The following is a 71,021-nucleotide window of genomic DNA, read 5'->3' as shown; positions in this document are numbered from 1 at the left end:
TGTCTCTCCTGGATCTATTTTCCAGGTCTGTTGTTTTTCCAATGAGATATTTCACATTATCTTCCATTTTTCCATTCTTCTCTCTTTGTTCTGTGATTTCTTGGTTTTGCATAAAGTCATTAGCCTCCATCTGTGCCATTCTAATTTTGAAAGAACTATTTTCTTCAGTGAGCTTTTGAATCTCCTTTTCCATTTGGCTAATTCTGCTTTTGAAAGCATTCTTCTCCTCATTGGCTTTTTGAACCTCTTTTGCCAATTGAGTTAGGCTAGTTTTCAAGGTGTTAATTTCTTCAACATTTTTTTGGGTCTCCCTTAGCAGGGAGGTGATCTGCTGTTCATGCTTTGACTTCATGTCTCTCATTTCTCTTCCCAGCTTTTCCTCCACCTCTCTAACTTGATTTTCAAAATTCTTTTTGAGCTCTTCCATGGCCTGAGCCCATTGGGTGGGCTGGGACACAGAAGCCTTGATTTCTGTGTCTTTGCCTGATGGTAAGCATTGTTCTTCCTCATCAGAAAGGAAGGGAGGAAATGCCTGTTCCCCAAGAAAGTAACCTTCTATAGTCTTATTTCTTTTCCCTTTTCTGGGCATTTTCCCAGCCAGTGACTTGACCTCTGAATATTTTCCTCACACCCACCTCACCTCCTGATCCTCCCAGCCCATGTTTGTGGTCTGAGATTCAAATGCTGCTTCCAGCCTCAGGGCTTTTGGCGGGGGCAGGGCTGCTATTCAGTATGAGATTATGTTCTGGTGCTGAGGTCGGGGCAGGGCCACCTCTCCGGCTCAGTTCCCTCAGGGGGTTTATGCACAGACCTTCCGCAATGGATTCAGGCTCCCGCCTGCTTGGGGAGCCCCTGTCTGCAGCCGCCTCTCAGCTTCTACCTCCCGGGGGGGGGCCTGAATTATGGGGGCACCCCACTCCCCTCTCGACCCGCCAAAGAGACTCTCTCACCCACCCCTGTCACCTGTGGGTGGAGGGACTTGTGCGGCCGCTGGAGATCCCATCCCTGAAGCCTGCTCGGATCTGTTTCTCTCGGTGCCGCAGCCGTGGCCGCAGCAGGTCTGGGCTGGGCTTTGTGTCTGCAGAGCGACGGACCTTTTGCGAGAGGTTTGCAGATCCCTCTGTGGGTGGAGGGACCCGCGTGGCCGCTGGAGATCCTGTCTGTGAAGCCTGCTCGGATCTTTTCCTCTCGGTGCCGCGGCCGTGGCAGGGCTGCACTCAGCTCCCAGTCCTGGCGCCCAGTCCGCAGCGCGAAGGACCCCCCCGCGAGAGGTTTGCAGGTCTCTCTGGAACAGAAATCTCCCTCGCTCCAATGTTCCGTGGCCTCTGGGTGCGGAATTCGCCGTGAGTTACTTCCCTGTAGCCATTCTATGGGTTGTGGGTTCAGAGCTATGTGTATGTGCGTCTTTCTACTCCGCCATCTTGGCTCCGCCCCTCCTCTCTGAGCATTTTCATTGGCCATCTCCCACACCTGGAACTCTTTCCTCCTCCTCTTCTCCTTGTCCAGGCCTTCCTGATTTCCTTCATGTTTTAGCTTTATCATGGTGATGTCATTTTGGTCCTCTTTGAAGACGAAGGACAACAACCAGTTAAATTCTACCTAAATCCTTTCCCAGGCCTTCTGGAACTCTCCCAATTTATCCTGTCTATATCTTGTGAGTGTCATCTTCATCATTAGGCTATTATTAACTCCTAGAGGGAAGGAATTGTTTTTGCCTTCTCTGTATCCCTGAATACTGTGCACAGTACCTGATACAGAATAGTTGCTTAAGAAATATTTCTTGACTGATTCTGAACAAACCCTTAATTCCTACTTTCCTATCTTCTCTACTTGCCTTATCTTTCTCTAGTCTTCCCTCTCTGCCTGTTTATTAGTTCCTTTTCTGTTGTCTACAAACTTGTTGAAGCTTCACCATCAAAAATAAAAATCCAAACCCTTTCACTGGACTCTACCTTCTCTTCAAGCTATGATCCCACCCCTATTCTTGTCTTAGCCCAACGGATCCTTGCTTGGGTGGCTTGGGTGACATACTTTCTCTGGATCTGTTTGCCCTTTGGTAAAATGAGATACTTTCTAGTTCTGCATCTAGGAGACTGGGAGTGTATGATCCCAGAATAGCTCTCTGTGCTCATGGCCTCGACTTCCCCTCTTCTCACTCATTCTTCAAGCCTTTTCAAACTGACTTTTAAAGTCCTTTACAACTTGGCCCGACCCATCTTTCCGGCCTCCCTGAACTTACTTAGGCATTTATTTACTTACTTCCCCTAGTCAAATTGGCTTTCTCTTTGTTCCTCAAAAATATTACTCTTTTCTGTCTCTGTGCCTTTGCCCTGGGTTCCATAGCTGATGTGCAATCCCTCTTTACCCGTCACCTTAGAGAATGACACGTTTCTTTCAACATGACCATCAAATGGCAGATTTTCCATAAAGGCTTCACTAATCCCACCAAGTGCTGGGATCTAATCCCTATAATTTGGTTTTCTGTTTTTGTTTGCACTTATATTTATTACTCATTTAGCTACTTTTTGTCTCCCTTGTTAGAATGTAAATGAAGGCGTAACCAACAAAATAGAAGAGTAGACATTTTCTCCAGACTTCAAGACTCTTAAGCCTCTGGTGCTAAAATGGAAGAGATAACCTGGTGAATGAACAGCAGAAAAGGCTAATTGCTAATTCCCAGTGTGCTCACTCGATGTACCTTTCACCACTAGCCAGAGAGATAAAACTCAACCTGGGAACTTATGCTCTGGGGCCCACTCAGCAATTCTGTCACCATTGCTTCTCTAGTCTCTGACTATAGTCTCACCCATTTCTGCCCTCATTCCCCCAATCTGTGGTAACAATCAATAGAACTCAACCCTGTCCATGTTCATCCTGTCCTGATGGGGTGGAGAGGAAGAAGTCCAGGAAAACTGAAGTGGGCTTTGCCTGGAACAGCAGCATCTACCTATTCAGCCGCCAAACTAAATCAAAGAACTAAGGAACCAAAGGAATTGGAGCAGGGTTCCAGAATGGGAAAAGGGGAACCTCACCCTTTCTGAAGAGGCTTGGCCTCCAGCTGAGGCCACTTTTGTCTACCCCACTTCCCCAAAAGATGTTACTTGGGGGCAGAGAATGAGGCTGTGAATTTCCCCAGAATGGGGAGATGCTGAAACAGTTTTGAGGTCCAGCCCTCAGATTAGAAAATGGGCAATAGAGGAATATAAGGGTGAAAAAAGACATAAGAATATTGAGGATCACAGGAGGAAGAAAACTCAGCAAGGAAAACCACAGGGGAAGGAAGATGTACTTCAAAGCATCTAAATGAACCCAAGCATCTCTGAAGAAATGTTGTAAGACAAAGGAAAATGAATCAACCCCAGATGAGGTAGAGGACTCCATGGATGATTAAGAGAAGTTTTAGATGAAATAACAGTAATGAGAGCAGAGTTTACAGCCTGCACAGGAGAAATAATTACTAGAATAGGAAAAAAACCAAGCAACAAAACACTTGAACTCATCGTGACAAGTCTCACAAAATAAAAGAGGAAACAGCTGAGAACGCAAATGTAGAGAATTAAAGACAATCTGGAGAAAAAGAAGCAAGAAACAATAATGTTAAAAGAAGTCATGATCTCCATGGTAACCAACACCTGTATTCTAGAAACAGGAAGCATAAAGATAATGCAAGGCTTATAGGACTCCACAAACAAAAAATCCTGAACATTGTAATGAAAGAAATAATACAAGAACTCGAAGCACAAAGATGCCTGTCAGAAGAATGCATAGACATCCTTTGGAAAAACAAAATAAAAATACCAGTATTACAAACTCTCAAAGACATCATGGTGAAATTGAACAATTCCAGTGACAAACAGCAAATTATGAAAGTCACCAGGGAAAAGAGATTTCAAGGTCGAGAAAAGGAAAGGAAAATTGAATAACACAAGGCCAATTTGCACCCACCAGAAGCTTCAGGAGGGAATGGAGTTTTGCAGAGTAAAAGAGCTCAGGATGCAACCCAAGGAAACATACATTGCAAACCTGAGTCTAACCAGCAATGGAAAAAGAAAAGATGAACCTTAAATAAAAGAGAGATATTTGAGGCGTTCCTACAAGGAAAGCCAGATGTGGGAAGATTTGCCAATAGCTCAGACAACAGAAACATAAGAATGGCAAACAAAAATGGCAACCAAGAAGGGTTCAGACAGCAAACTAAATGTTCACAGAGGATAAAGGGGGGGAGGACTAGAAAGAAAAAACTTTTTATGGAGCTAAACCATATGCAATGTAATAAACTTAATTTAAAATGTTAGAATTGAATATGACAGTAAAAGGAAGGCAGAATTTGAAGTCTCTCCCAAGTCCCCTTGCTCCATCTGCCTGTGTCTCCCTCCAAAATCCTTTTATAGACAATGTAATAATAGCAATGGGGCAGCTAAGTGGTGCAGTGGATAGGACACCAGGTCTAGAGTCAGGAAGACCTGAGTTCAAACTAGACTTCAGACACTTAGCAGCTGTGTGACGCTGGGTAAGTCATTTAACTCTGTTTCTCTCAGTTTCTTCTTCTGGAAAATGATCTGGAGAAGGAAATGGCAAAGCATGGGGGGATATGTGAAAGGGGAGAGGGAAGGAAGAAGATGGAGGACAACGTGTGGCTCCCTAATCAATTCAATGCTTAACGATGAAGGGAGAATCACTTCTGTAGAAAGAAAAAGGGGGCCTATGGAAAAGCTGGAGAGATAGTAAAGGGATGGATTGAAATAGAAGAAAAGAAAGGGGGAATCTTGGTTCAAGAAAGTCCCGCTAAAGAATGCTTCCTTGGTGAGGATCAGTGAGAGCTACTCTATAACAGGAGATGGGGACCTTACAGTGAGTATGATCTTCAGGGATTTGGTGCTTAGAGAGACCACTGTCCCTGAGAATATGTTCCTTCCATTGACAATATTTTGCCATGGGAGAAAGGGAAGTAGAATACCTGGCAACAATAGACTTCTAGATTGGTGTGAAGGCATGGACAGAGAGAGGAATTTTCATGGTCAGTGGGGGAAAAACGATCATGAGAAGAGCAGGGGACAGTAATGAACTACAGTCAGGAACAAAGGAAATTTTCTACCATGGGCAGCACTAGAGCCTCTCTCTCCTCTAGAAACTGAAATCTCTAAGAATATGGTAGAGCAGAAAAAGAGGGAAGGGGGCAAGATCCACAGAGCTATCACATGGAAACCAGTACCATGGATGCCTGGCTGTTCTGGAAGGTCTGACATTCTGTTCTGCCTATAAATGCAGCCGCTTTCCTGGCTAGTTCTTCACTCTCAGTCCTTCCCTCCCAGGGCTAGGCCATTGCCAGGTCTCTTTACTGATTGCGGGTGATTGTCCTCTGGCAAAGAATCAGAGATGAGCTTGGGTGTCAACATTTATGGGAGCCAAGTTGGGACAGCCAAGGCATATGGGATCCTTTGGGACTCTGGAGGTTGTCCTCCCAAGAAAGGGAGGGAGGGCCCAGAGAGAGAGGACCCCTGCTTAGCTTGTCAGCCTTCTCCATGGCAACATAAAACAATGCATGATTGTGGTTGTGGTCAGAGGGAGGGAGCCCTGATGACTTCATGCCCCTAGGGACCAGTCCAGGAAGCTTTCCCTTAAGGTCATGTATGAAAAATGTCTGTATTGCATGCTGGTGATGATTGATGTTATAAATGGATAGCAGATTCACAATCAATCCATTTAAAAACATGTCGAGTGCCTACAATGGACAAGACACTCTGGGAGGCACTGTGGGCTTCAGAGAGAAGGACCCCAAAAAGGAAAAAATCCTGTCCTCAAGCTGCCTACAGTCATCTGACTCAGGGAAAGTCATTTCCTTCTCTGAGCCTCAGTTTTCTCATCTCTAAAATGGGGGCACTGTTACTTGGATGATCTTCCTCACAGGGTTGTTTTTACATTATGGCAAGCATTTATTAATCACTTACTGCGTGCGGGACATTTTACTGGAGAAAATATACGGCGTAGACAAGCTACCATTCCTTCTACTGCTACTGTTGCCACTGCGTAGCTGTGTGTGTTTATCTGCTTTATATGTATGCCATCTTGTTTTTATATGGTCATGTTGTCTCCCTCGTTAGAACATAAGCTTGCTGATGGCAAGGTATGTTTTAGTTTTGTCCTTGTATCTCCGTTGCTTGTTGGTTGATCGTTGGATGACCACCATCACGCATATCACACTTATCTCTGAGAAAGGCCACAGAAGGCCAGCTCTCCTATGGAAGTGCTGCCCTATGAAAGTGTATCTGGGATCTCACCGATGGGGGCCCTGGCTCCAAGTGTACAGATCCCAACCCGGCCATACTTTGTCACTGTCTGTGACTCTTTTCCACAGAGAGTCTATCTAATTGGTTGTGGGCCTTCCTCTGGCTATTTATTTCATCCTCACAACATTTCCATGAGGCTTGTAGGGCCGGTAGTGTTGTTCCCATTTTACAAATATGGCAAATGAAGCCAGAGAAAGAAGGGGATTTGCTTAAGGTCACAATGTCAGTTAATGACATGAGCAGAACAGGAACCCGGGGGCAGGGCTGTTTCCACTACATTTCATATTGGGAGAAAGGCAGCAATGTAGAGAGGTCAGGGAGAAACTTGTACTACCTTTCTTTCTGCCTCCTTTCCTCTCTTCCCCTGAATTTTTCTGTTCCTATCAACCCTTTAAAGACTGATTCAGATGTGGTCTCCTCCAAGCAGACTGCCAATTTCCGTCTCATTCTCCTCTGTATTTACTGTGGAAAGCTGTGTGTTGCAGCTATATGGCATGTGCACCTTCACATATGTCCTCTGGCCACAAATGCACCTTTCACATTCCCTGGTCATGTGCACACACCATATATGGGTCCTCCCTTGGCACTCTTTACAGATTATAGGTGGTAACCTGTGGGACAATACAGCCTAGGTATACACACTCTTTCCTTAGCTCTCAACGTCCTCTGCTCTTTGATTACATATATTTGATTTTAATCTATAATTGCCAAAAGTAACCTCACCAGTGGGGGCTCATGGGTCATGGTTTTGTGTGAGGGCTGAGCCATGGAGTCCTTGAACCTGACTTAGCTTTTCTAGAGGACCATAGGACAAGGAGTGGTGCAGATATTACCTGTGTGTAGGTCCAAATTTGACATTGGCAGTTGTTCAGACGTCCCTGAGAACAAGCAGTGCCAGGACCCTAGGGGCACACGCTATATCATAAAGAACTCCAAGGTCTCAGAAAGTCAGACCATCCAAACTGGATGGAGCCTCCACAGCTATCAGTCCACCTCTATCTGAACAGGAAACCCCTTCACAATCTTCCTCACATGTATCCACTCAGTCTCTACTTGAAAACCTTCAGTAATGGGGAGCTCACCCTCTCCTGAGTAATGGAAACTTATAACACTTAAATCACTTAACTGCTGTTTGCCTCAGTTTCCCCAATTGTAAAATGGAAACAATCAACTCCCAAAGTTGTTGTGAGAATCGAATGAGATAAGATGTGTAAAGCGCTTGGTACGGTGCTAGGCACATAACCCGCACTATATAATGTTAGTTGTCATTGTCATTGTCTATCCTTCTTGTAGAGGAAGGGAGGCACTTCCCTCATACTCATACTACCTGGATGCCAGGAATGGACATGGTCTGGAAGACAGACTTAGAAACATGTTCTGGATCTCCACTGCTCAGTGTCTTGATGATTTACCAACAGAGAAGACATATTGTATCCCCTCTTTTAATTCAAAGCAGTTATTTAGTGAGCCTCTATTATGAGTAAGGCAATAGTCATGGGAGAGAAGCCAGCAAGGGAGCGGGGGCAGGTCCCTGGGCTGGAGTCTGAAGCCAGCCTTTGCTCCTGACTCACTATCACCTTGGGCAAGTCACTTGCCCTCAGTACCGCTCCTCTGTACAGTGAGACTCCCTGAGTAATCATTAAATAAGGTGCTTTCCCTGAATTCCTTGCTCTTTTAACATGACGTGTCCTAGTGAAAGAAGCCCCAGTTCTGATGATGGGAAGACCAGGGTCGAAGTCTTGCTTGCAACACTAAGCTTTGTGACTGGGCCTCAGAAAGAAAGCTTTAGAAATTCATTCAGCAAACAATTATTAGGGACTTGGTATGCTCAAGCCACTGGGTTTGGGATGGAGACCATATTGATATACTGGACCCCGTCTCGGTGAGCTTAGTCTAGGACATTATAGGTAGATGATGAAATGTGATGAATTCCAAATAGGCTGAGTTCACACTGTAGTGCATAGTGTTATTCACACAGAATTAAAAAGGTGGGGGCATTCCTGTTACCTGGGGAGATCCAGGGAGTCTTCAGAGAGGGGGATGTTTGACCTGGGAATCGAAGCATGAATAGGATCTGACAAGGACAGGATGCGAGGAGGAGGTCACAGCATTAAGAAAGGCAAGGTAGTGGGAGTGTTTGAATTTTAGAATTCATATCCCAGGATCTCAAAGTTGGGATGGAGGTCAGCAGCACCTTGTCCAGGCTGGACCTCAACAAGCTGTTCCTTAACCACCTCCCTGACAAGATGTCGGTCCTCTGGCCTCCCCATCCTGGTCGCCTTTCCCCGGATTCTGTGGCCCCCAGAAGCAAAACTCACTGCCTGGGCTGGGCCTGCTGAGGGCAAAGGAGAATTCTTTCCAACTCCAGCCTCCATGCAAATGCTTTCCTGACCTCTTCCCTAATACAGGCTGGAGCTTGCTGGCCAACTCCCTTCCCCTGCATCTATGCTTATGTGAATTATAAACAGGCTCCTTTGGGATGGGACTCAACTAAAAATATAAAAAAACCAACGATAAGCACAATATTCATCTTTATCCAAGCCTCTCCCCCCCAGTTGGCCATGAACCAGTCCCAGAAGTGGTTCACAGCTGGTCCAGAAACCTCATCTCCCAATGAGCCACAGAGATGCGTCAACGCCTGCCCCATGGAGAGAAGGTGCCATGTCAGGACACAGGCATGCTGCACTCCTCTTGCCTACAGACCAAAGCTGCCTAGTGGCCAGCTGCTGCGAGTGCTGTGTGTGCTCAGGGCTGCAAGCTAGAGCCTGGTGCTTTGGCTGTCCCCATGGGCCTTCTTCTTCAATACGATCAAGTCAGTGTGGCAGGAGCCTCCAGCTCACTGTCCTCGTTAAGGATGTTTTTTTGTAGAAGAAATGAGTCCCTGTGGGGCCTGAGCATGTCAGCGCTTCTCCAGTCAGGCCTGGACAGGGCACGGGACAGTTCTGTCATTCACCAGCAGTGAACACAACTTACTGGTGGTCCGGGCGTCAGAGGGCTTTGGGTTGCTGGGATTAGAGTGGCCAAAAAATTCCTCAACCTATAAGTAGTCTCTCTTTAGTTATCCCCTCTAGTCGTCATGGTCTTTATCCAGGCCTGCATGTGAATCATCTCCCAGGAAGGTCCTGCTAAGCTTTGGCTCCAAGAGCATAGACCTCCAAGGACCTGGGATGGTGGAATGAGGCATCAGGGGAAGCCTTGGTGGTCATGTGACCATGAGCCATGGAATTCCATTAAAGACCTAAGGTCATGTCACCCAAAGGACAGCTAAGAGGCAAGGTGACATGTGGTTGACCAAGAATTAACCTAGAGATCAGTGATGCTAACAATTTCCATTTTCCACCAGCCCTGACAGATGGTCATGCAGGGATCAGATGAGGTCAATCCACTTGTCTGGGGACACATGGCTAGTAAGCCTGTGTTTCGACTGCACCTTGAAAGCTGGCCAAAGGCATTAGCCAAGTTGAGGCCATGGGCTCCTGAAGACTAAGCAATAACTAAGAAGCTTTGCTAGGTCTGTGTCGCTTTTACAACTCCACTCTCCATTCTGTCTCAGGCCAGAATTCTAGAGGGAAGACTATGGAAATGTAAACAGAAGGGCCCTGGGCCTGGGCCAGAGTTTCTCCCCTCCCCCTCCCCATCCCTCTATCCCATCCTAAAGCTACCTACCCACACCCAGCATCCCGCCCCAAGGCTCTCCAGATTCCCAGAATGGGGATGAATGGGGATGCCTGTTACATCCTCTACCTATCTTAACTCTGGGCCCCCTGCTCCCCACTTCCCTTGCTGACCAACCTTCCCCTAGGTATCTTCTCCTTACATGGACCAGGTATCTCCCCAGGGAAAGTCTCTCTCCTGGGCCAGGAAGCTCTCCCTTCCAGCAGCTCAGGGCCTCAGTGACTGTGCAGCAGCTAAAGTCTGAGGATGGGTTTGAGCCCTGCTCTGACCCAGCATCTGATGCTCCGCATGTTTCTAGGTCACAATGCAGTTGATATAAAGCTCATGGGAGTCATGTTTTCTCAGATCTGGATTTCGATGCCAAGGCTCAGGGAGAATCCTCACTCAAGGTTACACAACAGAATTTGATGGACTCAAGATACAGAACGAGACACATTTTTGGACATGGGAGATGGGAAATTCTCTTTGCCTGACCACATGTATTTGATTCTGTGGTTTTCTTTTCCATTTTTCCCTTTTAAATTTGGGGTGGAGAGGGAAGAGAGAAAATACATGCTTGTTCCTTAAAAATTAAGATAAAATGAAAGATTAGAAGACGTTACCCAGCTAATAGCCATCAGAGCCGCGTTTGGACTCAGGCCTCCAGAGTTTGGCTCTACGCTCTCTTTAATACCCTATAAAAATCTTGTTTTTGGTTGGAAGAACAATGTTGTAGCTGCTTATTTTAACCTAGATGCATATAGAGAAAACTCTGTGGAAGAAGGCCAAATGCTTGGGCCATTGGACCCAAATATGAGCTTCTTACAAGCTCTGGCCACTTGTTGACAAGAACTCGGATGAGGATGCGGTTCAGGCTGAGGTGGAGGCCAGGCTGAGTTGGGGGTAGGGCTAGCTGAATGGTCAGGGTAGAGACTGAGAATTTGGTCAGTTTGGGGCTTTTCCAGCCTGACTCTTCTGATAGGTGCTGTGCCATGAAGGGAGGAATGGAGTTCCCATAGAAGACTGGCATCCAAGAGAAGGAGATTGACCTTAGGATCTCAGGGAATGAATCTAGAGGAACCTTCAGTTCAGTTGGTCTGTGTCCCTCATTTTACACATCATGGGGTTCCTGGGGCCCCAATTTCCCCAGCTTTGAGCCCCCCCATTATAGTCTCTTTTATACGGACCAAGAGAGAATTGCACATCAGATATGTGAGCAGTAAAGTGAAACATAAACTAGCAAAATCCAAGGAAAACCACCTAGCCCTAATTCAGAGACACACACAGGCCAGTGGGGAGAAAGAAGGACTCCTCTTCTCCCTCCTCAAGGGAATCCCAGGTCCCAAGGGGAAAATAGGGTCACGGTGCACTGAGGCTGGAGGCTGGACTTTCACATCTCCCTGCCTAACCTCCAATGGCCTTGGCATGCCAAATTCCTCTATTCTCCTCTGTTTCCTCTGTCTTCTTCAGGGCCATCTAGTGAGTCTTTGCTCCAACCTTTCTACCTAATTTCTACTTTGTGCACCAGTGATCACTCTTTTAGATTTAGGCAGTTTCGGGGTTGGCAAAGCATTGGATCCTCACAACGAGTCTGCAAGTGAGGTCTAGTGTTGCCCCTATTTTACATGGGGGAAACTGAGGCAGACAGCAGTGAAGTGACTTGTCCAGGATCACTTAGCTACATTCTGATCAGGATTTGAACTCAGATCTTTCTAATTCAAAGTCCAGTGCTCTGTGTATGGTGTCACTTAAACTTTATGTTTTATGTATGTTCTTCATAGCAGAAAACCCACATCTGGTCAGAAGGAATGACAGGATGGAGAAGCAGAAGGAACCTTAGGCTCATCTGGTCCAAACCCCTTGAAAAATGTTTGAAGACTGGGAAAACAGCAGTCACATGTGTAGAGATCCACATTTTGGAGGTGAGGAAGCAGATTCATAGAGGCTGTGGGACCCTGGAAGAGTCAAGATTTGAACCCAGGGCTTCAGACTGAATTTATTTCTCTTTTCTTGAGAACTGAGCCAGAGCAGGGGTAGCAGCAAGGCCAAATTGGGTATAGGGGGCCAGTGGAGACATGAGAAGTCCTGGTACTGTCACTGTGGTTTATCCATTTTTTGGGCAGTGTCTGCCCGGGTTCTGAAAGGGTCCTGAACACTGACCCCAACTGAATGGGCCTGGAATTTCATGATGGGGACATTGGGGAATTCAGGAACCTGGGTAACCCCGTGATAATATGGTTATGGGGGGGACCTCAGGAAACAAAGTCACAGCACCCAGAAGCTGAGAGCAGCCTCCAGTCCAACCCTGCACCCAAAGATTTCCTAGTAGAATAAGGAGTCATGCAGCCTTTATTTGGAGAGGGGCCTACCAGCTCTGAGGCAGCCCACCCCCCACTGTGGGTCAGCTCTCACTATCAGGAAGTTTTGACTGACTTCAATCCTTGTTCACCTTCCCCGAATTCCCAGTGGTGGGAAGCAGAATGGAGGATGAAGTAGGACATTGTGAATCAACCTTCCATGTTACAGTCCTTTACTTTTTGTCTATCTTTGTTTGCATCCAGAGACAGCCAGGTGGCCAAGTGAATAGGGTTGGGCTCAACCTATGGCATGATCTTAAGGTCATTCACCAACCTGGACCTGAATATCCTCCACATTATAAACATCCTTTTTAAAGCATGGTGTCCAAAACAGAGCATGAACCTCTGTCTGAAATCTAGTTAGGGCAGAACACGATTGGATCACCAGCTTTCTCATCCTGGACTCTTTGCCCTTCCTAAGGAAGCTCTAAAAAGTTAGCGCTACACCATATTGCTGACTCACATTATAGCCCACTAGAACCCCTAGATCTTTTTCAGAACAACGCTTCCCGTCTTAAACTTCTGTGTATCTACATCAAAAGGTTTACATGCATCCCTACTGAATTTCACCCAATCAGACTGAGCCCAATTCTTGAGCCCATTAAGGTCTCTTTGGTTCCAGTGCCTGGTGCTTAAGGAATGCCTATTGGTTGATTGATTGGTTCCTGAGTTCGTCCTTCAACGCTTAGCTCTTTCTCCCAACTTAATGTCACTGTCACTCTTGATGAGTGTGCTGACCAAGCTTTCATGATCCAAAAGAATCCCTGAACTTAGGGTCAGTACAGAGAGATCCACGGGCAGCCACTGAAGAAGCTCCCTCTCTGACTTGGGGGTGGCTGCTGTTGAGCACAAACATACTCATTATGTAAGTATGTACATCTATGTGCGTATGTATGTGCGTGATGGAAGGTCCCCACAAATGCACTGGGAGGGTTCGGTCAGCGATTATTTCCAGGCTCATATATTCTCTTTGACACCATTTTTTAATCATTGGAAACTCCTCAACCCTTTCTGAAATCTGTCATAACCAATAAATCATTTAAACCTCATATTGTCATCAAAGTAAAGCAGTTTGATTCATAGAATCATGACGATGTCAACACCATCATCCTGGCACACACTGGGACAGATATCTGCCAGAGGGAAGCCCATTCGCTGCTTGCTCCACGGGAGATCAGCTCTCTGTGACAAGAGTGAGAAAATCCACTTGTTCACTATCATCACTCGCCTTTTGGCTCTGTGTCTACAGTGCAAGGAAGTGAGACTTCTCCTAACACTTGCTAGGGAAACAGATGACTGGACACAGTCATGGTGCTCGGCTTCTCCCTTGGATCAGATTCTCAGTGATTTTTGGCCCCTACTCCTATTAGCTCCCCACACTAGGCTCACCTTCCTCAGCTAAGCAGAGCTAACTATTCATTCAGCTGCATTTGTTGCCTTGAAGGTACAAGACATTAATTTCTTCCTAGTACTGGGAGATGGAATGAGATGTAACCCTTTCCATTTGCTCCAATATTCTCTTGTCTTCTTTCTTCCATTAAAGTGAGTATAGCAGACAGCCCATCATCTGCAATAATTTACCATCTCATTCCTTTGGGCAACTAGTCCTGGACATATTGATAAAGAAGTCAACCAACAAGGCCAAAATTGGGTATAGGGGGCCAGTGGAGATATGAATACTAGTAGTCCCTGTATACCTAAACTCCATGGCCTTTTCCAGGTGGTGATTGTTTTGATATGGGTCACTATGGCCCTGCATAGTCAGCATAAGTATCATCCTAGTACCCTTTAGACAGCAGGCCCCAGAATTGACTCTAAGATTCAATTTTGACAATGTGGAACATTTGAGGTGATGACCTGCTATTGGAGATAATGTTATTAGGTTTTGCTGCATAGATAGAATTTTCTGTGGGCCTTCCAGCTTCCCGTGGATTCTGTTTCTGGAGCTAGAACCCCAATGGGGTCTTAGCTGAGTTTCTCCTTTGGAAAGCCCAGATTCATGTTATGTGTCTACAGTCTATGAGTATGAGCTAGATGCCAGACCTGAGCCAATTATAATCATCTAATTTTGATACACTGACACTATGGAGTGGTCTTCATATTTCACACCTCAAGAGTCTCAGTGAAGGGATTTCCCCTCCTCACAGTCAGGCTACAAAAGATTGTTAATGCTGCAATGTGTGACCCTGATAGGCAAAACCACATAGACCTTTTCTGTAGCTGGGGAGAAAGGGTTCAACACAAAGACTAATATACCTGAAACCTGCCTTCTACCATGCTATCTGGTCTACTGTGGCTGTGAAGAAATGGAAAACTCTAGTGGAAAAATCCTACTGGAGGATGGGAGCTGTCCACAGCTGAAGCTCATTCAGACTACTGCTAAGGGCAGAGTTAGTATTCTATACAACAGCAGGGCTCAAAGGGTTTGAACACACTCATCCCGCTGAGTAAGTCTTGACCTCTTTGTCCAAGATCAATATTTTAAAAGTAGAACTTTGTGGACATCTTTCGTCTTGATACCATCTAGATTTGCCACGTATCCCTTCCTCTCATCCCTTACAACATTAAAACAAGGAAAAATCAGCAAAGCAATGAATACATTGAAAAATGTTACAGTCTAGGTCGTGTTCTACCTCCATGGACCACCTGCCACCTTTGCATAGGAGTGGGGGAGGTAGAGAGGAAGGGGACGGTTGACTTCTATTTGCTAATTCTTTATAATTTCACAATAGTCAGTTCCTATTATTTTGTGGTTGTTGGTCTTTCCATTTGTGTTATTGTCATCGCTGGGAATCTTGTTTCTGGTCTCTTAATTTCACTACATCAGTTCATCTAAGTCTTTTTGTGCTTCTCTGCATTCATCACCTTTGTTGCTTCTTAGAGCTTCAGAACATCTCATTACCCTTTGGTTACTCCACAGACATTCCGTGTCTTCATTATTCTCTTACCTTGCCCCCCATTTTCTACTTACTGCCATGAATCCAATCAGTCTCGAGAGGCTGACCTGGTAACATCAATCCTGAATTCAGTGCCTGTCATTCACCTTTTTGTTTTCTTTTTAGTGTGTGTGTGTGTGTGTGTGTGTGTGTGTGTGTGTGTGTGTGAGAGAGAGAGAGAGAGAGAGAGAGAGAGAGAGAGAGAGAGAGAGAGAGAGAGAGAGAGAGAGAAGATCCAGAAACATTCAAAGAAAGATCAATTCTGCTTGAAGCAGTTGCTTTTCAAGTGGCTTCCTATCCCTGGCCTCAGTTTTCTGATCTGGAGAAGGAGAAGCAGATGACAAAGTGAAACAGTTCCTGGATTTATCATCAGCCCCTAGCTTACACTTCTACTTCTGCCACTCAGACTGGATGACCCATAATTACTTTGCCCTCTGAGCCTCACGTTTCTCATTTATAAAACGAAAATAACAGTTCTGCCCCCATGATTCACAGGGCTGCTGTGAGAAGAGATTTTCTTAACTCCATTTCCTTTGACGGATCTCTGTCATGTTCTCTAATCATAGGTGTTCCCCAAGACTCTGTCTGTCTCTCTTCGTCTCTGTCTTTGCCATCTCATCTCATCATCTCCCATGGGTTTAATGATCATCTCTCTGTAAATTTTTCCTGGAATGGATACACCACATAGATTTCAAACCCAACATGTCCAAAACCAAACTCACCTTTCCCCCAAATACTCTCTTCTTTCAAACTTCTCTGTTATTTTGAGGCTAGCACCACTCCCTTGGCTTCCCAGGCTCAGAATCTCAGTCTTAACCTAGCTTTCTTACTCTCACCCGTTCTATACAACTGACCTGTGGCCAAACCTTGTGCTTGCTCTTTTCTTGTCACAGTTTTTCTGTGAGCCATTCTTCCCCTTCCCAATGCCCTCCACCAGGCCCCCAGGGTCACTTTCCTTGCAGGTTGTGCTGCCCTGCTCATTGGCCTCTCCAAGTATCTATGGCTCTCTGATCCGTGTTCTGCTCAGGTGTCCATTTGTGCTTCCTACAGCGCAAGCCTGACAGCGTCCCTTTCTACTCATCCAAAACCAGTGGCTCCCTATCACCCCCAGGGTCAAATAGAAAATCTGTTAGACCTTTAACAATGACTTCCTGACACTTTAATCTTTGAGCACTTTGCTCCTATCCATACATTGTAGGGTCCAGACATCCAAGTTGACTACTGCTTCTCCCACAGGAATTTCCAAGTCCTGTCTTCGTGGCTCTGCATGTCCTGTTCTCTCGGTTTGCAATACTCTTCATCCTCACCTCTGCCTCGTGACATTCTTCACTTCCTTCATGTTCCAACAGAAATAGCGCCTTCTGAAGATCTTCCCTTCTATTCCCTTGGCTACTGGAATACAGCTCCTTCCATCTTCCCTGTATGTATTTCATATGTATCTGTTGACTTATAAGTTGTCTTCTCCACTAATACAGAAAGCCCCTTTAGAACAGGACTAATTTGTGTGTGGGTACCTGAGTGTGCCTGAGTATGCACGTGCATGTGCATGAGTGTGTGTGCGTGTGTGTATGTGTGTGAGTGTGTGTGTATGAGTGTGTGTGCATGAGTGTGTGTGTGCATGTGTATGTGTGTGTGCGTGAGTGTGTGTGTGCATGAGTGTGTGTACGCATGTGTGCTGGCCTTTCTTTGTATTTCCAGTACCTGGCATAATGCCTCATATATATTCAGCTCTTCAGTCCTCATTGATCAATCAACTGATTGCTATAGAAAGGTGAGTTACTATTGACAGCCTCCCTGAGGAGTCTCAGTTTCTTCTCCAAGGTGAGGAACTTGGGAGAGACACTTTCCAAGATCACTTCCAGCTTGGTATCCTTTGATTCCAATGGAGAAGCTACTGTATGTTTAAATGTTAAAAGACATGCAATAAGATGCATGCTGCCTTTGGAGGTCATGGTAGGAGGCACCAGACCTGCCAGAGGTTTCCCACGAAGCCTGGGAGCACAGACTGTGCCATGTCCTCATCAGAGTGAGAGTGAAAAGGGGCACCCTGGCCCATCCCGGCTTCCGAGGCAACACCCGCCCCAGCTCCATCTCTCACCATAAATGGCCTGCTCCCACCGTCTGAGCTCCCAGCTGGCCGCGGCCGTCATATTTCATTTAACGACCTCTCAGTGAGGCTCACATCCTGGGAGCCCGCCGGGCCTAATGTAAATACTGGGGGGAGCCTCATTCCATCTGCTGAGAATGTGCAGTAGTTCTGTGGACTCTTGTCTAAACCGGGTCGGCTACTTGGAGGTGAGTTTGGGAGGTAAATGAACTGTCTGGCTGCTCGTCTTGGCAGCTGAGATTATTAGTGGGAGGTGGCAATAAAGAGATCGCAAGCAGGACCAAGAGTGTTTACTCAAAGCTGCGGCCAAATGGCCAGAGAGAACAGATATGAATCATGGCCCGTCACTGAGGACAGCTCTGGACAGCTACTAGCTCCCTCCTGTTTAGGCGCCTCCCAGAGTGGCTCGAAGATTGGGGAGGAGTTTATTGACTTGCTATTGAGAGATGCCTCCTGTTGTCAAGATGTCCAGTTGGGGCCCCATCTCAGACACCACCCAACAGGACAAAGTGATAGATAAAGGTGGAGGTGGAGGTCTGGTCCTGATGGCAGCCAGTGCTTAGATCCCCTCTGCTAGAATCTCATCTACATATCATCTGGACATTTGGATACTTCTCTCATGGCAAACCAGGGTTCCGGGCCACATTTGGGTTGGCTGGTCTATTTTTCCAGGCTTGTCTCAGACACCTTTGGCTTGGATAAGAGCCCTGTCCCTGCTTTGAGATTGGCAATGAAGAACTTGGTGCCCAAGAGCCAGAGGCTATGAGTTCAGCCAGCAGCCAAAACACTTCGGCATTGTCTGACTGATTCTATTACACACACACGTGCACACACACACAAACTCAGACACACACACACAGACACACATGTACACACAGACACGGACACACAGAGACACACACACATCTTTAAGGACACTAGGAGTCTTAGCCAAGACTTATTCAAACTTCTTTTGCTGGCTCAGAAAAGTCATGCCCTGGCTCCCAGGCTCACCAATGTACCACTAGAAGGAGTTCAGAAAAGAGAACAGAACTGACATGGCCAATTTAGAGTGAGAAGTGCCTTGAGAGGACATGTTGCTGCCCACTTCCTTTTAATCCGGAATCTGAGACCCCAAAGCACCAGATGCCTTGATTAAAGCACTGGAAGGGTTTAGTTGGGTTCAAACTCCCCCCAGACTAAAACCAAGCTTCAGCTTGCTCCTCCATGTTGCCTCCTACCACACGTTAGCTTTCTTGAAATGGGAGAAGGTGGGGCTCTAGACCAATATAGAAAAACTTCCCTAGTACTCACTGACTATTGCACCATCTTCTAACTCAGTCTTCTGAGAGCAAAGGACACCTTGCTCTCTGTGCTGGCCCCTTCTGTCTTTCTGTCTTCTTATGCTTGACTCCTCTCCACACACCATAAGATGCAACACTCGGACCCAGCCCCACTGGTCTTGCTATTCCCTCTGCCCAGAATCCTGTCTCCTGCCTCCGACATTGCTCTGTTTGTCCCCCATGGATGTCATTCCCTCTCTCTCCTCATCTCCACTTCCTGGCTTCCATCAAGATTCATCTTAAACTCTTATCTTTTGCAGGGAGTTTTCCCAGGTTCCTCAGCTACTAGTGCCTTCCCCACTCAGATTACCTTCCATGTACTCCGTATGTATCTTAAATATGATTTACATCTCCCATTCCCCTTAGAATGTGAGCTCAGGAAGAACAAGAACTGGGGTTTTCTTTGTTTTGTTTTATTTTGCATCCCTGGTCCATAGGATTTACTTAATAAATGTTTTCTGACTGCTTGATATTTCCTTGGAATATCTATTCATGCTTATAACGTCGTTAAAATCATAAGGAGTGTTTGAGGTTTGTACTTTGGGAGGTTCTGGTGGTTGCCATTTTTTCCACAATGGAAGACTGACCCACAAGGCAAGTTTCCAGACTGTGGTGGTGGATAGCTATTGGTCAATCTATCAGTGACCTTAGGATGCGGGCGCCTACATCAGCAGCCCAGATTTGACATCTCCCCACCTTCCCAGCTTATATGACTCTCACCTACATCTTCCCATACGTTATTTCAATTCTTCCATGGAAACACGATCTCAATTGGTGTGAACACTGCCCCTATGATGGTAGAGATAACTGCTCCAAACCTCCTCTTGCTCTGTGATTCAGCCCTGTGTCTTCCTGTGAATCTTGGCCTTTGGCAGAACCTCAGGACGGGGAAAAGGTTGGCATGGTGGGCAATGGATATTAAGAGGTGTACTCCTGAGAGGGAATTGGGGGGTTAGAAGGGAAGCACAGTGGGAGCACCAAAGTTAACCTCAAAAGAGGAAGGAATAAAACTGAATTTCCTCATGAGAATATATACTACAGACTCTCAGGACAGAAAGAGGAAGCTGTTGATGAGTGTGTGGAACACATCACCAACTGGATTCGTTTATTTATGGGAGACTTCAGTTATCCAGACTTCTGCTGGAGTTTCTCTCTCTCTCTCTCTTTCTCTCTCTCTCTCTCTCTCTCTCTCTCTCTCTCTCTCTCTCTCTCTCTCTCTCTCTCTCTCTCTTCCATCCTCCCTCCTTCCTCCCTTTCTCTCTTACTCTCTGCCTCTCTGTCTATGTCTCAGTGTCCTTGTCTCTCTCTGACTCTCTGTCTCTCTCTGTCTCTGTCTGTCTCTCCCTCCTAATTCTCCCTCCTTCCCTCTCTTTTTCTCTCTCTGACTCTCTGTCTTTTTCTGTCTCTCTGTCTGTCTCTCTGTTTTTGTCTTTTTCTCTCTTTCTCCCTGTCTCTCTCTCTCTCCCTGTCTCTCTCCCCCATCCTCCTTCCTTCCTTCTCTTTCTCTCTCTCTGACTCTTTGTCTGTGTCTCTGTCTCTCTCTTTCTCCCTCCCTTTCTTTCTCTCTGACTCTCTGTCTCTCTCTCTCCCCTCATCCTCCCTCCTTTCTCTCTCTCTGACTGTCTCTCTGTCTCTCTCTCGGACTCCCTGCTTCTATCTCTCTCTTTCTGTCAAATATTGATTAGCTCATAGCTTCTTCACTTTCCGTAAGGATAATTCATCCATGCAGAGGTGGGGGAACTGCCCAGCAGAGGTTCTGCTCTGGATCTGATCCTTAGTCACAAGGAGGGCCCATCCAATAGAGAAGAAGTAATCATGGTGCAGTCTCACAAAAACCTGAGGTGTTAGGGAGTTTTCAAAGGTTAGAGAAAGGAAGTCAGGGTCCTATGAATGACAATGACTTAAAGCAAGGGTGGAGAACCTGAGAACTCAAGGAGGCCCTCTAAGTCCTCAATTGCAGCCCTTTGACTGAACCGAAACTTCACAAACAGATTCCCTTAATAAAAGGATTTGTGTTGGGCACAGGAGTGCTGAGTGAGTTCCCAGATCAGTCTTTGCTGGGGGTGTTCTAGAAGGAGTCTCAGATGGGTAGGCCTTGGTCTGCCTGGTCTCTGACACACCTCCCAGGACTGGGATTCTGTGTTTCACTGACTATCACTTACATTGAGCAGTTTAGAGGTTGCATGTAATCACACAGAAGGACTTGCTGGATTGTCAGATTCCCTCCTGTCTTGTGGATTCATGTTTCTATTGGGAACTGCCAACATCCAGGGAAATGGCCTGGGAGGAGACGAGGCACTGGTGGGTGACCAGTTCCTGGAGGCTCTGAGTTCAACCACCTTTCTCTCAATTTAATGTCCCTCAATAGGAGTCAAGGTGGAAGCATGTTCATAATCTATAAAATAACCTAGCAGGGTAAAGTTGGTTGACAAGGGGCAGGGGTTGGAGGTGGCAGGAATCCACAGGCAGAGCAGACCTCCCCCCTCCCCCATGAAAGCTTTTAAAAATGAGCACAGACTCGTTCATCAATGTGTCTGCACTTGGGGAGCATCTGAACTGGAAGGCAAATGGTGGGGGTGGGGGTGGGGAGAAAGTTATTTTTGGACCAAGGAAGAAAATTGCATTAGTGTGACTTGAGTTTTTGAATTGTCTTTGACAGTGCCAAGTTTTGGGTTGGATCCTAGATAAGGCTGACCAGTGTTTCCCAGTCTCCCATCTTGGTCTTGAAATCAGGAAGAGTATATCCAAGATACGGCCCTGGGAAGCTAAAACCACGTGGGAACACTCCCATAGGGATGGCACATTTCATCAGCCACCATCTGGAGGAATGAGAGTCCTACATGAAGGTGTCATCCTGCATGCTCAGGCAAGAGGACATGAAGGGCAAGTGAGGAATGATGGGGGTGGCTTGGTCTTCAGGGCCGCACAGAAGACCCTGGGAGCCCAACTATTCCAAGACTGTGGGAAGCTCTCTTCTCTTCTCCCACCACCCCACTTTTCTCAAGTCTAGGACATTGGCTAATTCTCATTAAGAGAAATGCAATAAATTGAATACTTGGGCTTAAAAATCACCTTATTATGTTCAGGATGAGAGAGGTATGACTAATCGGCAGTTCATCTAAGAAAAGACCAAAAAAAAGAAGAAAATATTGGAGGGTATTAGTGGATTGTAGGCTCCATATGAGTCAGCAGCATGGGGCGGTGGCCAACAAATTCCTGGGCCTGGAATCAGGAAGACCTGAGTTCAAATCCAGCCTCAGAAGCTTAGAATCCAGGTGACCCTAGGCAAGTCACTAAACCTCAGTTTCCTCCTCTGTAAAATGAGGATGGCAATGGCAGCCACCTCCTAGGGATGCTGTGAGGATAGTATTTGTAAAGTCTTTGCTCTCTGCCCTGACCAGCTCATAGTTAAGTGTGGGAATTGACTTTATGCACTGCATTTTAGGATAGGGGCTCTAAAGGAGGGATGTCCATGCTGCAGCACAGGGAGGCACGATGAGGAAGACATCAAGGTCATGCTCTGAGGTCAGAGGGAGGAACTGAAGGCCTTTAGCCTGGAGAAGGAAACACTGGGGGAGGGGAGTGCAAGCTCCCTGGTGGGGGGAGAGGATGGAACATGGAGGGTAAGTGTGGGAGCCAGAGGCCAGCTCTCTGAGAGGGGGAAGCACCCTGACTAGCAAAGGGACCCAAAAAGTCAAATGAGCTGCTTTGAAAGGGAGTGGCTTCCCCTGTAGCCCACCTCACACAGAAATAGGGTCTTCATGGTCCCTCACCTTTGAAGGTGTGTGCGTGTGTCTGAGTGTGTGTGTGTATGTATGTGTGTGTGTGTATAAGTGAGTGTATATGAGAGTCTGTGCGTGCAAGTCTATGTGAGTGTGAGTCTGCATGTGTATATGTGAGTGTGACCCTATTTTTGTGTGTATGAATCTGTGTGTGAATGTGAGTCTGTGGGTGAGTGTGTGTATAAGTCTCTGTGAATGTAAGCCTGTGTGTGTGTGTGTGTGTGTGTGTGTACAGATGAACCTATTTAATTGAGACTGAGATTCTGAGGGGTCCTGAAGTATAAGCCCATGAGGACAAGGTAAATACCTTTTCTTCACCCACAAAACTAATTAACCAGATGTGTTTCTTGAAGACCAATGAAGCCTGGGATTATCATCCTCATCTTTCCCCACTGGAATGGTATACAGGGCTTCTGGGATGCCAAACTCTAGTAGGACTGCCACTCCATTTCCCAGGAGCTGAGTCATGATGGAAGCTAGAGATTCTAAGGAAGAGATAAAGAGGGCATGTGTTCTTGGTGAGGGGGAAACCTTCTTCATTCTCTCTCTTTCTCTGTCTCTCCCTTTCTCTTCTGTCTCTCTCTCTCTGTCTTTCTCTGTGTCTCTGTCTCTCTCTGTGTCTGTCTCTCTCTGTTCCTTCCCTTCTTTCTTCTTCCTTTTTTTTCTTGGCACAGATGCTCGAGGGCAGAACTCAGTGCAATCAGGGAAGGGAGAGAGGTTTGCCAAGGGGTAGATCTGGGCTTGGCCTTGGGGAAAGCTTCCTAACTATGACCACTGCCTATGAGGGCAGGGCCACCCCAAAGGGCAGGGGCGTCCCCATCCCTACACTATATAAGGAATGCCTTGTTTCCAATGTTTAATTGTCATTGATGCTGTTCAGGGATCCTGGCTGAGATTTGTGCTGGCAGAACCTAGATCAGTCCCAGGACCTGAGTTCTCAACCTGACCCTGCACCTGCATGACCTTGGCCAAGTCTCTTCATCTCCTGGAGACTTGGTGTCTCCATCAGAAAAGTTAAGGGCTCTACCGGAGCAGAGAATCAGGACCCTTTTGTGTCCTGGACCCTTCGGCAACAGACTGGGCACTTTGGGAGCTCCTTCTCCGAAGGGGGATTTACAACATATGAAATAAATATGCAAGATTGTAAAGGAGACCGATTATATTGAAAAAGTTATCAAAATGGATTTTTTAAAAGTCCATTGATGCCAAGCTAAGAAGCCCAGCGCGGAGCATGCCTCTGATACTTCAGGCTCTAATTCGGGATCCTGGTCTCAGATGGTCTCTGGGATTCTGGGATTCCCAGCTCTACCATTCCACTTCCTTGGATCTAAGGTCCAATCTGACAAATATCTATTAAGTATCGAATGACAGGTGCTGTGTTGGGGGCTGGGGTTACTTTTTAAAAAAATCTCTGCCATCAGGGAGCTGGAGAAAGAGATGGCAAACCACTCCAGTATCTTTGCCAAGAAATCTCCTAATAGAGTCGCAAAGAGTTGGATATGATTGAAATTGTTAGATTAATAATAATAGAGCATGCCGATCCCATGGGTACCTTTGCCACCTGGGCAAACTCCCCTCAAACAGGCTGGTCTGAGTCCCCAGGACTCCCTGTTCTCTCCCTCTCGTTCCTGTTTCTTATCTGCATTCAGGCTCTCTCTTCCCTTGTCAGTGCCTTTAAACTCCTGCTTGCTCCTTCTGGAGATTTTCTCCCCAGACTGTTTATTTTTCCTTTTTTCTGTCTTCCTGCTAGATCTTCCCTGACTTTCATGTCCTCACGCCAACCATGACTGCAGAGGATCCATTAGGATGCTTTGGTATGGCCCTGTTGACTTGTCAAGAGCTTCCTTCCTCTCAGCCTTATCCTCAGAAAGACATCTTTCAGGAGCTGGGGATCCCACCTCCTGAGCCTCTCTCTTTAATCAAGGCAGAGTGCCCCCCACCCCGACCCCACTGCTCTTCCTCTCTCCTCTTGTCTCTCTGAGGCCAGCCCTTAGTTTACTGGGAATGATTGAGTTCTGGAGGCATTTAAATCCTTCTAAGCCACATCTATATGGAGGGGCCCAGGGAGGGGAGAGGGCTAGCAGGAGATGGGACTCTTCAGGCATTTGAAAAGATGTCATATACTGGGGTTCAGTCCTGGTTCTGGAGGACAATATGGGAAGGGATCAGATTTGGGCTTGATTCCAGGAAAAAAACAAAACCAAAAACTTTTGTTCCTGATGACATCTGTATAAAAATGGAATGAGCTATCTCATCAGTTAGTCACTCAATAATTACTTATGAAGCGCCTACTATGGGCCAAGTGCTGTTCCGGGGCTACAGGTTTCTGAATAGATGCGAGGTGACCAACCGAGAACGGCACGGAGAGGATTTTTGTCCAAGTAGAGGTCAGAGGACATCACCCCAGGGTTCTTTCAGGTTGGAGAGAGGGTGGTTCTGTGGCTCTGGTTGGCCCTCCCCAGCATGCTTTCTCAGTTCTGGAAGAAAAGGGAGTGTAGGAATACGGGGCAAAAGGAATTTCTCACATAAATTCCACAGAACCCCAGAACCTCATCTGATTTCTGGTGGAAAAAAATCCTCTTGCCAATGGCTCCATGAATCACAGATCTGGGCTGGAAGGGAGCTCAGGGGCTGCCCAGTCTGACTCGTCCCAAACAAGAATCCCCACTTTACCATCCTAGACAAGTAGCCTTCTAGCCTCTACTGGAATCTCTAAGGAAGGGAAGCAGCCCTTGGGACAATTCTTGTTAACATGTGTTTTCTGACATTGAAGGCCTTGGGGCTACATTAACCTGTCCTTTCTCCTTCTGGTCTCTGGGGGCCAATCCCATTGATCTCTTCCTCCTGGTAACCCAATAAACTAGGTTCACTTTTAGCCAAAACTGGCCCAAGAGAACAGTTTTTAATCATGTCCCACAAATAACAAAGTCTACCTTCCAAGAAGAAGATGGGGCTACAAGAAAGATGTGTGGGGGCAGATGGGCAATGATAAAGGTGTAGTCTGGGAATTCTATAGAATATGTGCTTTGAAGGCTTCATGTATGTTTTTAAAAAGACATGGTCAGTAGGAAGAAAGTCTGAAAGGAGGACCTGGACAATTTTATTTGTATTCATTCATTCATTCATTCATTCATTCATTCATTCATTCATTCATTCATTTACTTTCTAACCTGGATAATTTTAAGAATTTGCTACAGGTTTTAAAGGAGATGACGATCTATTGGAGTGTCTCTGAATAAGTTTAAAAATGTCATTCATCCACAAGCCAACTATTAACCACATATTCAGCTCTCCAGGCTCCCAGTGGGGGTGGGGGCAGATGGCCAAGACTCAGCCTTATCTTCAAATCGCTCCTTGTTCATTAGATTTTAGGTCAGCAGCTGCATTCAAAGGGAAGGAGAATTAGAACAAAGTGAAGAAAAAATATTTGCAAATTTGGGGAAGAGGCACAGTTACTTTGGAGTGTTTGGAGCCCCCATCCTGTGCGCTCCTGATGCTAATAAGCCAGCTGGTATCAATTCAGTTTTAGAAAAGGTAATTTACCAAGAAGATAAACAAAGGAAATGTTACCAAATAGCCCCCTCCCAACTATGATCTATCTTCCCTCTGTGAATACACATAGTCCCCCAGGGAAAGAGCTCAGGCTTAGGTGGAAGGGGACTCAGAGCAGAACCATGAGCCCAGGAAAGAGTGCATTCTGAGAGGCAGCCAGCATCGTGACCATTAACACACGAGAAAGTGCTGATGGATTTGCAGTGGCCCATAAGCTTCTAAACATGAAAAGGAAAACTCATGTGGATAACCTGGGAGTCTTCTTACTGGAAAAAACTGAGATGGCACCTTGACTCAAGAATGCAGGATCTTATCCTAGAGATGGCCCAGTTTTTCTCATTATTTCATATCTGAGGAAACTGAAACCTAGAACACTATTTTGCCCAAAGTTCAATGGGCATCTCCTTCAGAGGATCTGCACAGGAACTTCAAAACTTTCTACCACCAAACTGTAGATGCTGAAGAATTAAAGGCACCTCCTTAATAGGAGAAATAGGGAAAAATGGGTGAAATTAAACCATGTTGTTCAACTTCTACACGTACCCATTAAATGCCTGCAGTACAGAGACACATATGGTGCTGAGTGCAACTAGAGATGGAGAGACTAGAGAGGCTGCAGTTGAGCTCACAGCCTGGTGGGAAGCAAGACCATACCATGATATCACACAATACATGTGCTAGAGAAGGAGTAAACCAAATGCTCTGAGAGATCCAAGAGGGAAAGGTCATTGGAAAGTGGGACCATAGAGAAAACACTTGAAATGAATTTAGCTCAGCATCAAAGAATAACTAGCCTTTCAAAAGGAAGTGAGGGAGGGTAGGAGAACATTGAGGGAGAAGGGAGCAGCCTGGGCCAAGTGGGATGGATGTCAACAATTAGGACTAGCTTCCTTTAACTGGAACATCCTATGGCAGTTATTGAGAGTTCAGTTATAGATTGCTAGGTCTGGAATCAAGAAGACTCCTCTTCCTGAGTCAAATCTGGCCTCAGGCACTTACTAACTGTGTGATACTGGGCAAGTCACTTCAGCCTGTTTGCCTCAGTTTCCTCATCTGTAAAATGAGCCGGAAAAGGAAATGACAAAGCATTCCAGAAAACCTGAAATGGGGTCAAAGAGAGTCAGACATGACTGAACAACAAAAAGCAAACTGGAGTTATCCATAGCAATATCCACATAGAGGAATACTATGGATGTAAACTCTGATTTCAGCAAGGCATTGTACACAGGCTAGCAGAGGCTCCCCTTAGAGCTCACTCTTCCATTTCCTACTGTGTTGGCAGTTTGGGTTCCCAGAAGGCAGATAACTACTTCTTGCCTCAGAGTTCTATCACTGGGTCAGACTGATTAGCTAATATTTTAGTAATATCTTTTTTTTGAACCAGCCCCATCCATTATGATCCCCAAAATCAATCAATTAGTTTACATCAATCACTTTTTACCAAAGAGGATTAACGGAGAGGATTTAGAAAGGTCAGAAGTCGCTGAGTGTCCTCCAAAGTAGGGCGTGTTCTTCCCTTTACCCACAATCCCTGGATAGGCATAGCTCAAAGCACAAGGATGAAAAGGTACATGTGTAGGGAGCACGTGGAGCCAGAGGGGACTTTGTATTCCTGACCATGGGAGTCCTATGCGGAAGGGTTAGGTAAACGATCTCTACACTTTCTTGCATCAAAATCTTGAGAATTCGATGAATAAAGGCTCTTGTTAGGTAGTGAGTTCCTTGTCAATGAAAGTGTTCAAGAGAAGAGGTGAGCACAAGCCACGTATGTCATAAAACGCTTTCATGGATCACGTAGACCTTGCAAACCCTTTATTGGGCCTCTAAAATTCTGAGATTTCTGTTCAGTTCCAGATGATACCAGATCTTCGAGGCAGTGAGACACAGCATGGATCAACTCCTTTCTCTCCAGGGGGAGATGTCACCATGACTTTTATCCTTGCCCCTCTCTTTCCCTGTTAATCTTGATGACTGTCTGTGGCATCACCCTGTAAAGTAACTTGTTCCCTGTCCTGTAAATAAGACAGTGGGTGTTGGAAGGCTAAAACTTTGAGTCCAATTCTGCCTAATGTGACCAGGAGAAATTCCTCCCTACTTTTACTCTTCTTGGGGCTATAAAAGATAAGAAGATTCATAAAGGCTTGGCAGACAATGGAAGAGATGGGGGAGAGATTGTTCCAGGAACAGGGAGCAACTTGGGTGAATGCCGAGAGATCAGAGTAGGAGTTGGGGAGAGTGAGAGAGAGAGAGAGATGGTGAAAACAAGGATGAAGGGGGGGGGATAAAGACAGACTCCAAGTGTAAGAAAGCCTTGAATGTCAGGACAGGAAGTTTGAAATTGATGATGGGGACAGAGAGTTGGCAGTGGAGATGCAAAAGGAAGAGGGGAGTAAGGCTGTCAGAGAATCATCAGACAGTGGGGCAAGTGGAGAGTGAGAGGTTGCATTATCAAGTGGAGTTACAGGACAGAAATAAAGGAAAAAAGAAAGTAAAGAAGAAAGGAAAGAAGAAAGGAAGGAGAAAAGGAAGGAAGAAAGGGAGGAAGAGAGGAAGGAGGGAGCGAGGAAGGAATGGAGGGAGGAAGAAAAAGAAAGAGAAACAGAGGCCAAGAGGAAAGAGGTTTCTGCTGCATACATGGATAAACTGAATATAGATAGAGTACAGATGACACACAATCAGGAAATAAATGCTATTAAACTATTTGATAGCAGACAGAACATACACTCATGAACCACTTCCAAGCTCCTCTAGCCAAAAGCAATAAGGGAGGGAGGCTGGACCAGATGACTCCCTTGGGCCTCTCCCTTCCAAACTTCTCCAGCTCTCTGATTCTGCTCTGGGTCAGGTTCTCTCTGAGCCAAATTCTTGTGATTCTGGGTCACTAGGAGTCTCTTTGGGGCTAAGAAGTCTGGGATTGAAAAGAGCCTTGGGCAATCTCACTTCTGGGGAAGTAGAGAAGGGGAGCAAGAGGAGAGGAGGGAGGAAAAGCAAAGTAGGGAAGAGATGAGAGGCAGACCTTGCAGCTACGGGCGTGCTGTGAATGTCTCTCAGTTGGGGAATGGCTGGACAAGTTGTGGTCTATGATCGTGATGGAACACTACTGGGCTACTAGAAATGATGAGCTTGATGACCTCAGAAAACCACGGAAAGACTTGGATGAAATAATAAAGAGTGAAATGAGTAGAACCGAGGAAACAGTGTACATGGTAATGGCAGTGTTGCTTTAAGAATGACTATGAGTGACTGAGTCATTTTAACTGTTTTAAATTCCCAAATGAATTATAAAGGATGTAGAAAGAAAGGTGTTGTCCACACTCCAACCAACAAACTCCTCCTCAGTTTTCTCATTCTGTCGAGGTGGTCTGTATTATTGAGAGGTAGAGTCTCCACTGTAACATGCCCAACAAGGGTTCATTCTAGCCTCTGTATGAAGACCTCTAAGTTAGGGAAGACAGCTAATGTTGCAATGGATAGAGGCCTAGGCCATGTATTCAGGAAGGACTGAGTTCAAATCTTGGCTCAGACACATACTAGCTGTGTGTCCTTTGGCAAGTTACTTAACCTCTGTCCATCTCAGTTTCCCAAGCTGTAAAATGGAAATTATAATAAGAGCACCTACCTCGTAGATAATGAGGCTCAAATGAGATAACATATAGATACCTTTTCATGCCCTAGAGATGTACATCTACGCTAGCTGTTTAATAACAGTTCAGAATTAGGGTTAGAGTTAACCTAATTCTATCATTAAATGTTACTCAGTTCAAACATTCAGGACCTGACCTGATGAAAAAATGACATATGCCACTGTGTAACAGCAAGCACCCTGGCATACCCAGGATGACTGCCACCACAGGATCTTAGATCTGTTTTACTAGGAAAGATCACTGTTTCAGGGGTCCACAATCTTCTTTAATTACATTCACTAGTTCAGGGGAAAAGTCAGCACCCTGAACTTCAGAGAGAATATAAGTAGAGAAATAAAGATCAACAGACAGGGCTCTAACTGCCTGAATCAAAGCAACATTGCTATAAACTTTACACACATCCCTGGATCCAGAGAGCTTTGACCTCTGAGCAGTCAGGGGTCTGAACACAGGCCTCTCAGATTCTCAACAAGGGAATCACAAGGTCTTTCTCATAAGGGAGCCCCCAAAGCACAATCAATACCAACTCAGAGGATATATACCCTTCTCAGAGCCAGAAGGCGTCACAACCCTCATGACTTAATGCCTAATTAGAAATTATCAAAAGGTGTGAAAGCCTTCTGCAAGCAAGCTTCCCCTAAGTAAGCTTCCCTTAATGGGCTCCAAGAAACTTATTATAGGGCAGGGAAGATCTTAAATTATATTACATTGTCAGTCAAAACTTACTGGTGCTAATTCTACTACTGCTGCTATTGCTACTACTAGTACTACTAGTACTACTAGTACTAGTACTAGTACTAGTACTAGTACTAGTACTACTACTACTACTACTACTACTACTACTAGCTGATATTTATGTAGCATTTAACATGTGCCACACACTGTGCTCGTTGCTCTGCAAATGTTATCTCATTTGATCCTCACAGCAATCCTAGGAGGTAAGTGCTTTATTATTCCCATTTTATCAATGAAGAAACTGAGGCAAACAGAGAAAAAGTATGAGGATTAAGAGGAACTGGGGGAAGCTTCCAGTAGAAGACAGCACTTTAGTTTGTATTAAAGGAAGCCAGGAAGGTCAGCCATTGGAGAGGAAGAGGGGCGGTGGTAGCTAAGTCAGACCTGTGCTTTAGGAAAGTCACTTTGGTGGCTCAGTGGAGGATGGACTGGGAGAGTTGAGACAGGCAGAACTCCCCCCAGCAGCTACTGCCATAGCCCAGGTGTGAGGTGATGAGGGTCCAAGGAGAGAGGGGAGCACGTTGGAAGCACCGCAGAGGTGAAATTGTAAGAATGGATGCAAAGGTGAAATTGATAGGCCTTGGTACCATATTGGATCTGGGAAGTGAGAGACATGGAGGAATCCAGGATGACTCCTAGGTTGGGAGCCTGGGGGACTAGAAGGATGATTTAGGGGAAGGGGTGGGGAAGGATTTAGGAGGAAAGATAAAGCAATGCTGAGTTTAAGATATTTACTGGACAGGGAGATGTGAGAATCATCTGTACAGAGGCACTCATTAAATCCATGGGAGCTGATGAGATCCCCCAGGGAAGTAGGACAGAGGGAGTAGAGAAGAGGGCCCAGGACAGACTCCGAGGGACATTTGGTGGTACAGGGATGATTCAGAGGAGGATCCAGAGAAGGGAATGAGGGTGAGGGGTCAGAGACTGGGGAGGAGAAGAAATAAATTACAAAAAGTAGTTCCTTAACCCCATGTATGATTGTCCTCATGGCATTAGATAATAAGGATTTATCTCATTGTTACTGATAATTCATCAAAGAGGAGAAAGATTCTTCCACGACAAACATGATGCTACTACTAGGAATAGTGAGAGCAGGATGGTTTGGGTCTCCTGTGCTACAGATATTCGCAAATAATCCCAGTAACTAGCATTTAGATATCACTTTACTGTTTCCTTAGCATTTTACAAATATCATTTCATCCTCACAACAACACTGGGATACAGGTACTATTTTTAATTCCATTTTAAATCAGGAAACTGAGGCAGACAGGGGGTAACAGGATCACACAACTAGTAAGTGTCTGAGGTCAGAATTGAACTCAGGACTTCCTGACTCCTGGTCCTGTGACCTGTCTACAATGCCATGTTTTTAATTAAACTGGAACTGAGGCGATACAGCAGGGTCCTCGGGTGTAGACTGTAGACCCCATGCCTTGAGGATCAATGGATGGGGCTGGGGATGTTTCACCTGGAGAAGACACAGGGGCCATATTTGCTATCTCTAAGTCTGTCTGAAGGACTGTCCAGTGGAGAAGAGATTGCCTTCATTCTATTTGGCCCCAGAAGTTACTCCATCCCTGAGAATGGAGGTCACTTAGGCAAGATATAAGAACTTCCTAATAAGATGAGCTGGCCCCACATGGCATATGGTGTCTTGGGAGGTGATGAGTTCTCTCTCATTGGAGCTGTTCAAGTGACCAGAGCCAACTTCTTGTTAAGGGTAGGCCCCTGAGGTCCTCTGAGATCTTCTGATCCCTGGGTCAGGCCTCTGAGGACACAGGCCTGAGAAACACTAAGCAAGAGAGTCTGTGCCTGAGAGCCCTCCTGCCACAGGCAAATCTGCCTATACCTCTGCTGGCACAGCTCAGGGCATCCTCCCTCTAATTGGAAGCAAATGCCTTCCTGGCCGCAAGGCTGGTGAAGCCTGATTAGGGCCTTGTTATCTCATGGTTGACTAATTACCAAAGCCTGGGCCCCAGATCTGGATTGGATTTAATTGAGGTGTAGAGGCTGCCAGCCTGACTAAGGGAAGAGCAGGCTTCCTTGGGCTGGGCCTCCCTTCACCCTGGGCAGTCCTCTCAGAAGTGCTAAGCAAGGCTTCCTACAATCACCAACTCTCACCCCTTGGTGGGGCCTCCAAAGTTATCTAGACTAGCCCATCCTTCAGTCAGGAAGCATGCATGCTGCCCTTGGAGTTGGGAAGTCCTGGGCTCAAATTCACCTCAGTCCACATCTCCACCCCCAGGCAAGAAGACGTTGCATCTCTCAGGTCCTTTTCAGCTTAGCTCTAAATCTGTGAGCTCAAGTGGCCTGATTGGGATAACAGCCTAAAGTCCCACCTTTAGTACTTTCCTTAGCTTTTCCTTCCTTCCCCCATCCTTTCTTCCTTCCTTTCTCCTTTCTGTCCTCCCTCTCTCCCTCCATTCCTCCCCCTTGGAACTGTGCCAATTAGTCTAAAGATTTAATTAGCACAGAGGACCGAGGCTTAGGCTGTGGGCACAGCTTTCTGGGCATCTGCATTCAAAAGAATAAAGAGTCCCAGCTGCCCCTTGACTTGACCAGCAGACCTCTTGGGAAGCACAGAAGGAGGGGAACCCAGTGGCATCAGTGCTGGGGGGACCTCTCTGACTGCCTGACACCCTCTCATCTAACATTCTTAATTTCTTCTTTAATGTGCTCCTGAGAGTGGGCTCTGCTATCCCAGATGGGATCAGACCAGGGCACAACAGACAAGCCTACAGGACATTCTGAACATCCGATTCAGTGCAGCAGCATTCAGGGCCATTGCTGATAGCTGACGCCCTCATAGAACTGGGAGGTTGAGCATGCCATCATTGTATTTGATCCTCACAACTGTCTGGGGAGGTTGGAGCTCTTGTGGTCCTCAATTCACAGATGGGGAAACTGAGGTTTGGTGAAGGTAAGTCTGAGGTGGAATTCTAACCTGGGTCTTCCCGATGCCAAGTCCAGAGCTCCAGTCACCATTCCATATCATTTCCTATCCAGTCCAATCTAATTGATTGATAAAAAATAATTGTGAAATCCCTGAATCACAGACATCAAATGCTGTAAGAGGTCAAATAGCCCAAATGATCCACGAAGGGATCTCCACTATAATGAGTCAGTCACTTAGCACCTACTTGAAGACCCTCTAGTAGGCGGAGGCCACCAACTCTCAAATGGACAAACTAATTAAGCACTTATTACGTGCTTATTGTGTATAAAACATTGGGGCCAATAAATTGAACTCCTCTTTGTGGAAGTCCTAGTACTTGAAGATGGACATCATGTCTCCTCCACCAGAAATCGTGTTCAAGCGTTTATGACCTGGACTGAAGGCCGTTCCCCACCCTGGCTCCCTTCCTCTGTATGTACTAGATTGTCACTGTAAACAGTGGTTCTCAGAGCTGCCTTTATCTCAGTCCTTGATTAAAAAAAAAAACAAAAACCAAAAAACAAAAAAACATTAAGCCCTACAGGGGAAGCACAGATCCCCGAGGTGCTGCCCCAGAGACCTCATGCCCTGCCTGCTTTTGGTGTCTTCTTGTTCTTGAGGCCTTTTCCTGAAACCGTATTGTTCTGACCTCTGGGACCCACGTCCCCAGTTTGAGGCACTGCTGATGGATGCATTTCTGCCTGCAGAATTTGGTAAAGTGAGACAATGCCACCACCATCATCACTATCAGAGCTGTTGGCTAATAACACAAACCATCTCCTACTTTGGAGACTTCTTCCTAAACATTTGTATTACACATGTGTTACCAAGCATGCTTTTTATTTATAGGCTAAGAAATAACGATTGTCATTAAAAGAGCCACTTGTGACTTCAGAGTTTGAATTATTTAAAATTTTTTTTCAATTAAGAAAAAATATTTCTCTCCCTCCCACGTCTCCCTCCCTCCCCAATGGAAAGAAAGCAAAAACACTCCCCTGGTAACAAATATGCAGAGTCAGGCAAAACACATTCCCACTCTGGTCATGTCCAAAAACATGCATCTCATTGGGTGTGCTGAGTCTATCACAAGAGTTTCCTTTCCTAAAGTCCAACCGTTTCCCCCCAGTTCTGGGATTGGGGGCCTGTTCTCCTCCCTCCTCCCACAGACACATACACAGAACCATGGACATGCTTCTCCCCAGCTGTGAATGCCTTCCTCTCAAAAGACCATTTTTAGTCTCATCTATGTTTCTCTTGTTTGTACTGATTTGTGAATATGTTATGGCAGTTTTTGATTTTGCTTTGTATTCCCAGCAGTGTCTGGCAATGCTTGTTGATAGACTGATTAATTCCATTAGGATCATGCTCAGAATAATTATTAATATTTGAACTGGCAAGCTGAGTTAACTGCTGCCTCCCAAGCAACTGCCAACATATCACCCTTCTGCTAATGATGAGAGCTTGTCCATTATACGACTGAGGATCATGAACACATGTCAAGGCTGAATTGCCTGTGAGACCACTCACGAGTGTAGAAAAGATGGTCCACAACCTCAGCTTCATGTTTGCTGGCCAGTGTGCCCTCTTCAATCTTCAAGGAGTGTTATAAAACCACCGCCTGATGATAAATGACATCAGAAGGAAGATGTGATAGGTACAGCATCCGTTTTCATGAAGCCTATGTCTTGTCCTCCCAAGGAAGCAAGCGCTTGTAGAGGTATGGTAAATGATGGTGTTTGTCTTGGCGTGTTGGACACTGGAGGAAGTCCAGTAGGAGTGCTAGAGTCCTTGAGAAGCATGCCCTGCAATGAGAGATGCCAGTGGGCTTCGGGGCAGCTTTCATATTCCTTGAGCTCACTGTCTGTTCACCACTCTGACTAGACTATCTTCCAGTAGGCCCCATGTGAGTTGTGTGCTAGTGTCTGCTTCTACCTTCTAGGTATGAGGTATATTTGCCCCCAAATTATTTGGTTGGAGATCATCTCCTGCTAAATGTTGAGGAATGAACAAGAAAATTTAATCACTTCCGAACTCCTGATAAATGGTCCCCTGGGACCACCAGCAGACTGTGCTAGGCTCTAGGAATCAAAAATCTCTTCCCAAGGAACTTGTGTCCTCGTCGGAGAGGGGAAGGTCATACGTCTGCATCGCTAAGCACCTTTTGTATATTTAAAAGCACTGTCTGAAACACTCTCTGGGCACATGCCTCCCTTAATGCCTCCTCAGATTGGTTCCATGTTTTGTCAGACACACCACTTGGTTAACTTATACTCTTCTATTCACTATCTTCTAAAATCCTCAGATCTCTCTAGATACTATTTACTTACACATTTTTTCAAATAACCCTTAAGACTGAGAGACAATAAGCCATAACTGTCCCATTTCTGCAATAAGGTTAGTGTCAACACAGCTTCCCAATACTGAAAGCCCTGGGCTTGCTGATCTCCTGGATGCAGTATCAAAAGTGACTGGTAGGCACAGCTCCCCAGGACGGTGAACTAGAACTGATGGACAAAGGGTTACTGGGGATTGTCTTGTTCACTATAAGCTGCTATTCTTTGAGCAATGAAGGTGTCTATCAAATACATGGGGAACGGGGAGACTTGTCACTGGAAGTCTGCATGGAGACTCCATCTCTACTTTTGAGGGATGCCGCAGGAGAGGGTTTGGTCTCAATTGCCTCCACTGTCCCTTCGGACATTGAGTCTCAGAAGGTTAAAGGCTTCTTAGGGAACTCAGGAAGGACTTGTGCACGTATCTCATCTTCCCAGCAAGGATATGATTGATCTTCAGGTGCAGAGTGAGGGCTTGACGGATGGATGGATGACGTACGAATTTACTGAAAGATGAATATATGAGTAAACCAATCAGTGAACAGATGGATGAATGAGAGTCTGGTACTTTGCAACATTTCCTATCTACTGAGTTGAACTCTTCCCTTGGTATTTTTCTTCATGAACTATGTTAGTTTAAATTTACAGGGATGGCTTGTATGAGGTCTCCTTCTATCTCTGGGATCTTTTCCATCATTTTCTATCAGTCCATCTTCTTGGTTTCAGCTCCAGGAGCATGACACTTCCCCCCAGGATAGGCTTATCCCATGAAATGTATACATCAAGCAGAATGGCTCAGCCTTTGATATGCAATGCATTCTCGGCATCCTCAGTTGCCCCTCCCCTCAGGTCGGAGGGCAATACATTTCCCCCCAAGTCTCCCTTTCCAGAGAGCTCAGCCCTTTCCACATAAGTCTTTATTTTCCATTGGTGGCTTTGCTTGGTTTCAACTCCATGGGTCCCCACTGTGTGCTCCCACTCTCAGCTCTTGTGTGGGGGAGGGGGTGAAGCGTGTTGCACTTCCCATTGCATTGTAAACTTCTGGAGGCCAGGGACCATCTTCCTTTTCCTTATTTGTATTCCCAGGGCTTGGTCCACAGTAGGTACTCCATAAATGCTTACTGACCATCTTGGCAGGCTGTAAACATAATCTTTATGCAGATGATTCCAAAATCTCTATATCTAGCCAGAGCCATTCTCCCCATCCCCATCCCATCCATTGCTCATTAGACATCTCCAACTGAATGTCCCATAAGCATAGTGAACTCAACATGTCCAAGATAGGATTCATTTTCTTCCCCTAAAACCAAACCAAACCCTTTCCCCTACACCATTGAAGACACCACCATCCTTCCAGTCAGGCAGCCTCCCAACTTTGGTGTCATCAAACCACCCACTCTCATTCACTCCACATGACCAAAAACATTCCCTTCCCCCTACCCCGTACCTCAACCTCCTGGATTCCTTCAGAACCCTGGGCAAATATCACCTTCTACAGGAGGGATTTCTTACCTACCCCCTACCCCTAGAGCCTTCTCTCTGAGCCCCCCACCCACTCTGAATATCTTTTGTATGTTCTTAATTATTCACATGTCATGCAACCTGACCCTGCCTCATTAGAATGGAAGCTCTTTCAAGGCCAAGGAAGGATTTGAATTTGCTTGTCTTTGTACCCCCAGTTCTTGGTGCTGCACCTAGATCATAACAAGTGCTTCATGTTTGTTGACTAACAATACAACGTATGGACAGCAAGGTTAATAACCCTGACATCTTAAGTCAGTGCTCTCAGCATGGAGTGGACAGCCCTGCCCCACAAGGTGGATACAGGAGAAAGTAAAATCCTTGGGCTGCCAACCACTGCATCCCTAGGACCTCACACAGTGCCTGCCATAGGGTGTGTAACTAGTAAGTGTGATTGTATTCAACTCTGTACTCGCCTACTCATTTATATACTTAGCCATTCACTGGTCACATTTGTATTTATCTGTTTCCATTCCATGTAATAGAAGCACCCTGAGGCCACCTCATACATCATGGGCAGTCTCAGGGGCCTACAGTTGGCCTCTCTTCTTTGGCAGGGATGGCCATCATTCTAGAGAGAATCTAGAGGCCCTGCTGGCAGGGATGTCATACATGGTGCCTTTGTTCAAGCTTGGGATGGATCAGAAAGTCTCTGAGGTCCCTCTGGGCTCTGAGATTTAGTGTCCCGAAGAAGGCATAAGGAGATTGGGCCAGCCCTACAGCTTCATGGCCATTCAAGGCTCCTTCTGGTACTACAATGATATTGCTAAGACTCAGACTGAGAAGAAGAGTGTGTGTGTTCATCCTTCGTTGCCAAAGAAGACCATGCCATCAGAGAAATGATGACATGACTTGCCCTTGACTTTGTTTTTTTTTTTTTTTTTTTGAGTGAAGGAGGGTTGTGCAGGTCACCAGCCTCACTTCTCCTCCAGAGTCATCTGAATTCAGTGACCAGATATTTATCAGGATAACTGGAGATGACCCAGGATGAGGCAGTTGGGGTGAAGTGACTTGCCCAAGGTCACACAGCTAGTGAGTGTCAAGTGTCTGAGGTGAGATTTGAACTCAGGTCCTCCTGACTCCTGCACTGGTGCTCTATCCACTGCACCACCTAGCTGTCCCAAGAAGAGTAGTGTAATGGGCAAAAAGCTAACCTCAGCCTTGGCTTCCTCATCCATAAAATGGGCACCATGAACTCAGCCCTGACTAGCTCCTAGGACCATTGGGAAGACTCAATGAGGAAATGAACATGAAAAACAGGTATGAATAATTACACACATTAGCAAAATTACACACGTTACAATTACGTCCATTAGTGAAAATAATGATATTGCATATAATGTGATATGATATAGTTGGATAAGATAGATATCAATGATGTGGCATGATATCATAACAGAATGTGTCATGTCATATGATATAGCATGATCTAATAAATATAACCAGTATAAGATAATGTAATGAATTGTGACAGCATAAACTAGGCAACATGTTACTATATTATAATTACTAACGCTCATAGCAATTGTGAGGGTCCTAGGAATTCGTGCAGTTTTGTGTGATGATATTTGCAGAGGTAGTCTTGAAGCGAGGAAGCCCTAAGTCCCTCTGCGGATCCCTCCCCCAGCTGTGTGACCCTGGCCAAGTCCCTTCCTCTCCCCATGGACCAGCAAGAGCACATGGGCTTTGGTGGCGGTAGTCTCCTCATCTGAGGGATCCCTATAGCAATGATATCACAGGTTTGGCCAAAAGGAATCAAGAGTTGGGGTTCATGTGAATTCCCACAGCCATTGTGCCTCCATCTTTCCCTAAGGGAGTTGCCTGTGGGTGTATCTGAGGCATTTCCTGAGCCTCAGAGATGGACGGTCTGGAGACCCCCTAGGATAGATGCTGCTGGTGCCAGGAACTTGGGGTCTGGGCCAGGAGTTCTTTACTCAGATACCCAGGAATGGGAAGCAGATGGGCTTTATCCAGAGTGACTTTGGGTCCTTTGGATGGAGTTGGATAACAGAAAGTGGCCCAGGGGAAGGATGCTGGATTTGTATCCCTCATATGACATTTAGGGAGAGTCCCTTCTGTCTCTTGTAAAATGTAGGCTAAAAGAGTTTAGGGTGGTGAGTAGAGCAGCTAAAGTCTTGGGTTCAAATTCCCTGATGTTTCTTACCTGTATAGCTAGTCAAGTCCTTCAACACCCTAGACCTTGGTATCCTCCTTTGTAAACTGGAAGAATGGAACTATGGGTCTCTGAGATCTCTCCCATCTCTAGACCTAAGGGTTCTGTAACATTTTGACAACAAAAGACCTGGATTCAAATCCTTCTTCTCCATCTGGGTGACTTTGGATCACACAGAGCCATGGAAACTCTCTGGGCCACAGTTTCCCCATCTGTGCTTAGATTCTTTCCAGGTTTAAACTTGGCCTCTTTTCTGTATTACTAACCACTTGCTCATCCTAGGAGTTCTAACAATAATTCTGACCACACCCATAGCTCACCCCTCAGCAGCACTTTGCAGGTGATCAGGTTGTTGGCTTTGCCTGGCCCAGGAGACAAAGAGAGGCCATGGTCCAGAGGATCCAGCCCTGAGCTCTGTTTCCCCACTGAAACCTGGGATCCTCCAAGTCCATCTGTCCCCATCAGCAGGAAGAGTTTCCAGCATAGATTTCCAGTGGCTGAACCACACAGTGGCTGATTCCCAGAGGGCTTCACATGAGCCTGCCAACACATGTCCCTCTGTCCCTTCCCCTCCTCTCCACACGGAATCTCTCATGAGTAACAACTGCTGTGGACATGGGGACAGCAGATGTGGCCCATGAAGAAAGAACAAGGAGCCACTAATCATTCACTCAATAAACATATATCAGATGCCTACTATGTGCCAGGCCTTACCCTCAGAGAGCCTACAATCAATGGCAAAAATAGCCTGTGCACGTATAAACAAATAAAAATGTGGAGAAGGTAAACGTAAGGTAACTGGGGGGACTAGGAATGTAGACAACGGGACATCCAGGTGGCCCAGAGGATAGAGCGCCAAGTCTGGAGTCAAGAAGACTCATTTTCCTGAGTTCAAGCCTCAGACATTCACTAGTTGTGTGACCCTAGACAAATCATTTATCTCTGTTTGACTTAGTTTCCTTACCTATAAAATGAGCTGGAGAAGGAGAAGGCAAACCGCTCCAGTACGTCTGCCAAGAAGACCCCAAAATGAGGATATGAAGAGCTGACTGTGCACCAGCCAGAAATAAAAGGAACAGTCCAGGAAGACCCTGTGTAGGAGGCTATGCTTGAGCTGGACTCCAAAAAGTGGAGGAGAAGACAGAGCTTTCCGCACATGGGAGACAGGGCAAAGACCTGGAGATAGGAAACAGAGTATGATTCCAGAAGAATTTCAATAAGCTTCTACTACAGAAGGAATGAAAGGCAAGTTTCAGAGTCAGTGTGGAAAGTGGGCTAGCGCCATTTTGTGGAGAGCTTTAAGGTCAAACAAGAGACTTTGCATTTTTATCCTAGAGGCAAATGAGGCCAGGGAGAGATGGAGGGGAGGAAGATGTTCCAGGGAAAAGGTACAGCAGGAAGAAGTTCAGCAAAACAACTCAGCAAGGCCTGCAATAAAGAGACAGGAATAAAATACTCTAAGCTCACAAGAACCTCATGTTCGACTTGAACTTAGTGTTTGTGGAGCACATGCTCTAGGCTACTACCCTAACTTGGATAGGGAAGTGGGATCTTGGGGGGCTGGTGGCTACATCTGCTAGGAGGGGTTAGAGTTAATTCCAAGAGACTGGAATGGTTTTCTAAAGCTACATAGTTCATGAGCCCCCAACGGTGTTCATCTTCTCTCCATCACGATTATCAGGTGATATCAATTAGTCAGTCAGACTTAATTAGTCAATAGACAAGTGATAAATATATGTGTCTATACATACATACACACACACACACACACACACACACACACACACATATATATATATATATATATATATATATACACACACACACATACATATCATAAAAGTTCTTTGGATTGTTCCTATCAGCATACAACTGAATTTCATCTGCCTTCTTACTGAGCCAGGAATCCTGCCCCTCTCTGGGCTTTGCTTGTACTTTACTTTTGAGGGAATTACATGCTGCCTTCTTAGAGATGGATGAACTATCCTGCTGGTAAATCCTGTGGAGTTCTTGTTTTTCATATAGCAACTTCTGAATTTCTCCATGATTTTCATCAAATCAGCCTTGGGGTTTGTGAGTGTTCTGACCCAGATGAGCAAATGAAATCCTGTGCACCAAATCCCTGAAAGCTGCCCACTCCTTTTCTGTTTCACTGTTGCCAACTGTGTGTTGGCTCAACTTTCCCTCCAAATTAGCAACTTCTCACGCACTGAGAAGAGCTCTAATTTGTTGACATTAATTCTTCTGGTAGGCATTTTGCCTTGGGGGCAGCACTTTTGATGAATGCAAACATTTAGTTTGGAAAGGAAAAGTCTATGATCAGTCCAGCACTCTGCACCACACATTGCCTTTGTCACTCTTACATCTGTTCTAAACGGACCATCATCAATCAATGCTGAGGCCATTAACTGTTTACCTCAGGTTGAAGTCAATCCCTTCTTAGCTGAACTTCCAACTAAAGAAGAGGTTATTAGGGCCATTAGGCTCCTTTCATGTGGCAAAGCACCTGGTGCTGATTCTATTCTTGCTGAGATTTACAAAGTGGGGGGACCATTGCTCATACAAAGGTGACTGAAATTTTCCAGGTTATTTGGCAAGAGGAGGCTATGCCCCAGGAGTTTAAGCATTCCACCATTGTCTATCTCAATAAAGGTAGAGGAAATAGATTGTCCTGAGAAAATCACAGTGGTGTCTCTCTCTTAGTCATTGCTGCAAGATTCTTGCTAGAGTCCTCCTGGATAGACTGATCTTTCACCTGGAAGATGGTCACCTATCTGAGAGACAGTGTGGCTTCAGAAAGGGCTGAGGAATAGATGATATGGTGTTTGCTGCTCAACAACTCCAGGAAATATGCCAGGAGCAGAACAGAGGTCTGTACACAATGTTTGTAGATCTGACCACAGCCTTTGACACTTAGTCATGGGAGCTTATGGAAAATTAAGTCAAAATTCGGTTGCCCAGAGAAGTTCATCAGTATTGTATTTCAATTTCATGATGGCATGTTTGCCTGGATTCTGGATAATGGACAAAGCTCTCATGCCTTCCCAGTCACCCATGGAGTGAAACAGGGCTGTGTGCATTTTAGCATGATGTTTTCAGCCGTGTTGATAAATGATTTCAATGAGGATAAACACGACATCAAAGTCAGCTACCATACTGATGGCAAATTCTTCAATTTGAAAAGGCTACAAGCCAAGACCAAAGTGAAGGGAGTGTTGGTGCATGATTTTCTGTTTGCAGATGATTGTGCACTCAATGCAGCCTCTGAAGCTGAGATGCAACAAAATATGGATCAGTTCTCTGCTGCCTGTGCTAATTTTGGCCTAATAATTAACACGAAGAAAACACAGATGCTGCTTCAGCCACCACCATACCATTCATATGTGAAATCATCAGTTACAGCAAATGCAGAAGTTTTGAATGCTGTGGATAAGTTCACTTACTTTGGCAGTGTACTTTCCAGGGATGCACACATTGACAATGAGGTTGATGCAGGATTGCCAGAGCTAGCTCAGTGTTTGGGAGGCTCTGAAGAAAAGTTTGGGAGAGAAGAGGTATTAGACTTACTACCAAACTGAAGGTCTACAGAGCTATTGTGCTGACCTCATTGTTGTATGCTTGTGAAACATGGACAGTGTACCAGCACTATGCCAGTAAACTGAATTGTTTCTATTTGAGCTGTCTTAGGAAGATTCTGAAGATCACCTGGCACGACAAGGTACCAGACATTGAAGTCCTTGCTCGAACTAAACTATCAAACATTTAAACTATGCTTAAGAGAGTGCAAATCTGATGGGCTGGCCACGTTGTTCGAATGCAAAATGTGTGTATGTGTTCCTTCTTCGTTGCTGAAGAAGACCATGCCATCAGAGAAATGATGATATGACTTGCACTTGACTTTGTTTTGAGTGAGGGAGGGCTGTGCAGGTCACCAGCCTCACTTCTCCAGAGTCATCTGAATCCAGTGACCAGATATTCATCAGGATGACTGGAGATGGCCCAGGATGAGGCAACTGGGGTTAAGTGACTTGCCCAAGGTCACACAGCTAGTGAGTGTCAAGTGTCTGAGGTGAGATTTGAATTCAGGTCCTCTTGACACCTGCACTGGTGCTCTATCCACTGCACTACCTAGCTGCCCCTGAATACAAAATGTACACTTGCCAAAAAGACTATTTTATGGAGAACTTACAGGGGGCAGGCAATCACATGGTGCCAGAAGAAGCGATACAAGGACATTCTCAATATCTCTCTCAAGAACTTTGGATTTGACTGTGCAACATGGGAGACACTGGCACAGGACCACTCAGCATGGTGTGCCCACGTCAGAGAGGGTGCTGTGCTCTATGAGGAAAGCAGAAATGAGAAAGCATAAAATAAACACAGGGTGCACAAATTTGGAGTAACCACCCCAAATATTCACGTGGACTCTCTGTGCCCAATCTGTGTTAGAGCATTCCAAGCTTGTCTCAGTCTGATCAGCCACAGTCAGACACACTGAAACTTCACTTTATCATGGTGATGTCATTTTGGTCCTCTTTGAGAATGAAGGACAACCACCAACACACACACACACACACACACACACACATACACACAATACCCACTATATACTGAGCATTGGGATTTCAAAGGAAGATAACATGCTGACATTGCTCTCAAGGAGCTTTCCGTTTGATGGAGGGGAGTGTTTAGCTAGGAGTGTTTAATAAGGTCTTATAACAAAAACAATTGATACACAATATTCTGCCCTCAACGTGTGACACACTTTTCCACTACAACATATATTATTGGTCCAGTGGAAAGCTGGCTCAAGATTAGCCGCCACCTGTGGGAGAGGGGTAATGCACAGTTCTTCAGTGCTAGGAGGCCTTTTCTCCCCTTTTCTAGGTGCTTCGGCTTTTCCCTGAAGGTTTTGATGTAGCTTGTCTGTGGGGCTCCTTATATAGTCCTGAATCTGCTTTGCGCCCTCATATCCAGTTTGTCTAAGGCTGCCAATGCAATCTGTATTACAGGGATATTACTAAGACACTGATGGAGAGTCAAAAATTCTCCAAATCCTTTGAAGTTCACAAGATTTTGCCCCAGTGAGGAGGGAGATGTAGAGAGACAGGAGCTGAGGCCAAGTCTTTGCTCCTCCTCTCCCCTAACCCAGTTCCTTCTCAGGGCTTTGGCTGGAGGCTTCCACTGCCAGAATCTCAAACCTGGATTACAACCTGGATCAGCTGGCTTTATATACATCCTCAATCATCCAAATAACTTCCAGCGCACGTGTGCCTTTTATTGCTGGATTCCTTAGTGATGGCCAGACCTTCTCTGTATTTTCATCTGATGAAGGTAACAGTGAAACATCTCACCACATACTCAGAGGGAAGTGGAGTAACTGACTGTTGAGTCACTTGGCCCCCACTCTTAGACCTGTCCATAGAGAATATGATACAAGGTCAAGTGTTATAGGAGTAAGCAGAGATCTGGGCCAGTGTTCTGGAAGAGGGTAAGGTGACCTTCAGATGGTGGGATGGGAGGAGGAGCACCTAAGCTGAGACCCAAAGGAAGAGTGGGAGATGGAAGCCAAGGAAAGCAGAAAGAATATTGTAGGATGAGGAGGGGCTGGTCTAAATGCGGGCATATGACACAGGCACTGAAAAGGTCAGGAAAGAGCAAATAGGGCACTATGGCTGGAACAAAGAGGAATAAACATGAACTAAGTCTGCAAAGGTAGTTGTCATTGTTCAGTCACTGCAGTTATGCCTGACTCAGTGACCCCATTTGGGGTTTTCTTGGCAGAGGTACTGGAGCAGTTTGTTGTTTCCTTTTCCTGTTCATTTTACAGATGAAGAAACTGAGGCAAACAGGGTTAAGTGACTTGCCCAGGGTCATGCAGCCAGTAAGTGTCTGAGACTGGATTTGGACTCTTCCTGATTCCAAGCGCAGCCTTCTATCCACTATCGCGCCCCTGGCTGCCCCTGGAAAGGCAGGTGGGAGACAAATTGTGGACAAAATCTGTCATCCTGGGAAGCAGTGGGGAGTGATAATAACTAGAATTATGTAGCCCATCCTACGTGTCAGACACCATGCTTAAGGCTTTATGATTATTTTCTCCCTTGATCTTCACAACAACCTTGGGAGGAAGTGGCCTTTTGGATCTTCCTTTTATACTTGAGTAAACCGAGCCAAACAGAGGTTAAATGAGTTGCCCAGTGTCATGCAGCCAGCAAGTGTCTGGGCTGGAACTTGAACTTGGGTCTTACTGACTCCAACTTGGGTCTGTCCATATGGCTGCTAAGCTGCCAGTTAGTCCCCAGTGTAACTTGCTTTATACAAATGCACCACATGCAGCTCCCTGCATGCCTGCCACAGGTTCTTGCGTCAGTGGTAATACTGAGATCTCCCATCTCAAGGGCATTTGGCATTTGGGTTGACAGCTGCAGGTAGCCAGCTGATGGAAGCATGGACACCTTTGGTGGCAGGGCATCATTTCCTTTGGGAGCAGCCCATGGCTACCTGGGAGGTTCTCTATCTTTGTGGTCCTAGAATGTACAATGTGAGCAAATACAAGGTAGTTCTAGTCATACAAAGATGTGGGTTCTAATGCCTGTGCTGCCTCATAGATACTGAGTTACCTTGGGCCTGTCACTTTCTCTCTGTGACTCAGGGACCTATTTTGGTGATATTTTGGGGCATAATAGTTCTTGCAACTCTGCTTCACAGGGCTGTTTGGGAATCAAGCTGGAATAAATGTCCTTTGTAACCACAAATGTGAACTTTTGTTAGCTTTGCCTTCCTGCTTTGCGGGAGAAAGTCTCCTGTAAAACCAGTGACCAAACCACTGCAGCATTCCTGGACAACTTATCTAGACTGAATCAGTCCTGCTGCGGACACTGAGAGCAATTGGAGCATTTTATTTTAAACTGATGTGAAAGGTCATCTCAGCATCCTATGTTCCAAGGTCCTGCCTTTCTCTGATGCTCTGCATTCTCCAAGAGAGGATCTCTTCTAGTTCCAATCTATTTCTATTTGAACTGTCCTAGAAAGATTCTGAGGATCACCTGGTAGGATAAGGTACCAGACACTGAAGCCCTTGCTTGAGTTGAACTGCCAAGTATTCAAACTATGCTTCAGAGAGCGCAGCTCTGATGGGCTGGCCATGTTGTTCGAATGCAAAATGTACTCTTGCCAAAAAGACTATTTTATGAAGAAATCACATGGGGCAGGCTATCACATGGTGGCCAGAAGAAACTATACCAGGACATTCCCAAGGTCTCTCTCAAGAGCTTTGGATTTGACTGTGCAACATGGGAGACACTGGCACAGGACCACTCAGCATGGTGTGCCCACATAAGAAAAGGTGCTGTGCTCTTTGAGCAAAGCAGAATTGAGACCTCACAAAGTAAAGGCAGGATACACGAATTTGGAGTATCCATCCAAATGTTCACATGGACTGTCTGTGCCCAATCTGTGTTAGAGCATTCCAAGCTCATATTGGTCTGATCAGCCACAGTTGGACACTCTGAAATTTCACTTTCTTATGGTGATGTCATTTTGGTCCTCTTCAAAGACAAAGGACAACAACCACCATGTTCTCCCAAGGAGAATCTCTTCTAGCTCCAATACTACATGCCGTATAGATGTTAAAAGGGTCCTCCCAGCTTGAAATGCCATGTTTTAGGACCTCTTCCAACGCTGATTTTCTCTAGTCCAAAGTCCTTCTTGACTATGAGTTAGGTATTCCAAGGTCTTTCCTTGATTCACACTGTATGTTTCATGTTCTAGGTCCCTCTCACCTCTGACATTCCATGTTCTCTGTTCTGTGTAATCTAACACATCTGCTACAAAGCTATCTATCTCACACCCTTATGGTGAGTGACCCAAGAGTCCTGAGTAGGATGCCAGTCGTGCCCTGGGGAGCTGATCCTGACTGCAAGTGTGATTTGGGGAAGCGGTCCCAGGGAGTGTTACAACTTGATGGTACTAACCCTATCACCATCAGCCCCAGCTACCAGCACTGTCATATTTGCTGCCAGAATACCAATGGTGTTCCTAGCTGAGGGCAGTGTAGGGCAGTAGGCAGAATGCTGGAACCAGGTCCAGAACCTGCCTCTGAAATGCGTGCTGGGTGACTACGGATGTTACTTCATTTATCAACAACCTCTTCTCCAAAATGGGCACAAGACATACTGAACACACCTCTGGAGACTTTGGAAAGTCTCCAGGGAGGCAGTGTTGGCTTCCCATCTTGCAAACTTCCTGGGGCTGTGGAAAGGCCAGCTCTGGACTTGCCAGGGACTCCCAAATCCCAGCTCCATCTCCCTGCTTTCAGCCCTAGAGATCCCTGGATTTCTGAGAAAGCTGGAATGGAAGTCACAAGGGCTCAGCAGTGACCCTGTCATGCCGGAGGCTTCCTTCCAAGAAACGATTCATTTTTACTGTAACAATGGTTGATGTGGTCCCCACACAATTTATCTCCCTACCCAATCACATACCTGAGTGCCAGATGTGCACAGCTGTATATGAATAACCGCTGATCTTGCTCTAGCCCAGGCCAAGTGCCTGTTTCTGTAAATGAGGATGGTTTAGGAGTCAGGCCGTGTGAATGTAGTTTCATTTTGAAACCTGAGACCCCCATGGCCCTGATGAGTGCTGGCTGGAGCTCTGGTACTGAATGGAGCCAGGCAGGCCTTTTCAGGATCCCTTTGTACATCTCACTGACTCTCCAAATGAGATTTCATTCTCAGTCTTTGGAGTTGGAAACCCAAGAGACTAGGTCCTTTGGGGTGCATGGTCTTGGTAAACATTTGTGGAAAGAAGACTGTATCTGAGCAGTGAGGCTCTGATTGCCCAGAGGAGGACACAATCTGGTTCTTAAAGTCTGGCCCCCAGGGGCTCAGAGAAAGTCTGACTGGGAAGCAGAAGCTGAAGGTCTGTTGCGAGTATGAGGCATTAAGAAAGGCTCAATGTCCAGACTTGAGGCGGGACTGAGCTGTTGAGCTCCCTTCTAGGTTTCTTGGAGAGGGATGGGAGTAGGGAAGGAAGGAAGGGAGAAAGGACAGAGGGAGGGAAGGAAGGAAGGAAAGAAAAGAAAGAAAGCAGGGAGGGGCAGGAAGAGAAAGGGAGGGAGGGAGGAAAAGAGGGAGGGAAGAAGGAAGGAAAAACAAAGAGAGAAAAATAAAGAAAAGAAGAAAAAAGACTTGATGAATATAAAGTATTTAGTAAGATATCACTAAGTGCCAAGCACTGTGCTGAATGCTCAGGATAAAATGCCAAGACGCTGCCCTGAAGGAGCCCATCTACCTTCCTCATTCTTCTCTTTTGCCCATCTCTTCCTGGTCTTTTGAAATCATTTGTTTTGCTCTGAGTCACCCCCCTCACCTGTCCTTCTGGCCACTGTCCTCAGTTTCCTCCCAGGTCACAGATTGGAAAGTCAGTCCCTGAACTTCACTTATCATTTGGTTTGCACTTCTCTCATAGCCTTAGTCTGTCTCACTGTCCTTCACTGGCAATTCTCCTCTGATTCCTGAACAGGTGACCCTGGGCTCTCAGGGGCTTTGCAATGGAGAATGAGGTCCCTGAGGGCCTCTTGAGCTTGGAGGAGTTCCAGAAATGGGCCTGAAAATGGATGACTGCCTGAGCATGGCTTTCTATGCTTAGGGAGGGCAGAGAGCCGGGGACGGGCCACGGCAGGGCTGCATGTTTGTGGCTGGGATGACTCAGGATCTTGTGTAAGGGAGGAGATGGCCATGCCCAGGACATCATCAGTCCCTGAAAGGAAGAAACAGAGGTGGAGCATTTGGGGCCCGACTGCTGGATTCAGGTTTTGGTTTTTTTTAATTTAGTTTTTTTTTTGTTTTTTTTTTATTAGGAACGAGGGAGGTTCCCACATAAAAAGAAGGCAAGAAAAATGGATTGGAATTGTATCTAAATATGAGACTCTAGGACATTCAGGTTGTTTAAATCTATGTTGGGCATCATCTATATTATATATAAACCATATATACATATAATTAATGCCATAGCACCAACTTTCCTTTTTCCCTGAGCTCTAAATTTTGGCGATGACTATTTTTGAAGCTCTGGATTTCATTCTTGAGTGTTTTCTTTTTAAAAAAAATACTATTTTTTTAAAGTTGTGATGTCCAAGTTCTATCCCTCCCTCCCTCCTCTCCCTGTTTCCTGAGATAAGAAATCAGGTATAGGTTATCCACATGCAATCATGTTAAATGTTTCCATCTTATTCATTTTGTACAAGAAGATTCAAATAAAAGAAAAAAAAAGAAAAACTGAAAAATCGCCTCCTTCAGTCTGTATTCAATCAATACCAGCTCTTTCTCTGGAGGTGGATAGTCTGCTTCATCAGGAATCCTTTGGGATTGTCTTGGATCCTTGGATGGCTTGAGAAGAGCTAAGTCATTCACAGTGGATCATCTTTTTAATATTGCACCATGTTACTGGTTTGGGGTGTTTTCAATTGGGATTTTTGGTGGATTCTTTCTGTCTTTTCTTTTGCCTTTTAGTTCTGATAGATACTGGGAAACTGTTTTTTTCTTTCATAATTTCTTGAAGTCATCATCTGATAATAACATACATTCATATAGCACCTACTATGTATCTGACACTGTTCTAAGTGCCTTACAAATATGGGCTCACTTGATCCTCAAAACTCTGGGAGGTAGGTGCTCTTGTTATCCCTATGACATTATTATATAATGTTATAGAATTCATCTGATTGTATTAAATAATTATTCTTATCTTACAGGCTAGAAGACTGAGGAAAACAGAGGTTAAATAAATTACCCAAAGTCATAGAGCTAGCAAATGCCTGAGGCAGGATTTTAACTTACATCTTCTTGATTCTAGGCCCAGAACTCTGTTCTCTGAACCCTCCAGCTCTAGGACTATTTGTTGGGTTATAGTTTTTAGAGAGTTTTTTATACCTTATTAACTTCTCCCAGTTCTAATATCCAGAGACACTGACCTCCTTACTGTCCCTCATACCCAACATTCCTTCTCCTGCCTCCAGGCATTTTCCCTGACTGTACCTTTCCTTTCATCTTCATTTTCTGTACACCTTCCCCCTTTAGAATATAAGTAAGTTCCTCTTTGCCCATCCAGGTTTACTGGAAATGAATCAATTACTGAAGTATTTTGCTGAAATTGGGCATTAATTAAATGTTTCTGGAAGCATCTTCTGGAAGATTTTCTTTAATAAGCATTGATTAAGTACCTACTGTATGCAAGGTGTATATATGACCAGAACAACATCCTAGGAGACATGCCATTTGGGTCCTTCACTGCATTTCCAAGGTAGGTGCTGGGAAGTCACCTTAGGTCATTTCTACTTCTCTGAGGTTTAGAAGAGGAAGGAATCACAGAGGAACTAATTCATTCTAAAACACCTGATAGCAGTGAGCATCCAGAGCCTCCTTCCTCTGGCAGCCTAATCCACTTTTGGTTGCTCCAACTGCTCCAAGCCCCAATGCACTTTTCAACATCTTCTATCCCAGATCCAGATCCTGGGAACAAACATCGTTGTCATCATCGCTTTCATAACTGTTATCTTCATTGTGACGATCAAGCGAATGCTTTCATTGACCCCACTTGACAGATGAAGGACCTGAGGCTGTGTGTCAGGGTCACACAGTCACTGATCATCTGAAAGGAGGTTTGAATTCTCTATTTTTCAGCAGGACATACTCTGGACTTCTCCATCCTGACCTGGAACTCTCAGCCATGGAATTCACACTTAGAAGCATCCTTTGCCTCTGCAGTCTCCCTTTCTGATTGGCTGGCTCCTCCCAGAATCTCCCTTTAAGGAGAGTGTCCAGACCAGGCATCATTTCCTTTCTCATCAGGCTGCACCCCAGACACTATGCTGTGCACGTTTCTTTTCATCTTTACTTTATGCACATCTCCCCCACTTTAGAATATAAGTTCCTCTATGCCCAAAAGACAATAAAGCTGTGCATACCCTTTGATCCAGTAATATCACTACTAGGTCTATATCCCAAAGACATTCATAAAAGGAGAAAGGACTTATTTGTATAAACATTTTTATAGCAGATTTTTTTGCAGTGGCTAAGAATTGGAAATCAAAGGGATGCCCATTAATTGAAGAATGATTGAACAAATTATAGTATTTGATTGTAATGGGATATTATCTTTGCTATAAGAATTAACAAGAAGGATGATTTCAGAAAACCTGGAAAGACTTACATGAACAGATGCAGAGTGAAGTGAGCAGAACCAGGAGAACACTGTAGACAGTAACAGCAACATTGCAACAGCAACAGCAACATCGTAATAGTAACAGCAACATTGTAACAGTAACAGCAACATTGTAACAGTAACAGCAACATTGTAGCGATGGACTGTGAATGACTAAGCTCTTCTCAGCAATACAGTGATCTAAGACAATACCAAAGGACTAATAAAGAAGCTTACTGCCTGCCTCCAGTGGAAGAACTGATATTGATAGAATAGGCACTGAAGCAGGCTATTTTCACTTACTTTCATTTTTTTCTTTTATTCAAGTCTTCTGGTACAAAAATGACTGTATGGATGTGTTTGACCTAATTACACGTCTGTAACTTACATTTAATTGCTTGCTGTTTCAGGGAGAGGAGAGGAAGGAGTGAAGAGGGGATGGAATTTGGAACTCAAAACTTTAAAAGAAAATGTTTAAAGATTGAGAAAAAAAGAAAATAAGCCCCTCAGGACACAGGCTGTCTTTCCTTTTGCCTGTATTTGTATCTTCGGTGCCGACACAGTGCCTGACACATGGTCGTGACTTACATGCTCTCTGACTGACTGGTTAACTGACTGAAACCAGTTCTCCCAGTCTTCAGGTCCAATACTCAATCAACTGAGCTACATAGCTTCCAGTCTTTGCTTTCACGGGCTAATCCCACAGCCCTTCAAACTCCTGAAGGCAGAGTTCAGATTGCCTGTCCCCATATCTTTTCTGTTCCAAGCTGCCCATCCCTAATTCCTTCAATCCATCCTTGGATCATGTCCTCTCCTGACCTTCACTGTCCTACATTCCTTCTTGGGACATACTCCAGCTTGAATTTTCATTTCCAGAACTTCCCAAATGAGAACGGACAGATGTGATTTCCACAGCTATCAACTCCATGAAGAAACTGTGTCTGAGAAATGGGAGACAGCCTATCCTTCTCAGCCATCTCAATGGTGTGTTTGCCTCTTCCCACTTCCTGGAATTTACTGAATGAAGACTCCCTGGGTCTAGTTCAGATTGCTGTGGAACATGACCAAGCCTGAGGTTTCCTAATGAGGTTTCGTGATCACCACAGCAGTCATTCAGCCTTAGACTGTTGGTGTCTCTTAGATGGGAAATGAACTTTAGAGGCTTGTGGTGGCTCTCAGGCACCTGCCTCACTCAAGGCAATGTTCATTCTATCATCCCCAGAAAGACTTTGAATTTTGAATCTCAGGAAAGATATTGTTCTACCCTGACACTTAAGGAGGGAGAATCTAGAAATTAGATCATGCAGATTTTGCAACCAAGATTGATGACGTTTAGGAGGCTTCATTTCATGCAGTTACATTCTGGGAAGCTAAACACATTCACAGGATGTCACCAAGGCTAGCAAAGGATGTTATCCTCATAAATATCCAATGATGATTGGTGGAACCAACTCAGGATGTTTAGTCTGTAGAAAGAAGACTTGCGGGAGTGGGGGGAGAGGGAACAGATAATAAGTGTGTCAGTGAGTGTGTGAGGGGCCGTTGTGCTAATTTGTTCTGTTGGACTCCAAAAGGTAGATCCAAAAATGTTGGGGGGCAGCTTCAGAGATTCAAATTGAGGCCTCTTCTAAGGAGGAAACTAACACAGAGCTAGCTCAAAGGACAATGGACTGCTTGGGGGTGGGAGGAGCAGGGTCCCCTTTGTTAGAGACCCTCCAACAAAAACTTGAAGGCAACAGCCTTGGCAAGTCTATTGCCAGGGAGATGCACATTCAGGTAGAGAATAAAGCAGTGACTCTCTAAGGTCCCTATTAAGTCTGAGGTCCCACAACTCTGAAATGGTGTGACATAAATAATTCATGCCTGTCAGATAGAGGAAATAAAAGAAATGAAAAAATAAATCTTCTAGGAACTTTTTCTTCTCATCTTTCTCCCTCCCTTTCTTTCCTGCCTCCCCTCTCCCATCCTTGCTTTCTTCCCTCCTTCCTTCCCTTCTTCCTTCCCTCCTTCCTTCCTTTCTCCCTCCCTTCTTTTCTCCCTCATCCTTCTTCCCTCCTTTCTTTCCTCATTTTCCATTTCTTAAACATCTACTGAGTCCAAAGCACATGATTCAGTGTTGACATTCCCTTTGGCTGGAGGTCTGCAAGCAGGGCCAAAAGAAGCACTTCTTGGATATGCCATGAGGACATTCTGTTTTTCATGTGAGTCAGCCTGGGCATCCTTAGAGCTCTCTTCCAAATCTGAGAATCTGCGCTTTACATCTTTAAATGGAATTTCAGTTTAAGCTCAGGTATTCCTCTGGTAGGAGGAGGGAGTTGATATCTTAGTCCCTTCAAGTGAAAAATATGAGCAACTCAATGGAAAAGAAGGCAGACTTTCAAAATTCTCAAATCCAGAAAGTTAACATTCACAGAATAACAAAAACCATTTAAGATCTCTATTTGTCTATCTATCAATAGATATGTATACAGATATACACATAAATATGTATACACACTTGTATGTGTATTTAATTTTGATCCCCTCCTCTTTGCTACCCTTTTTTTTGGGAGGAGGAATTGGAAATTGTGCTAGGACCCCAGGGTCTCTTCGGAATATCTACAGGCTTCAGCTACGAAGCTTGGGTAGACACTTAATGAACCTGATGTTCTAAAAGGATCCCTTCCCCAAAGCCCTTTGCCGGCAATTCTCTTTTTCTTTGCTCTCACTCCTTAGTTTTGGTCTCTTGAGTTCTGAATAGCTTGTACCAGTTCAGTACCTTTGGTTTTACAAAAGCCCTTTTCTCACATCCTTCCTGAAAAGCAGATCATACAAGTCATCTTTAGGCCATATCATAGTTGAGTAAACAGGTTCAACTAGGTGAAATAATCTGCTCAGGGTCAAGTGGCTAGCAGTTGTCAGAGAGGAAGCTAATGCAACTCTTGGAAGCACTGTGCTCTTTTCACCAGACTTCCTAGGCAGGAGGCTTCTTTTCATCCAGCTTTCCAGACAGGCCCTTTACCATCAAGCAACCTGACCCCCCAGAAAAACATAGAAGCAGTATCAGCTTCCACTTGGGGGAGAAAATAAAATCAGTGTCCTCAATGGGGCCTAGACCACAGATTCCCTGTCAGATGGGAAAGGCACAATCTATGTTTCTGTGGTTAGGAATCTCCTCTGCCATCTCTCTGAATTCCTGTGATTTAGACTTGGTCCACCAATGTGAAAACTCCCTCCCTCTTCTTCTACTCACAGCCATGTGACCTTATGAATGTTGTGCCCTTCCCTCCCATTAGACTATGAGCTCCTGGAGGGCAGGAGTCCTACTTTTTGCCTTTCTTTGCATCCAAAGTGTTTAAACAAGTGCCTGCCCCAGAGTGAGAGCTTAAGGATAAATGCTTGATGACTGAGTTGTCTTCCACTTTGTCTCTAGGTTTTCCCAACATCCCTCTGTCTCTCCTGGTTCTCCTCATGCTTCTGCCTTGGAACCTCTTCCCTTCTTCCTCTCTACTGAATCCCTTGATGATCTCATCAGTGTCCATGGATTCCATCACCATTTTTTATGCAGATGATTCTTGGATTTATTTGTCCAGCCCCGACCTCTCTCCTGAGCTCCATCCAGTCTTACATCTACAACTTCCTACTGGACAATTAAACTAGATGTCCTCTAGACATGTCCAAAACCATCTCCAGACTCTGGGCATTTTCCCTGGTGGACCTTCATTCCTAGAATGTTCTGCTTCCTCCATTGCCGCTTGGCTTCCTGGCTTCCTTTAAGTCCCAGATAAAATCCTACCTTCTCCAGGATCCATTTTCTGATCCCTTTCAGTGCTAGTTCCTTCCCTCCAGGGATTCTTCCCCACTTAGTCTAGATTGTACACAGGTTGTTCAAGTGTTACCTCCTCCACTAGACTGTAAATTTCTTGAGAGCAAGGCCTGTCTTTTGTCTTTGTCTTTGTATTGCAGATTCTGGTACACAGTAGGCACCCAACAGATGCCAGGTGCTCTCTTCACCCTATCAGCCCCATCTTGCTCATCCCTCTCCTCTTGTTATGCCCCAGCACTAGCACCTGCTGGTGCTAGCAAGCTGGATTTTACATAAGACTCCCTCTTACCCACCAGTATTGAATCCTGGCTTGCCACAGAAGATGCAGCATCCCAGGTCACCCATTCCAGGACTGGCAACACCCCTAGAATGCCCTTTGTTCCTCATTACTACTGCAAGCCCCTCTGTCTATGGCCACCTCTCAGCCACCTTTCCTCAACTTGAGGCTCACTCCCCCTGGTCACACCACCCCTAATAGCATCCCCTGACCTCTGATCATTCTCCTTTCTCTCTGAAGGGACTCAGTGTCTGGGTCATATTTTCCTTTTCAGCCCCATCCCTGGCTTATGCTTAAAGACTCTCATCTGTAGGTTGATAAATCCAAGAACACCCTGGTTTTCTCAATCCCTATGGCCTGCATCTTCACTTGAACTCAGCTGCCAACAAAGCTGTCCATGCCTCTAATCTCTTCCTCCCCCACAAGTGTTCTAGACTTTGAGATCCCTCTGTCTGCCTCTGACCTCATGTTCTCTGTTCTGTGCTCATCCTCTCTGCCACACCCAGTGTTTCTCTCTCTCCTTTCACAACTCAGCATCCTCTTATCTCCCTTCCTATCCTCCTGAAAGTCTTGAGCCCTATTAGCATGTTTATTTTTATGGTGCCTCCTTCCCTCCCATTCCTTGTTTGATCTCCTTGGTTCTAACATCATTCTTCCCTTTTAGAACTCCACACTGCCTTCCCCTCAACATTTGACTTCTCTGCTCCTACACAGGCCCTGCCAGGTCCCATTGAAGGCAGCTGCCCAACCATGGGGATGGGTCAACCAAAGAGGCATGGTTTCTCATTCCAGCTGGACCCTGTTGGGCTCAGCCAATTCTTTAATCTTCCCTTCAGGTCAACTCCCTACTCTGCTCCCCATGGCATCTGTTTCAAGAATGAGTTTCCTTCTCCAGCCTCCATTACCCTACTCTCATCACGTATTTCTCAAAAAAACTGAAGCCCTCCGTCACAAGTGTTCTTTTCCACACTCCCTGGTCAGCCACCCTTGGCCTTCATCTCTCCTCCCCGAAGAAAGCGTGGCCGTTCTCCTTGAGGAGGACCCCCTCTATTGGCGTCTTGGACCCCAGTTCCTGTCCTTTCCTCTGGGAACTTACTTCCTGCTGCCTTCCCCTCCGCCAATTCCCCTAGGGCCCTCCGTGGGAGGTTATCTTTGTATGGGGTGTGTATCGCAGGCGTACATTTGGGTGTTGTTTAGCTCTTTCAGTTGTGCCTATCTCTTCATGGCCCCATCCAAATCGGGGAGACAGGATGTTCTAGGTGCCTGGGTAGTTATTTACACAGAACATGAGCTCCTAAGGCCAAAGGTATATCTTTGGATCCCAGAGCCTGGAACATAGAAAGCCTTTAGTATATGCTGACTGATTGATGTCAGGTTGGCCCTGTTAGTATTCCCCAGCCTCGTCCTTATTCTCTTGTTGTCTACTGGCTCTTCCCACGATGCCTTGATTTCCTTCATCTGTTAAAATAAAACCCTTCCTTGGCATAGCTACCCTCTCCAGGTACCACCTCAGCGCTCCCTTCCTTTGCATTGGCAAACACATAGAATTTGAAAAAAAAAAGTGTGACTGGCATTATAACTTACATTTGGTCACATTGCATTCCCTTTCAACCCCGTGACACGTGGCTTTTGAAACCACAACTACAGTAGGGAGTGCCCTCTCTCAGTCACCAGTCACCGTGCAAACAAACCACTGGCTTTACCTCACTTCTCTTCCCTGACCGCTCTGCTATGACCACCTTTTCTGCTTGGTTGTTGGGTCCCTGCTCCCTTCTGTTCTCCTCCCCCTAGCCGAGCTTTCCTCAGCCCCTCTTTGCATGGGGGTGCTCAGAGCTGTCTTGGGTCCTCTGTTCTTGTTTCTCTATGTTATCTCCCCAGTGATCTCATAAGCTCCCCTAGGTTCAAGTCTTCTGTCTATTCACCTCCCCTCCCACCTGAACAACTGTCCACCAAACACTTTAGACTGGATGTCCTATAGATGTGTCAGATTCAAAAGAGACAAAATCTTCTCCTTGCAAAGAAGGCCCTCTGCCCTTTCCCAGTATCCCCCACCTGCTCTGTTGAGGGTGAGTCACTGACCACCATGCACTCAGTCACCTATGACATATCCTTATTCCTTTGGTCAGTTGGCCTGTCTTGCTGCTTTCTCACACCATTTCTCACAGATGCCCCTCCTGCTCTCCTCACCTCAAGCCTGGATGATTGAAGCATCTCCTCTTTGGCCCCTGCCTCAGCTCTCTCCCCTTCCCCGGCCATCCTCACCATAGCCATGACAGGACTTTGCCACAGGTAGCAGCAGGGGAGGGCTGGCATTTCTAGGATAAAATGCATACCACTCATTTAGCTCTGTCCAGTCTGGCTTTCACCTGATGTCACATCGCTGCCCATCATATGATCTCTGACCCAGATTAACTGTAATGGGATTTCCAATTCCCCGTGTTGAGGTCCATCCCTGACCAAAGTCTGTTCAAGATTCAGCCTAAGCCTCCCTCTGAACATGCCTTCCATCACTACTTTGTATCCATGTGTTTGCACATATTATGTAGATATCTGTGCATAGGTCCTTTCTGTCTCCCCTTCCCAAGTTCCAAGCTTCTTCACTTTTGTTATTCCATCCTAGGTGCCTAGCACAGTGCCTGGTGCCTAACAGGTGCCCAATCCACTTCTCTGAATAGAAATCCCACCAGACCGTCTTCCCACCATCTGTTAGTGGGCACTTAATGAATGCTTATCAACAGAACTAGCTGACCAGTTGGCCCACTGGCTGCCTCCCCCTATGAGACTGTAAGTAGGTTCTTTGCTTCAGACCTATGGCCCTTTGCTCAGCACAGGACTTTGCCTGCAGAAGGGATTAACTGTTCGTTGAATCAATTAACATTAAATGTCATATGTTCTCTCATATGTTTCAAAACTTTAACCTAAGGTCATAGGGTTTCAATGCTAGGAGAGACCTTCAAGAAGATGAAACCCAAGCCCTGGATTTTACAGGAAGAGAAACTGAGGCCCAGAGGGGTAGTACCTTCCAAAAGTCCCAGATTGGCTCCAAAGCCCCTGCTTTCTCCAGGATACCGTGTTGTTTTCTCTCCCCATGGGTGGAGTTGTATCAAAAGTGTGTCTAATGACTTGTAGGAGACATCTGGGCTTTGGGGGCCTCCCACACACCTTTTCATGCAACTGTATGATTTGGCCAGAAAAGACCTTCTGTTGTGCTTCTTGGAGCAAGTGGGCGTGGCAATGAGGTGACCCCAGTGGAGCATAATCAGCACATTCAAGGCTCCAAGATGACCGGACTGGAGGCTCCTCAGAGTATTATTGGCCAACATGTTTTCAATTTACTGCTCCTCAAATTGCTCCAAATGGCCCTGTGATTTGGGATGATTGATTATGGGAAGGCTGCTCACACTGTACATCCAAGGTAATTTCAAAATTACATTTTCTCATTGTTAAGGAATAAAATCATTTGTGCAGCCTGACATGATTTATCAGTGAAATGGGGGCCACAGGGTCAGCCTTTGTCTCCCTCAATCAAGGCAACTCTATCCCACGAGCACAGATTTTCCTGGAAGGACAAGGTGACGAGGCTGACTAGGACCACTGGGGATGAATTTCAAGAGGTCGGGACTACAAGGTCCTACCTTACACCCTTGACCCTTAGGAGTTCTCTGCCCAGATTGCCATTTTGGGGATGGTCCTACTGGGAGGGGTCATGGGCATCCTTGTGGTCACTGTAAATTCTAGGGGGAGGGAGGGGAGGAATTTTTCGTTTCCTTGAAATCTGCCTTTTTTATATGTCAGGCTAGTTCTGTGCTAAGGCCAGCCAGGTTGAGGTCAAGGGGGTGGTGGTGGGCCCCTGTCAGGGCACAGGAGTCTTTGAATCAGCTGTAGGTCTGAAACATCTCTCCCTTCTCCCTGCAGAGGATAGTGGGCTGGGGAAGGAGGACAAGGGCCCATCTCCTTCCCTCCTACCCCATCCCCCCCACCCATCAACAGTCTCATAAAGGGAATAAAATTGTTTTTCTCCAAGGCTCTCTTTGGGGCTTGGGTATTCAGGAAGCCCTTGCAAACTGCATGGGGTCCTCCACTTTTTATATGAAATTCTTTGAACTGGGTCTGGTTAATTACATGAGTAGAGAATCATGGATCTAGCCATGAAAGGGGACCAGCAGTCTGCTTCCTCCAATTGCACCATTTTATAAAGAAGTAAACTGAGGTCTAGCTTAAGGTCACACAGATAGGTACTGCCAGAGGTGGCAGCCTTCAAACCCAGGGTCTCTGACTTGAAATGCAGCATTCTCTCCATTCTACCAGGCCTTTCACAGTAAGACATCCTAGGCATAAATGAAAACTGTTTGGGTGAACCAGGGGAAAGTGGGCTCATGAGATTTCTAACTGAACAAAGTCTTAGAATATAGATTAGAGAAGGTTGAGAACTCAGAGAATATGGAATGTCAATGGAGCATAGAATGTCAGAGTTTGGAGGGGCCTGAGGACCCAGGACAGGGAACATCAGAAGGACTGAGAAGTGGATCACTTTGTCCAAGGGCATCCCTGAAGGAAGAGGCAGAGCGTGTACCCCAATCCAAACCGTTAGAGGCCAGATCCAGAGCACAAATGGAGAGTTTTTAACCCTTTGGGTTGCTCAGGGGTGGGATTCTGCTTAGCAAAGTGAAACATTTCTTAATCAATGACTGTCTGTTTACAACAGAGGGTGAGGAAGGGGGTCACTGCAGGCTAAAATTAAAGTGCCACACCATCAATCAACAGGTTTTACTAAGCACCTACTATGTGCCAGACACCCTGCTAATTTCTGGGGACACAAAAGAGACCAAAATACCCCCTGTCCTCAAGATGTCCACAGACTAATGAGGGAGGCAACAAGCAAACTGGTCAGGATGATCAGAGAATAATTATGTCTCCGAAGACCTCGCCAGAATGGTGCCTTCGGCACATACTAACTGCAAACTCAGATCAGCCCCTTCCTCTTGCTGAGCCCTGGCTTCCTCTTCTGCAAAGTGAAGACGCTGGGTTGTGGCCTCTTCCAGTCAACAACATCATCGTTGATGTTTGGAAGTAGCACTTCACTGTTTACAAAATGTCTTACAAAGATATCCTTTTACCTTCATGACAATCCTTTGAGGTATGTAGAACTATTCTCCCCATTTTACAAATGAGGAAACTGGGGCAGACAAACAATGAGTGACTTGTCTGTGGCTTCCTAATTATTAAGTCTCTGAGGTTGGATTTGAACTGTGGTCTTCCTGACTCCTAGCCCAGTGCACTGCTTTAACCTCACTATTAACTTGAGACATTTTTTGAGAAACTTTTGGAAGTTAATTCATGTCACTGCATCTTAGGGTGATACAGTCATGGAGGGGGCAGCCTCCCTCCTCTCTTGGTCAGATCTGAATCATCAGGAAGTCATTTCCTGGTTTTCTAGATAGGTAGTGAGTGAGCCTTCCCTGATGGAGGGAACACTGACTCATATTTGTTTTAGAGCAAGGACGGAAGATTCCCTGAAAGTTGATAAGATCGCAGGATTTAGAGATGGAAGGAATCTTAGAGGTCTTTTTCAAATAGGGAAGCTGAGGACTGCTGGGGTCAAGCCCAAGGTTCCACAGGGAGTAACCAACAGAAGCAGGATTTGCGCTCAGGTCCTCTGAAATAAGAACCTTAGCCAAAAGGAAAACTGAGCCTCAAGAAGGGGAAAGGGATATATCTAAGCCCACACAGGCCAAAAGTATCAGACCCAGTAATTGAACTCTGGACCAGAGAGGCCTGGAGATTCCTTTTATTCCTGTGTCCTTTGACTTTGTAAAAATTAATGCATAGTAGAAATGGAGACATTGGTACTAATAGCCAGCTCCTTCCTCCCCTGACACTTCCCAGCAGGGAAGGGATCCTGGCTAAGTCTCACAGACTGAGACCCTACTGCTCAGCCTCCATCCAGTATTGCCCAGCTGGGCCATGCAGTGAAATGTATAAATGGCATCTGAAAATGACCAGACTATGTGTGGAGAGCCTCATCAGCAGAAGGCTGGCCACTGTGGATGGGTTTGGCATTCAGAGAGCTTCACAGGGACCTCCTGCCAACTGTGGCCAGAGTGATTGGCTCTGTGTGAGGGCAAGAAGCCCCAGAGCACCAACAACAGCCCTGAAGGTTGTGATGCACATGTACACCAAGTGGGGCATGGACAAAGCTCAGCTGATGTCAGGCATTGTACACTTATTAGGTGTCTACTAGTGTTGGGCACTCTTTGGGGCTGGAGATGGAAATGGACTGATGGAAACAGACTGTCCTCAAGGGAACTCCCTGATGTGAGCGACAAAGCAGAGCAAGGGTCACTACCTGCAGTGGCATAGAGGTTGGGCATTAAATTATTCAGAGAAAGAGAATGTCCTGGGATGTGGAATGATAAGACAGAAAGGGCAGGAACTTCACAGTCAGAGAACTTTCCTATATACAAGTGGGTTTAATGGGATGACTTCCTGAGTCTCTGCCAGTAGGGAGAGTCTGTGACTATATGAATTCAGGTCAGCCATTCACTGCACAAGTGACTTTTCTGATCATGGGTTTGGAGCTGGAAAGAACCTCATAGATCCCATAGTCCTACCCTTCATTTTATAGGGGGAACTGAGGCTTACAGAGGATCAATAAGGCAACATATATTTCTTAAGTGCCTACTATGACAGACACTTTGTGAAGCTACCTAGTAGTCATGCACTTGTCTGGAATACAGAGGTTGTTCACTTTGAATCAACTCTAGTTTCCATTTTGACCTTTCTTATACAGAATCTTGTCCTTACTCCATGGAAATAGCTTACCAGATTCCTGTCAAATGCCTTTATGTCCCCAACTGCAGGCAGATGTCTACTGGAGAATCTCATAAAGCCCATTTGGGAAGTTGAGGATGTGGGCCAGGTCCCATTGGCCAGGGAAAGGGGTGGTTCCCATTTCACAGTCTGACCCAAATTCAAAGTCAAGGCTGTCTGGCCTCATGCCTTACTTCCTACCTTCTGAGCTGGAAAAACTTGACTTCTGCACTGGATGGAAGTATGTTAGTAAAGAGTTATTATTAGGTCAGTGGAAAAAAGGGAGAGTGAGACCAGCATCCCCTGGTGGTGTGAGGGGGTCTATTCCTAACATGCCAGAGTGAGACTGGCACTCATTGCTGTTCTCTCCTTGCCTAACCAATCAGAGCATCTTCCAAGATCATCCAAAATGGAGACAGACAGCAAAAGAAGTGACAGGAAATTTCAGTGCTCATGCAATGAACAGTGTGTAATGAAGACAAAGTCTGATGCTAATCAGAACCACAGTCCCATGCCTAATGCTGTTAGACAAGGAAAGGAGAGATGGGCTGGAGAAATTTGAGTCACAGAGATGTCATGGTGAGTTTCAATGGGATGAATTCCTTATTAATTCTAAAGAATACAGGACAACATGGGTTTAATTACATGAGCCAACCCACCCACATTCCACTCTTGGGTTTCATACACATGGGCTGCTGAACCATGATGAAAGGTGGGTGGGGAGAAAGTGGAAAAGGAGTAAGCCCAGGGGTTGGGGGTGAGGAGGAGAGGGGGATCTGTCCCCCAGGGTGCTATTTGTCTCATTCTCCTTTCTGAGTATGCAAGTAGGGGAGCCAAGCACTGGTCAGCACAAATGAAGCCTGTCCATGCCTGTTAGATTTTCACCACACATCGTCAGACATCTAGTTTGAGTTTTCCATGGTAGGCTGTGAACAGGGTTGTCTTCATCTTGTCTTTGGGTCCACAGTGCCCCACACAGTACCTGGCGCAAAGCAGGAGCTGAAGGGATCCTTGCTGATTCTGTGCTGATGGGGCTAATGCTCAGGTTCACGAGGACTTTAAAACCAGTTTCTTTGATGCTTTTCATTTTCTTTGGGAAGTGCAGTCCATCCTGAGGTTGAAAGCACAGTACCAGTCTTTTAGCACAGGAGAATTTTGAGGTTAGGCTTTGAATTGAGAATTAAATGACATCAAATCTCCAAGAACTTGAATCCAATGGAAACTGTAGACTTATTCAGGTGTGGGAATCCTGCACCTATGTCCCTTGGGCCAGGCATAAAGGGTGAGAAAAGGTGATCCACACTACTGAAAGACTCTGCTTCTCAAGGACCCCAGTGAAGCCCCCCAGGCAAGTTGATGTGGTAGGTTTCCAGTTAGGCACTTAACTCAGAGTGAATTCTCTAAACATCTGCAGGCTTAGGGAAAAGGAAGACCCCACTCCTTCTTGGTAGTGTTTGCCACGCAACCTTGATCCTAGGACAGTGGAAGAGATATATTTTTTTTCTCTAATAGTAATTAATTTATTTTCAGTTATCAACGTTCATTTCCGTAAGATGATGAGTTCTCAATTTTCTCCCCCTCCCTTCACCCCAAGATGGCATGTAATCTGATATAGGTTCTACACATACATTCATAGTAAGTGTATTTTCACAGTAGTCATGTTTTTAAGAAGAATTAGAACCAATGGGAAGAACCACGAGAAAGAAGAAATGAGGGAGAGAAAGAGAGAGAGAGAGAGAGAGAGAGAGAGAGAGAGAGAGAGAGAGAGAGAGAGAGAGAGAGAGAATAATAGGCTTCAATCTGCATTCAGACTCCATAGTTCTTTTACTGGCTAGGGATAGCATCTTTGGAGTGGCCAAACCAGGAGGTGTAGATATCAAACTGAAATATCGAACCAGACTCTAAAATCATAGACAAACCAGAATGCCGAGCTGAAGCTAGGAAGGTAACATTTGATGCAGCTAAGTACTGAATGTTCGGGTTCAGACACTATGTCTTTTAAGTATTACATGAGGGAAGATGGGATAGAGTAGACTTAATATGAAAAAGCTGGAGGATTGAGTAGGCCACATGTAAAGTAGGAGCCCAAATATAAATGAGATCTTAAGCTTTGAAAGGCAAACCTTCTGGGACTGAGAAGGTGATTATTTCAGCGTCCTCTAGCATGAGTGATCTGAGGGGTCAGGGTTGGCAATAACATCTGAAAAAATGTTAAAATACTTCATTGTGAAATGAATTGAGTAATGCCCCTCCTTTGAAGCCCTGCACCTAGAGAAGTGTCCTTGAGCCCCTGATCCAGCTTTACCCAATGGTGGGCTGATTTGCCCCATTATCCCACATTCCTTGCTGCCCATACTGCCCCAAAGCCATTCCACATATTCCCTCCCAATCCTTTTGTGCCTTTTCTCTGTGCATGGAGGCCATGTCACACAGGCACATTGGAATGCATAACACTCAGTACGCCACCCTTCCATGAGCCTGGAAGTCCATCCACTGGGGGTGTGGTGGAGGGGATCGCTCTGGGCATGCCTGACTCAGAATGCTCACCTTGATTCTGGGAGCCCCCCTTCTGGGCTGTGGGTGTCTATCCCTGGAAAGTGCACATCCCATACCCTACCTCCCAGAATTGGGATGGATTGTGCTCAAAAGCTAGGGCTGAAGGATCACTGCTTTCCTGCCTCAGCAGAGACCCTGGGTGACAATGGCTACCAACTCTAATGACCTTACACCCAGTCACAGTGAAGACCATAAAATTTTGTTTCATCCTGTGTTGGGCCACAAACATTCTTCATTAGGAGGGTTTTGGAATAAAAAACTTTGGGAATAAAAAATTATAAACTCTTGGAACCTTGAGTGAAATTTAAGTGTTCAAGTCAAGTAAATTCAGGGAATACCTCCTCCTATGGAGTCACCAGCATGGTTCTGATTACAGACCCCAGGGTCCTTCCATAAGCTGGCTCACCAGGAGGTGTGAATTCCAGAAGGGAAGGGGGAAGACAGACTGGAGGAGGGGGCTTGGAGAGGTGGGCCAAGTCAAAGTGGGCCCAGGTGGGAGTCCCAATGATGGAACCATGGTCAATGGCATGGTGGGATAGCCCTTCCAAAGGGTTAGTTTAAATGTTCTTTTTAACATCAAGGGCCAGTGGGGTGAAAATGCTGGGTAAGTTATATAGTTCCTTGCAGCAAAGAAAGGTTGGAGTCCAGGAAAAGGGTAGATAGAAGATAGAAGCATGAAAACACTGGGCATGGGAGACATATCAATTCCCAATATCTGAGCGTGAGTCCTAGAGACAGGCATACCATCTGTCTGTGCCTCAGTTTTCTCATCTGTCAACTACAGCAGATTGTAATACTGCCTCTAGGACCTCCCTTCACTCCCTTCACACTCATAAAGAAGGACAATGTCTAAGCTTCAAAATTCTTAAAGAATGAGAGCAGTGGAAAAAGATCTAGGCTGAAGGTCTCCCCGTAACCCTGTGTCCTCAGGGTTCCAGGGACTTGGGTCCGTGCTTCAGATTGAAAATAATTTCCCCCATGATATGAAGCAGTCATGTTTCTTGGTGGCCATAGGCAGGTTATGTTTTCTGGAACCCTGAGTGAGCTCTGTGCTCCCAGAGTTCTCCTTCAAATACCTGCTGAGGACGGAAGTCTAGGTCTAGACCTATTCATTCGTCATGGGACCAGGCATCCAACAGAGATTCCTCAGGGTATCGCTGATATTCCCTCCCTCACAGGCTCTAAGAGTGGAAGGAGATTCCAAAGCCTTGAAGTTCTGTAGAGGTGGAGCTACTTACAGCACATAATTGGTGACCATCGGGGACCATAGCCACCATATATCCCCATCACCCCTGTGGTCATGGGGTGGGATAAGACTGGGAAGGAGGCCAGAGGGTGAAGGGACTTACATGCCTAACCCAGAAGCTTGGGGTCAGGGCACCAGGGCTTAGTCTAGGGTAGTTGCCTGGAGCATTGACAGGTTAAGTGACCTACATGTTGCATTTATGCCTAGAGCCTAGGAAAATGGAATGTGCTGCATGAACACCAACATCGCATTTTAGGCCTCATAGCTGTTGTCACCACCCACATCTTCTACCACCATCCTCCTGAGATCCCTCCCTTTCCTCCTTCTCTTATTCAGCTGGACAACTACAAGTCACCTCTGTTTAATGATCTGCAAAATGCTTTTCATGCTAAATGATCCTGGATTCCACCTCACCACCCTCACCCAAGTTCTGCCTGTGGATCTCATGCTCAAGCAGGGTCTTTTCAGCTGAGAAGTATTCAAGGATCTGAAGTCTCTCCCAGTTCTGACATTCCTGTTCTAAGCTCCTTCCCAACTCTGACATTCCTGTTCTAAGCTCCTTCCCAGCTCTGACATTCTATTTTAATAGAATATTCTATTCTATTTGTGAGTTCACAATCACATGAATACAGCGAATGTAAGCCAACCACTGACTCAGTGGTAGGACCGGCTCCATGACCCCCAGGGGTCAGAGAAGGCACTCGCCTTGACCCCTTAGGCCATCACAATCTTTCCTCCTCTCTTGTTTGGAGAGTATTTGATTTTCTGGGGCAACTAGGTGGTGCAGTGGCTAGAGCACCAGTGCAGGAATCAGGAGGATCTGAGTTCAAATCTCACCTCAGACACTTGACACTCACTAGCTGTGTGACCTTGGGCAAGTCACTTCACCTCAACTGCCTCATCCTGGGTCATCTCCAGTCATCCTGATGAATATCTGGTCACTGGATTCAGATGGCTCTGGAGGAGAAGTGAGGTTGGTGACTTGCACAGCCATCCCTCGCTCACAACAAAGTCAAGTGCAAGTCATGTCATCATTTCTCTGATGGCATGGTCTTCTTTGGCAACAAAGGATCAACACACATGTTTGACTTTCACCTCCACCCCCATGCCTGGTCCTTTGATACACGTGTGGTCTTTCTTGCTCAGAAGACCCAGTTCCAATTCACAACATCCCACGGTCCAAGGGTACCACTTCTTTTTTTCTTTCAAGCAGCAGCATGAGACAAATGTATGAGTTCTCATTTAGAGACATTCAAATACTGGCAACTGTTCCCTAGGACACAAATAATTAAGTATTATTTAAACACTTACTCCATGTCAGGCACATCAGGAAACAAATACAAGTAAAAACAGAGACAGCCCTTGCCCTCAAGGGGCTCCCACTCTAATGGAGGCAGATGAAGCGTAGATGGAGTTGACAAGTTGAGAAGAGGAAAAGATATCCATGGGACCATCGTGGGTCTGAAGACTCAGAGCCAGGATAGAATAGGAATGATTTAGTTGCTTGTACTCAATGGTTTTTTTCCTCTTGAATTCTCTCTCAATCTCAGTTTTTTTTTCTTTTGCATTCTCTTATTTCCTTATTTTATGACTTCTTTCTTACTGATGACAGTTCCTCCATGGGCTAGACCTCAAAGCTGCCTGTCTCCTTCCACACTGAAGAATTCACCTTCCACTGGTCCTAAGTGACTTCTTGCAGAAAGAAGTAAGCCTACCTGGATGCCAGTCCCCTTTCCTTCAGGTTTGGTGGAACCCTGTTCCATGCACACACACACACATCGTCACCCTGTTCCAGTTTCCTCTGCTCCTTAGTTCTTTGTCTCAGCACGAACACATGGCAAACATAGCTCTATGTCCTCTGAGGCACAAAGGGTAAAGTTCGGTTCTGTTACTTGTCTCAGAATGGTGGGCTGAGGATGGGAGCTGGGGCTGGAGGTGGTAATAGAGACTGCAGTGGTAGCAATGAAATTATGGTGTGGTCTCAGAGGATAACAAATGGACTGTGCAGACCTGCCCTTGCATGTAGGCTGATGGGGAGAAGAGTCCTGAGCGATTGCATTAGAAATGAAATGATAGTCTTTCCCTTGGTAAATTCATCAAGTTGTCTCCTTATTGGTGCTCTGTCTGGAGACAGCTGTATTTACTTTACCCCTTGTATATAATTATTATTTTAAAGATTTTGGAGTTGTCAGGACCCTCAGAGAGACCATCTGTTCTGCCATCTTGTTGGTCATGTGACCTGGGAGTCTTGTTTAGTTTTAGTGTCAATTGAACCATCTTTAAATTCCAGGATCTAAGTGAGGCATCTTTGCAAAGGAGAAATAATACAAAATTCAGAACCAGGTTCTCCATCCCCCCCTCCCCTTTCCCCCTGTTCAAACCTCAGTTCTTCCACTTATAAGCTCTGTGAATTCGACCACATTGCATCCCACCTATAGGTTTCCTTTTCTTCACCTTTAAAATGGGCTGATTGGATTCTGTGACTTCAATCTCTATTCCAGCTTTAATATTCTTTGAACTTTCTTATAAATATGGAAAAATGGATTCTCCATGCTCGAAAGAACCTTATGGAACATTTCACCCAACCTTCTAAGTATATAAAACCTCTCATTGCTATTTTGCCAGATTACTTCCAAAGAAGTCAGCTCACTCCCCAATGAGGCAGTTGAATACTCTGATATGGCTCTAAGTACTGGAAAGTGCATTCATATGTTGACCTGAAACCTGCCTCTTTCTAATTTTCTGGACACATGGGTCCTAATTCTGTCCTCTGGGGAAGAGGAAAATGAGACTAATCTTTCTTCCAGTGGCAACTTCAATATTATTTGGAAACAGAGACAATTCCTGGATAAGTCACAAGCACTAGTTCTACTTGGTGTTAAGCAGGATTCCTGTCTGAGGTGCTGAAGGGCTAAATGTTTAAAAGAAGTTGACAAAGCTAGAAGTCCAAGGTAGATCCCAAGTTTAGCAGCTCAGGGTAGATGTAGCTGCACGTGTTCTGTCTCTAGAATACACTTTGGATCAAATTGCACTCTACCTCAATCAAAGCATTTTGATTTTCTTGTCATCTGTCACATGCCCTTGAGCAGGTAAGGGTGAAAGAGCTATGCAACAGAGACCAGGAGACTTTAAACCCAGCCACCCTGAATTCAGGGCTGATGTACAATTGCTAACGGAGTCTACCTTTTCAGAGTTCACAGTGTGGAATGATTGAGAGCCAAGAACTAGGTGGTTTGGCCAGGGCAGAGAAGAGCAAGACTCGTACCTCCCATCCATTCATTTTTCTTTTCAGTTCTTTTATGGGATGAAAAATCTTTCCAGCTTCACCCAAACTATCAAAAAAAAATTCAGTTGGATGAGAAACCAATCTGTCCCCCTCCCACCATAGCCATGGGTCACAAATGGAAGCCAACACCATGAACATGAATGGTCCTGGTCATTTGACCAAAGAGGTTGCCTCATGTGAATCATACTGCAATAATTAAAAGTGCATTTGCTCCTTTTTCCTCATTATGGAATGTCTCTGCAGAGCTTTTCATGGAGACTTGATCTGGGAGGGCACCTCAAGTGACCTTCGTGTTCAGTTCCCTGCCTCTGTCTCTAGCATACCGACTTGGAAATGTGTCTAGGAAAGAGGTGCCCACTATCTCTCTAGGACGCTCTCCTGGGCTAGCCTCATTTTTGACTTGGTCGGTTTCTTCTTTTGTCTGAACTGGATCTTTGCTGTTGCAATGAAGACCGCTCCTCTGGTCCTGTCCTCCGTGGAGACTGAGAACATCTGGTGACCAGCCCCCTTACATGTGGGAAAGAACCAGTAGGGATTGACCTCATTTTCCAAGAATGGAAAACAAAGAGAATGCTCAGATCACTGCAGATGATGGTTGGAGGTTTTGGGCCCTGGGGGGAAGGAATGTTATCCCTTGTGAGCCGCTGGGATGAATGCTGGCATGATGAAGACATTTAGCCAAAAGAATCCTGGCCTATGAGTCAAGAGACCCAGGTTCTACTCCTGGCCTGGCCACTACCTTATATTGTATCTTTGGAACAAATCAGTTCTCCACTTGGTGCCTTAGTCTCCAAATCTGTGAAAAAGGAGAAACACCATCAGCACATTTGCCTTACAAAAGCCAAATGAGGCAATTGACGGGAGAATGTTTGGCAAAGTTGGGATAGAGCTAAGACAGTGGGGTGAGAGGAAAGAGTCCTAGTTTCCAGCCTATCTAATTGGGCAGAGGAGGGGAATTGTCCCCTCCCTGAATTTTAGTCTTAGTTTCTTCACTTGTGAAATCACCTGTGAAATCAAGGGTTTAGCCCAGGGATCTCTAAGGGTGCTTTAGACTCTAATGCCAGAACCTTGATTATTCAATGCTTAGGACTAGAAGTCAAAGACAAGGCAGCAGCAACAAGCAGTGGAAATAGAAGTGAAGGTCCTGGGTTCAAGTCCTGACACCAGCATTTTCTAGGAACACCATGTTAGGCAAGTCATTCTACCTCATGGGATTATAGGACCCAGAGCTGCATCTTTAGAGACTGTCTACTCAGCCCTCTCTTTGAAAAGATATTTTTAAAAAATTAATTAGCAAGTATTTATTTTATAACCCTAAATTAAAATTAAAATACAACGAAGACAAAACATTGGTCACAGATATGCAATGTCAAGCAAAACAAAGCCCAGAGTTTGGGCTTACTCCTCCTGCATCTCACACCCACCCCTTCTGTGTTGGGGGCGTCATGGGGGAGGGAAGATGAAGGACCAGAGAGGGCAGGCTCCTTACCCGAGGCCATGTA

At 45.6% G+C, this 71,021-nt stretch overlaps 1 long non-coding RNA gene across 4 annotated transcripts; it reads left to right on the top strand.

Moving 5' to 3' along the window:
- Positions 1-10,303: 10,303 nt before the first annotated feature.
- Positions 10,304-21,753, top strand: LOC140527989 (uncharacterized). Of its 4 annotated transcripts, none has more exons than XR_011975046.1 (5): positions 10,304-10,441; positions 10,924-11,036; positions 11,726-11,863; positions 16,471-16,654; positions 21,323-21,753. It is a non-coding gene; the product is annotated as an uncharacterized lncRNA (long non-coding RNA). The 4 variants fall into 4 exon arrangements; XR_011975028.1 differs by having other exon boundaries at positions 11,723-11,863; XR_011975033.1 differs by lacking the exon at positions 10,924-11,036 and having other exon boundaries at positions 21,323-21,752.
- Positions 21,754-71,021: the final 49,268 nt, after the last annotated feature.

Source organism: Notamacropus eugenii, chromosome 1 (genome assembly GCF_028372415.1).
Source record: "Notamacropus eugenii isolate mMacEug1 chromosome 1, mMacEug1.pri_v2, whole genome shotgun sequence".
Taxonomy (NCBI): Eukaryota; Metazoa; Chordata; class Mammalia; order Diprotodontia; family Macropodidae; genus Notamacropus; species Notamacropus eugenii.
This window is presented reverse-complemented; position numbering and strand designations above follow the sequence as displayed.